The 72,089-nt window shown below is 43.3% G+C and overlaps 1 protein-coding gene across 2 annotated transcripts; it reads left to right on the forward strand.

Moving 5' to 3' along the window:
• Positions 1–3,845: 3,845 nt before the first annotated feature.
• On the forward strand, positions 3,846–19,943 carry CFAP418 (cilia and flagella associated protein 418; the record flags this gene model as incomplete). 2 transcript variants are annotated; one of them, XM_084229845.1, is made up of 6 exons in its annotated part: positions 3,846–4,000; positions 6,691–6,778; positions 10,411–10,475; positions 11,010–11,075; positions 16,508–16,603; positions 19,697–19,943. In XM_084229845.1, 6 exons carry the CDS (start codon positions 3,846–3,848, stop codon positions 19,848–19,850), a joined length of 624 nt encoding a protein of 207 aa, XP_084085971.1. In that variant the 3' UTR covers positions 19,851–19,943. The 2 variants fall into 2 exon arrangements, with proteins under 2 accessions (XP_084085971.1, XP_084085972.1); XM_084229846.1 differs by lacking the exon at positions 16,508–16,603.
• Between the last annotated feature and the right edge of the window lie 52,146 nt (positions 19,944–72,089).

Raw genomic sequence — 72,089 nt, forward strand, 5'->3', positions numbered from 1 at the left:
ACATGTATATGTATAAGACACTGTATATGTATGTATACACTGTATATATATAAGACACATGTATATGTATGTATACACTGTCACATGTATATGTATAAGACTTTTGTGATAAGCGACAATTCTCCGTGTAGATTCTGAATTTGCCTTTTCTTTCTAAGGCAAACCAGAAAGAGAACATGGTAAAAGTCAGGAGACCCAATGGAGAGTTAAATGAACTTTAAATGAATTTCTTAAACACCAACCTCTGGATGATCAAAACACAGCATCTTACTGAAGTGGGGATGAGAGGGAAGGAAAAAGGAAACAAGCTCCAATTTTTTTCTAATATTCATCAAATGAAACATACAACTAGAACCATGTTCTCTTTATTCTTTCATGGTCCTTCATGTAAAATCTCTACATGCTAATAGATTCTTTGGACTACTGGCACATAGCACCTCAGATTTCATCCATTCTTTTTTTTTTTAAACTGGTGATAATTTTATTTGACTTCCAGTGTCTTGGAATTTGGTTTTTATTTAAGTGGGGTTTTTTTATTTTTTAATATTTTATTTTATATAATTCTTACATCATTTTTCATTTTTGCACAATGTATGCATTTTCATTTTAGTCATCCATTCTTTCTCGAAAAAAAATAAAATCATTAATTTAAGCCTATAAAACTGGATGGCAACTATGTGTTACTCCTCCTAGAAGCATGTTACAAGAGCGGCTTGAATTTCAAGTGGTTTATTATGTCCTTCTTTCAGTTCCAGGTACAACCACCCAGCAAGAGAACTGTAAAAGAAAAAAAAAATTAAAAATTGGACTGCCACATACAAAAAAGATAAAACTAGACCGCTATCTCACACCATACAAAAAAAAAAATCAATTCAAAATGGATAAAATGGACTTGGAAATAAGACCTGAAACCATAAAATACATAGAAGAAAATGTAGGCAAAACACTCCATGACATAAACTTCAGAAATTATCTTCACAAACTATCTTTACTGATTCATTCTCAGCAGCAAGGTAAACAAAGGTGAATATATACAACTGGGATTACATCAAACTAAAAAGCTTCTGTACAGTGAAAGAGACAGAAGCCAAAATGAAGAGACACCCTACTGAATGGGAGAAAATATTTGCAAAACATGCATCTGAGGAGGGACTGTATCAAAGATCTACAAAGAGTTTACACAACTCAACAAAAAGAAAACAAATAATCAAAACAGGCAGAAGAGCTAAATAGGCACTTCTCCAAAGAAGATATGTAGATGGCCAACAGCCACATGAAAAAATGTTCATCATCACTTATCAAGGAAATGCAAATCAAAAGCACAATGAGCTACCACCTCACACCGGTGAGACTGACCCATATTTAAAAAAAAAAAAAAAACAAGTGCTGACGAGGATGTAGAGAAAAAGGAACACTGTTACACTGTTGTTGGGGACATAAACTGGTCCAGCCCCTGTGGAAAGCAGTATGGAGGTTTCTCAAAAGACTGAAAATGGATCTGCCACATGACCTAGCAATTCCACTCCTAGACATCTACCCGAAAAACACAAAAACATGAAGAAAACTTGCACTCCCGTATTTATTGCAGCATTATTTACAATAGTCAAGATATGAAAATAACCAGTGTCAAAAAACAGATGAGGAGATTAAGAAGCTGTGCTTATATACTTCTACACAATGGAATACTATTCAGCAACATGGATGGGGCTGGAAGGGATTATGCTAAGCAAAATAAGGCAGAAAGAGAAAGATAAATAACAGAGAAAGATTAAACCTTATGGTTTCACTTATAGAGAGAGATAGCAAACAAAGGGTCAAAGACAAACTTTAAAGACAAACCTTGAAAGCTGACTATATATCTGAGGAATCCAGGGGGGCAAGAAGAGGAGGACTGGGTGAGGAGGGGGATGTGGGGAAGCATAATGGACTGTGGTAGAGGACCATGTGTGTTTTGCTGGTGGGAGAGCTATGGTGACCACACTGCAGGGGAGCAATGCTATACTGTCAAAAAATTAATAAGAATGTAAAACAATGTTACCTCATTTAAATAAATAAAATGGTAAATCATACAATATTCCAGGATTCCACTAGGTAAAAGGAAGCTACAGAGAATAACCAATTCAGTCCTACAGATAAGGTAAGTGTGGCCTTGCTGGGAATATTCAAGGTTGATCTGAAAGTGCTAACATTAACAGTCAATTGGTAAATATTTCACAAAAGTCATGCTTTGTAGCATTTGCAATTTCCCTAGTGTAAATACATCCACATGGCTGATTTCAAGCTACCCAAATGACATCACTAAATGGACAGAAGTTGAGAAGAGATACACAACACCAGTCCATGGCATATTTTATATACAATAGATGCAAATGAAATAACTAGACTGTAATGAGTTTTGAGTGTTACTTCGGTTTTTAATGTTGTTAATTAAAAGATTATACAATTTATTTTTTAATAATGGCTGTATCTTAATAATTGGCTCCCAAATTCATGAAAATTTAAAAGTGGGTCCTACTGAGCAGATTCACTCACTCCAACACATCACAGCACAATGCTCTTCAGGGTTATTAAAAATATTTTGAACAAATAACAAACCAAATAAATGAAGCTACTAAATTATCTAGATCAAATATCTCTGAAGTTTTCCAAGTGCCAACCTGTTTGCTACCCCAATTTAGAAATACTCAAAAAGTTCCATTTTCACCGTGCATAATATGTATAAGAATACCATGACATGACCATATCACTTTGCAAATGATACATATCACTTTGCAAATTAGTGTTTTTATGCTAGGGTGGGACAAAAAGACCCTGCATAGCCCATTTAAATTGGCGGGTAGTGGTATTTTAGAGCCCTCTGGGCGAAGATGGTCCTTGTAGCCTTAATGCAAAGGAGAGGAGAAGGGTTGGAACTGGGAGTCAGGCCAGGAGGCCTCTGGGTTTCCTCCGGCCAAAGGCTCCGTTGCTGTGCAAGCAGGTGCACCTGAGTACAGGTTGTCTTCCCTGTCTCCCTTTGTCTAACTCTAGAGGTCTGACTAGAAGTCCCTTTTTTCTGAGGGGGACATCAGAGGTTGAACGGGATATGTCCTAAGTGTCTTTCAAAAGCTGAAATCATCGGGTTCCTAATATCAAAGTCAGCTCTTACGCGATAGAACAGCTTTGTGATGTTTTTCTCCGGATCGAGACAAACCTATCCCCGTAGACACGTGGACCAAGAACCCACATAGGTCTCGCTGCTGGCACTATCGCTAACAGTAGTCGTGGCCGAGTGGTTAAGGCGATGGACTAGAAATCCATTGGGGTCTCCCCGCGCAGGTTCGAATCCTGCCGACTACGGGAAGGCGAAATTTTGCCCCCACATGTTTTCATTTTGGCTTTCTTCCCCAAAGATTATTTATGGAATTTATCAGTGGTTGGAAACCGGGAACAACTGGACTACAAAGGGGGATCCCAAGAGACCCAAAGAGGGTTAGGGAAGGGAGCTCCGGAGTTGTGTGACTGTGGTTACAACTTGGGTCCAGGAGGGGGAGATAATACGGAACACGCCAGACAATCTGAAACGAAAAAAGCAAAGCGCGACAGGTCGCGCCAGGACAGACAGTTCCTACCTCCATCCCCGCGGGCAGCCCTGAAACCCCAGGCCTGGCGGACCCGCCGGGACCTTTCACCCGAGCGCCTCAGCGCCGAGGCCTCGCCGGCACCAGGGCCACCGCGGGCCGGCGCGCGCATGCGCAGGGAGGCCGGGGACGCGGACGGCGGGTCCTCGCGTTGCCCCGGGAAACCACCCGGCGCTGGCGCGCGGCTACGAGGGGAGCCCGGGAGTGGGAAAGACGTGACGAGTCAAGATGGCGAAGGACCTGGACGAGCTCTTGGAGGAGGTCGAGTCCAAGTTTTGCAGACCAGACCCGTTGAAACGGGGCGTGGTCGAGCGGCCCAGTGGCCGCGGCGGCGGCTTCCTCAGCCACGATCGGAACCGAGCGGAGGCGAAAGACTCTCTCAGGTTAAGGGGCGGGAGGGGCGGGCAGTTCTGGTAAAGCCTGCGCCAGGCCCTAGACGCAGCCCCTCCGCCGCGGGACTCCGAGGAACGTGTCCGCCGGCCACCTCCAGCGCCTCCTGCTAGGCCCCGACCCTCGGCTCCCCGCCCGGGGGCAGCGCACACCTCAAGCCCCGGCCAGGCCCCGCCCCGCCGGTGCCCCGCCTCTGAGGGCTCTAGGCCCCGCCCAGTCTCTGTCACCCCGACAGAATCTGGGGGGCTGCGGGGCTGGAGATGAAGGCTGGGGTTGAGAGGGCCGCTGTTTCGGCGCCCTCTCCTGATCCTGGAGAGGACCGCACCGGCCTGAAGGATGTTCATACCCTTCTTCCCGGCACTGAGAACCTTGTTTTACTGCCTCTGCCCCATTCCCCCAGAATTATCCTTGGGCTACTTACCGAAGGAAATGATTCCATTCTATTCTGTGTCATCACAGCTTTTTTTAAGTTCAGAAAACTGGATGATACTAGATTTAGGATAAAGGTAATTATTCTGAATACTGTCTATTCACCCAGCCACCTTCCTTCTCTCCTTAACCCCAGGTAAGAGTCCCAGCAGATTTTAGGCATCCCAATTGAAATTTAGGGGAGTTTCTCAGGTCTTTTGATTTTGATCCAGAAACTACTGTTCAAATTTGTCAATCATTTTTCTTCCGTGTAATCATAAAATAGGACTACTTCCTTCATCACATTGCCTTCTCAACCCCCAAAAAAACAAAATGTTTGTGTCACAATGAGTATTGTTCTTCAGAGTGGTAACTTGGGAACCCCTGGGTAACTTTTACTAAAATCTGTTGGGAACACTTGTGGAATTATACAGAAACAGCGTAAAACAACCCAAGAAAGTCAGTCTTTCTAATTTAAAATTGCATGTGTGGTTTTGGTTTGATGTGCAAGTTTGTGATTTCCCAGTAGTATTATCCAGCTCCATCGCTACCCTATTTACCAGATTTACTACCTCCAGAGAGGTTTGTTTGTAAAATTTCACCATCAGAAGATTAAAGATTGAAAAGATTCCAAAGTTTGGAGACAGAAGTTCTAAATTCTGAGTTGAGTATTGGGCAGCATTCTAAAGAATAAATTTAATCTAAAATGATTACTTTGAGTGCTCTAACACTTATTTGACTGAATGTTTATGCAAATACCACTCGTTATTTGCATATTATCTTGTATGCTGGAACTCCTGATGTACTCATTCTCAACACAGTCTACCATCCCTGTCACAGAGAGGTGAATATGACAACTGGGGAAAGATGTGTTTCTAGTGTAGAGTGACCCCTTTAGCTTCCCCTCCCAACATACATACCCCCCAAAGAATTATCTGACCCAAAATGTTAGTATTTCCAAAATTGAAAAGCTCTCATCTAGATCACCAGGTGATGCTAAATTCAATTTACATGTAAGGAAGTAGAAATAATGGATAAACTATTCTTCATTAGTTAGTGAGAGTGGCAGCTTCAAGAAGGTTTTGGGAGTGTTTCTTTGAAAAGTCTTGAGCATATTTGTAAGTTAAGGGAAAGAGACAGTAAACTGGAAGATATTAAGGATAAAATTTAGAGAGGGAACAAATAAAAAGGCAAAACCTGGAGATAGATGGAGTCAGACAATCAATATTGGCAGCAGTCTCTGGATTTTCTTACTCCAGGTCTTACTCCAGGTAGTAACAAAGAAGAGCTGTGTTCATGGTGTTTGGAATTTTCAGAATAAATATGTTTCTAAAGTTAAAGTTAGATTAAAATCTGTCTACTAAAATTATTTAATGGTCCAATGACATTAGAAAGTAGACATACAGCATCTGTAACATATAAACTATGGAGAGTTAAACTCATTAGTATTAAGTGTACTTAAGTGTATTAAGTGTTATCTAGTATATAGAAGGTTCATGCAGTAACAATTTTTTAAAATAACCTTGTGATGGATTTACCTGCAGAAGGTAGTTGAGATATGCCATGAGGAAAATATCACTCTATTTTTTATATTGATCATTTGATTATATAATCTTTAGCATTGCATTATATAATCTTTAGCTCCTCTAATAAAGGGATATGGTTATTTGAATTACAATTAAACCCTTGTGGAAAAAATTTAAATCATTAAAATAATCTTTGTTTATAATTCCCAGAATCCAATTATAATTGCACTTACTTTGTATTTTCTAAATGAGTTGCTGATGTAATTTAGAAAGGCACATGCCCAACTTTCTCTTAAATATAATGTAGAGCTTTAAATGTCTTCTTTAAAGTACATGTTGAATTTGCATATGATAAAGTACCTCTTTGTTTCAACAATCTTAGGCTATGTCCATAGCAGGAAAAAAATTAATGTCCTGTTTATCCTTCTGTTACCAACTTTAATAATGGACTTTAAACAAAATTCTGCTGAAGGAATCTAGAAAACTTAAATAAGGGACCAGGAAAATGAATATAAGAAAGTGAAAATCAAAATCAACAAAAAACTATGAACCAGAGACACTTTTTGGGGGGTGGGGGGCGGGAGGGAAAGGATTGGGGTCAGAATGGGGCGTTTGCAATTGTATGGGGGAATATAAAAATAAAATTTATTATTTAAAAAAAAAAAAAAAAAAAAAAAAAATTCTGCTGATATTGGCTGACTTTTTCTGTGCTTAAGATTCAACTGTTTTTGTTTTGTGTTGTTTTTCAGATCAAAAGAAACATTTAAAAAAGAAGAGGATCTTGACAGTCTTATTAATGAAATATTTGAAGAGCCCAACTTTGACAAAAAACCCTTTGTAAGTCAAGTATAATAAATGTGTAGTAATTCTTTTGTTATTTGAAGACATGCTTAGAATAGTCTGAAAATACACAAGTATCTATTGTCTTTTGAATTCTAAGAAATATAATTATTTAGAGAAAATATTCCTCTAAAAGTTGCAAAAGAAATAAAATAGAAACTTTCAGCACGTGTTGTCATTCCTCAACAAGAATGAAAATCAGAAAAGCTAATAGAGCAAAAGTCAACTCACAGATGAAGTTGGTACGGTATTTATTTGTAGAATCTGAGAATACTTTTCTCAAAGACCAAAAACTTTTTTTTTTTTTTTAAAGATTTATTTATACAAGCACTGGGTACAGTCAGAAGCGCGGGAGGGTGAGAGAATTACCAGAGTCAGAGTGGAGAGCAAAGAAGGCAGATGGACGAAATACACTGCTGAGGGGAGCAGCTGGGGGCAGATGAGGTCTGCGCGCCATGTGGAACCATCGCCAGCGGCCGGGGATCAAACCAGCGCTGCAGAGGCTGCGGGCAGCTTCGCAGCCCAGCGCTCAACCGCTGCGCCACCAGGGGAGGCCCCAAAAACTTTTCTTAAAAATTTTTATTTATTTATACATACCAGAGCTGGGTTATAAACCAGAGGTGCCAGGGGCCGAGGGGAGACAGATAGGGGGACACAACAGGCAGATTGACTGAAATACACTGCTGAGGGGAGTAGCAGGCAAGACAGGAGAGGTCTGCTGTACCACGTGGGCCAGCAACCTGGCCAGGGATCAAACTCTTGCTGCGGTGGCTGGTAATATAGCTTCATAGTACTGAGACTTAACCCCTGGCACCACCATGGAGGCCCTCAAAGACCAAAATTAAGTAGCTTTCATTATAGAAATGTGCTGAACATCTCAGATAAAATACCATAGCTTTTATCTCATGAATCAATGAATAGATTGTAATATTCTAAATTTGTTGATACATATCTGTATTTATCAACTTTATAAAAAGCTCATAAAACAGTATTAATAGCCACTTCTGTATTTACCATCCACATCAAACATATCCTAACATTTTGCCATATTTGCTTCTCTGGATATTTTTTTAAGAATTAAAAATTACAGGGCCTCCCAGGTGGCGCAGCGGTTGAGCACTGGGCTGCGAAGCTGCCCGCGGCCTCTGCGGCGCCGGTTCGATCCCCGGCTGCTCCCCGGCCACCGGAGGAGGGTCCCAAATGGCGCGCAGACCTCTCCTGCCGCCCGCTGCTCCCCTCAGCAGTGTACTTCGGTCCTTCTGCCTGTTCTGCTCCCTGCTCTGGCTCTGGTGAATTCTCTCACCCTCCCGGCTTCTGACTGTACCCAGTGCATGTATAAACCAAACAAACAAATAGATAAATAAATAAGACATGCCTCTAGAAAATTTAAAAAAAAAAAAAAAAAAAAAAAGAATTAAAAATTACAAATATAATTTAAGAACTCTTCAAATCTTACTCTGCCTTCATTCTCAGAGGTAATCACTATCATTTCCATACTTTTATACTTTTATTAGCTATGTGTAGAATCAAAGAGTTTTAACTGATTCTTAATAGCTCATTGCCACAGTTTATTAATCCATCCCACGTTTTGGATATTTAGATTATGCCCAGTTGTTTCCTTTTACAAACAACACTGACGAATCAGTTACCTTTATATGTCTTCTTTTATTCATGTACATAAGTTTCTCTAGGGTGTATAAACCTAGGGAAGGAATTGCTAAGTCAAGGTGTCCTCATCTTCAACTTTTTTACACACTATCAAAGTGTTTTCCAAAGTGACTAACATTTATTGTCTTGTCAACAGCAGTGCATATAAGAAGTATAAAGTATATATAAGAATTTATATACTTTAATTTTTACCATTTTGATTGGTGCAAAATATAACTGTTAGATTTAAGAGAAAGAGATCAAATGGAAGTCTAAAGTACAAAGGCCACAAAGAAAAATTTACCAAAGAGTTTTTTAAAAGGTGGAGAAAATTGAAGCCAGACAGTGAAATGAATGTCACCAGGTAATGGTGGTGTTGAGGATGTGGATACTTTTGTCTTATACTTTTGTCAACCAGACTAAAAATCAAATGATTAGTATAGAACTTAAGATCCGTATTTCTCTAAACTTAATATTTTCAGTTCCTCTGAGGTAAATTAAAAGCTGATGGTCTAGCTGATTAACATGTCAACACAGTAGCAGTGACGTTATATACTACGTGAACAGAATGCAACACAAATGCCAAAGAGCAATGCTACTTTAATTAATAGCAGGAGAGAATATACTTGTATGATGTTCTTGTTATTCACTGATCTTCTGAGCAATTATTTGATACTGCAGGATACAGATCTGGACTTGAGACACTCTTCAGTTCAAGGCAAAAGAGAAGGAAATACTTCTGTGGCTTGACTTTAAGATATACTAGTTTGATATAAAAGTAACTTATAATCATGAAGAAGTAAATTTTTATGCACTTCTTCTATATGCTTGCTTTTGTAAATTGTTATATACCTCTTAGTTTCCCAACCTGCAAGGGAAAAAGCAATCCAAAAAAACTTGTGGAGAGCAGGTCTACATAAAATATTAATTGGATGAGAAGAGGTATCTGAATGGCAAGTCCTGCCACCTTATCCTTAAAGCCTGGATCATGCTCCTGAGAGTACTGCTCCCTCCTCCACTGATTGCTTGCTTTGTGTTTTTAAGCTGCTCTCAGACCCATACAAGAAATCCCAGCAACAACAAATAGTGTGGCAACTCAGAGCCATAAGCGTGAGCCTGGATGGAACATGAAACATGCTCCCCAAAACAAAAAGAAGCTCATGCACATTATTTTTCAGGCATGCACCAAAAATTTTCCTAGTTCTGTTTAAAGTCATATGAAAGAGTTAAGAGAAATGGTAAAACAAAACATCTTTGCCTCCGTTAAATTACTCTCTACCAGGTAAAATGAAAGCACGTCTCCGCAGAGTTTAAATTGCCTTTTCTCCTCTCACTTCCTTTCCTTGGCGGTGGTCCTAGTATGTGGTTGGTTTATGTTGTTTGGTACTACATACCAGTTAGCACTTAATAAATGCTGGCTAATGATGATGTTAGGTAACCATATAGGAACTACTGTATAGTTGTAACTAGGTAGCTCTCTGTGTTCTTAAATGTCTATTGGTTGATACTATTCCATTTGATCAAAATTAATATTCCTGAAGTTGCCCAGAACTTTGGTTAGTTTATTTTTAGTTCGGGTGAGTATCACTCAAAGCCTTTAAAAATGAGTCTGAGGTTTTTTCCCTCCTCAGTTGAATTTTTCCAGGATGAAGTTTTAAATAGCAGGTCTCCTTCATATTAAATCATTGAACTCTAGTATTAACTGAAGAGTTATAAAGTGACTCTAAATCTTAGCATGCTAATAACTGCAGTATATCAATTTCCTAGACTAAAAGTTAACAGAGTAATTTGCAAATTCCTCAGGGAGGTCTACTTCCCTTTTGCCTTTAAAAGGTTTTAATCATTGTTTTTATTTCAGAAATTTTAAAATGATAGAAAAATTCAGTCATGTAGAGAATGTCCTTGTTTAAAAAAAATATTAATTTTCATGTTACAATTCTCTAAGTTACCCTTGCCCTTTTATTGTTTTGTATTTTTAACAGAAATTAAAATCTAAGTCTTCAGGTAACACATCTGTCAGAGCTTCCATTCAAAGCCTTGGTAAAAGGTAAGTTGAGATTGCTTTGAGGTATTATACACGCTAGTGAGCAAACACTATGAGCATAGTGTAGTAGATATCATTACCATTTAAACAATAGTGACACTGAACATCAAAGCATTGGTTGACTTTCAGAAGAAAGACCAATAGCAGTATCTTGGTATTCTTCTGGTCTATAACTCCTTAGTGTAAAGGAAACTGAATGGAAAATTATTGCTATTGTAAATAATTTTCCCCCATGTGAAAAAAAGTGTGAACAGCTTCTCAAAATTAATGTGCTGTTATATTTCTAAGTATTTACTTTGTCCCTTACATTATTTGGCAAACACATTTTTCTGTGACTCACTTTCACTCCTTGAGTGTTCCTGCATGTATAGTTTACTATCCAATAAAGGAGAGATCCTCCAAATGAATATCTCTTCTTTGCAATAGCTGACTTGCTCAAGAAAATGCACAACTTGATTACAAGAAAATAGAGACAAATTAACTTCTCATATTTCCTTTTTTTTAATCCTTTTTCCTCTATCTGTTGAACATGTCTAGTTGCAGCCCAGTGTACCTCGGTGGAAGTTCTGCTCCTCCTGGGATTGGAACAAATGCTTCACAGAGGTAAGATGTCAGAAATATATTATCTTCTCTTATTAGGTTTTTCGAAATTGATATTCTGTCCTTAAAACATAGTTCTTATCATCTTGGCATCAGCTTCATAATGAAAGGTATATTTTATTAGCCAATCAAAGGACACTGTACTGAAATGTTCATTATTCTTGGGTAATAGTGATTAAAAGCTTTGATGTTGGGTATGTGATATTCATTGTGCTGACACTCTTTTCTAAGCTCCACTTGAAATGCTCAGATCCACTGTAATCCCAGCTTTGTTTCCATAGGAAACAAAGCAAATGTGCATCTGCCTTCCCATTTTTCTTTCCAGGCAGTGGACACCAATGAGGAAGACAGGTGAAGCAGTACAGCCATGCATCTGCATTATACATTACCCACACTGCCTTGGTCAGTCAGTCAGGATGGAAAGCCGCAGGTCTGCAAAACCCAAAACATTCTTAGCATAGTCACTTGATTTGACATATTTCAAAAATAAACACCCCACTTTCTTCTTCTTTTCCCCATCCTTTTTATACCCATACTCTCACTTAGCACCTCTCCCAGGGCAGTCTTATAGTCAGAATGCCACCTAGTTCAAGTCATATTCTAAGCATAGTGCTATCATTGCTATAAAATGGGGAAGCAGATTGGTTTTCAGCATATCCTTGTACTGTCCTGATTAGTTTTGGTTCTGTTTTTACAGCACTCTACTTAACTAGATTAGTATACTTTTTTGTCTAGTTATTTCTAAAACATTATTTTATATAGGGTCAGATTAAAAAAATAAAGGGTCAGAAAAAAACACAAACCTAGATTTGTAATAATTTTTTTTAAAAGAAAAGACTGAGATACATGATTGCATGTTAACCACATTTCAGAGATAGCTTGTTATATTGAATACTAGACGTGGGATCTAAAAAGACAGGATTGTGGTGGGGCTGGCCTAGATTCTAGGAAGCCTATTCCAGACAGCCTTTGAATAGACAAAAAAAGAGTGACCTGTTTTACAGCTCAAGAGCCTATAACATAACGCTGATCCATGAGAATGCCAAGACCTGTCATTCTACCTTCTGCACAACTACAGGGGAAAAACATACACCATTTACATAGTTATGCAGAGATAGATATTTTTATTCACAGCTCTTTCCTTCCTCACTTATCAAAAAGATACCAGTCATCAGCTGCCCTTGTCATGACACAGATCTGCACTCAGAAAGATAAGCACATACATATTCATGTGATGTGCATGTGAAGCAATTTATGTGTGAAGTGTTTTTATACTGCCCAGAGCACTTTATATACACATGTAGTGGTTCACTTGCTCCACAGAGAAAAAACCAAGTAGGCAATACAACAAGAATTTTTAGCACCATTTTACAAATGAGGAAATTGAGGTACTGGTATTAAATTCATCAAACACATACTAGTTAGCAAACTGCTTGCTAGATCCTAGGTATTGATTGGATACAATGCAGTGAACAAATAAATACCTTCCCTACTTTCAGTAAGTTTCCATTAGAGACCCCCAAACAGGTAAGTCCACAAATAAGTGTTTAATTTCCATGTAATATGTGGTGTGAAGGGAAAGTGCAGGATACTACAAGCATAGATAATGAGCACTTTAACTATCATGAAGGGGTCAGGGGCAATGATGATAGCTGTGACCTGAGTAGTGGCATTGGCTATAGGAAAAGGATGGCACATTGAGCTATTGTGAATATAGAACTGACAGAATTCATTGGTTAAATGGTTACAGGAGGTATGAGAGAATGTGGTCAAGAATAGGTCCCAAGTAATGTGCTCTGTCCAAGGTCACACAAATCAATACAAAGCAAAGACTCAAATGTATAAATTGATCCCTGATTCATTATGCTTTCTAGTATACTAATTTTCAAAAGGCTGTGTAATGTATGTGAGATGGAGAATTCTAGCTGCTTTTGCTATTGCAGCTGCAGTTATTTGCCTGTTGTCCAACAGCAAGACTGCCTAGTCCACTGTGTAGAATTGAGAGGATTTAACTCAGTTTCGGCAGAAGACTATATGGGTTGGATTTAAGCCTTATCCATAGATTTACGTGTCCATGGCATAAAGGAAATTGAATCTATCCAGCCCATTTTCCATGTATTTATTTGTTTTATTTCTTGATAAATCTCTGGCTTGGGAGTAATGCTGAATGATTTTAGAGTGAAGATTGAAATCTTTTACATAGTTGATGGAAAATAGAAAGAGCTATAGTAGCAATTGTGATGGCATTAATAAAGTATAGATAAAACCAAGGCATTATTTTCAAGCCAAGTTGAATTTTACTCTCCCAATTATTTTTTAAACTGCTTGCAAGACTGGATTATTCCATAGACTGGTACTAATTATGATCTAATAGAGTGAATCGTAGCAGCAGAATGATTTCTTAGCTGCAATTTAGTTTTATTTCTCTCAAAGGACAGTGTTTGCAGGAAAATGTGGTAGTGTGAATAGATTTGAATAAACTACTAAATTTTAAATTAAATTAAAAAGCTGTATTTAACATTATGGCTGCGATTTTACACATACAAAATGTCAGGAAATTCTAAATTATCATTCCCACAACAGCAATAATTCAGCCAAATTGCACATATGTATTAAGGCATTAAAGTTAACACTCTGTGCAATCATGTAATAAACTACATATGCATAAGAAAACAAGTCATGGCAGCTTTGGAACCATCGTTCTGCATTTCCTGACTTGTACATTCAAAATCCAAGTTCAAATGTATACAAATGTAATTGTGTTGAATTCCTGTACGTACAAATATAACTTCATAAATTGCTAACAGTTTGAAAGTAAATATGGAATTGCTCATGAAGCTTGTATAGATTTTAATGTTAGTTATTGTTACTATTAATATTTTTAGAAATATAAAGCATTTATTTTCAAAATAACTTGTAGGCCAAAAATTATTTGCAGTTTTGAATTTAACATATCTAAATTTTTAGATGGAAATAAGTCTAAAATATCTAGTGATGAGTTTGTTTTGTTATTTTTTAATTGCAGAAGTATTATATGTTAGTTGAAAAAAATAAAACCAAAATTGAAAAATGTATAAAGAGAAAGGTAATTTCTTTCTCTCCCTTCAATTCCCACCACTCCTGAGAGAAATAGTAGTAGCTGTATAGTACATAAGCTTTCACATTCTTTTGTATTTTTAACAAACTTATAAACAGGAATATTTTTGGTTGTTTTTACAAAAATAAGATCATGCCATCTGTTACTAAGCACCTTGCTTTGGACATTCTTCTAGGTCAGCAGATAAATCTAATTTCCCTTATCAACTGCCTAATATTCCACAATATAAAGGTACTGCATTTTTTTTCAGTGTTTTCCCTGTTTGATAGATATCAAGGAGATATTATTTTTTGCCACTTCAACAATACTGCAATAAAAATTCTTGAGTATACATACTTACATGCTGGTGATTTTTTTAATGTGTAATATGTTATTCAAAAATGGTATTGATAGTGTAACATGTATAATTTTAAAATACTGCCAAGGTTTTTATCAAAAGTTTATAGCAATTCACATACCCACCAAAAATGTCTGAGGGTGTTAATTTTTGCTAACATAATTGGTATAAACATTTTGTGGTTGCTTTAAATTTTAATTCTTTATATAATATTTTAACTTTTTAACAAATATTGTATGTCAGGTACTATTATAATACTTTATACAAATATTACCTCATTAGTTTCTCAGTAATTCTATGAGGTGTGTAAGTATTTATTAACCATTTTATAGATAAGCAAACTGAGTGACACAGTTGTCTGACAACAGTTATAAACTATTCAATATATGTATATAGGTACACATATCTGTGTACAATGTCCATACTTTGAATTATTCATTAGTGAAATTGAATATATTTCAATATTTTTGTTTGTTATTAGTTGCAAGTACTGTTTATAAGAATATGTAATCATTTGATGAAAATGTTCTCTTCCATTCTTTTACTCATCTTTCCCATGTAGTTTTTGATATCTTAAAAACTCTGCTTATTTTAATCTTAAGGATCAAATGTATCTATTGATTCTAGTTTTTAAATACTTAAAGGAATATAAGCTTTTTTTTAATTACTATTATTACACAAATCAGATTGTTTGCATCTGTAGTTCATAATTCTTGCCCCTTTTTTTAAAGATTTATTTATGCATAGAAGAACTGGAGTGTAAGCCAGAGGTGCGGGAGGGGGTGTGTGTGAGAGGATTCACCAGAAAGAGTGGGGAGCAAAAGAGGTAGATTTACTGAAATACATTGCTAAGGGGAGCAGCGGGCAAGACAGGAGAGGTCTGCTGTGCCATGTGGGTAGCTCCCTGGCCGGCTGGGGATCAAACTCATGCTGCAGCGGCTGCTGATAGCTTGATAACTAGCTTGATAGCGCTGTCTTTAACCCCTGCGCCATCTGGGATACCCAATTCTTGCCTTTTTTACTCCCTAAACTATCTGAGTTTTGAGAATTACGTGGCATTTCAGTTCCTTAGATAGTTACTGGGTCCCTTTTATATTCTAAGTATGTTTCTTACAGTTCTTCCCTCTGTCTCCTGCATAATTAGCATTTGACTCTTCACTGCATTTTTACCATCAACATACAACCATGCTCTTTTCCTCCCTTCCTTAATAGAACCTTCTCTTAACCCCATTTCTTTCCTTTAAAGAAACTGCTCAGATAGACCTCAGTAAAGCCTATGCAGACAAGCCTGTAAAACTGCAATCCACTCCGTCCCAGTTTTATTTACCCTCATTCAAACTTCTCTTTACCTTCTAAGTTACTATATAATTTGATTATTATGAGTATCATTTTATTTCTTTTCACTAGAATCTAAGATCCATAAAAATGAAATCTCACAGGACATAAGTTATCAGTAAATAATTTTTAAGTGAATGAATAAACACATTAATGTCAAGTAGGGAAACAGAAACAAGTAAGATATTTTCCCAGATATTTAATGTGCTTACAAGGAAGACAGATTCATTTCAATATAATGTGGCAAATTCTGTGATGGAATCATCCCTAAAATTTTCAAAAAATGAAGCACTTTGAAGAAGTTAAATGAATAGCTCCCTTAGACACTTTTGAAAACCATTGAACTAAAATACTCATACATTTTGTTTATTTTATATCTGTTGAATGTAAATGTGTGCATATATGTATCAGTGTGTAAGATCTTAGTAAAATAGGTTTGGTTCTTATAGAAATTTAATCTGAAAGTTCAGATATATAATTAGTCCTTTAATATAAAAATTTATATCAGATTAATCTTTACCTTTCTGTTTTTCATTCAGTAATCACGTGGAATATCCTATGTGGTATCCTACAAATAAAATGTAGTATATCCTATGAATAAATAACCATATTTTCATATTTAAATATATCTACATCTCTCATATACAGTTCTTTTTCTCTGAACAGAACGTGTGACCATCTGCGTTGTATAGCCTGCGATTTCTGGGTAGTAAGCTATGATGACTATATGTGGGACAAATCATGTGATTATCTCTTTTTCAGGTATGTTTCTAAAGAACTTCACTCAGAGAAATGTATACAAAATACAACTTGATTTATTTCTTATTTTGCTATATTGTCTCTTGGTGGACTCGGCAAGATGTTTCACCTAAACCTATTCAGTGTTTCTCTCATCCATCTCCCTCTTTTCCATCTGTCTGCTGTCACTGTAGGTAAGGACTTGTTATTTCTGGACAAATACAGAAGTAGTCTCCTCACTTCTTTTTCTGCCTACAGTCTCTTCTTTCAGACTACTGTCCCCTTGCTGAGAATTAAAGCGTAACTCTTAAGTATGCCATTCTTCTACCCAAAATCCATGCTTACAGAATAATGTCCACATTCCTTAATATGGCAGTTAAGACCCTCCACAATCCCGTCCCCACCTAACTATAATCCAGCTTTGTCTTTCCTCAATATACCTTTCACCTTCACAAGAATTTAGCTACAGTAAAGTACTCAATCCTCCATTCCCTGTGACTTTGAGCAAACTGTCCACTTCTTGGAATACCTTCCCAACATTTTGTTTACATACACCCTACCAGGGTACAATTCCTTGCATCTTCTATGATTCCCTCACCACTTTCTAAACTTAGGAGTAAATTCATCCTTTCCTCTCTGTCCACATCCCTTCATTCCTATTACAGCATTTCACTTACTCTGACATGAGGTTGAAAGTCTTAGGCTGGTATTTGTCAGCTTCCCAGCTTGTGATAGGGATAATGTCCTACTCATATTTTTATAATTTCTACATTCTTATATATTTACTGATTACCTGATACTTTAAGATGTTATAAAAATGTTTTTGAAGTATGCTTTCATGTTTTCAAATAAAAATTAAGAGCGGCCCCCTAAACCTATGCATAAACAAAGTTTGTATTTTCAGATACAAGGAATCAGAATATACTGCAACACACATCTTCTAGCAGCCATTTTCATGTAAACTTATAGGATTCTCGTCTCTTATAAGTTTTTAAACTTTTTCGCATCAAAAACCACCTTGAAAACATTATGAAAATTTTGAATCTTCTACACACACATAATTCAGCTATACAAATATTTGGAAAAACTACGGTTTGAGAGATTTCACAGCATCCACCCCAAATAAAACCTAATGCAGTCCCCAAATCCCAGGTCAGGAGCCCCTACTTTAGGTTTGTATTAGCTCATGTTTTACCGCTATGTATGTCTTCTGGCTCACCTAATAAGTGGTTAATCCCTTGTATCACTAAAATCAATCATCAGCTTTTATAAAGTGCATATAGGATAATAGAATAAATGAAACATCTAAACTGGGGTAAGCACAAGCATAAAGTAAGGTTATTGGTTTCACTGGTAGTCAAGGAGTGTTTAGTGTCTCAGAGTTAAGAATATTGATTAGTTTACTTTAGATCTGTGGCAGTCTGGTTTAAAAAGAAACAAACCTTCAGATAAAACAATGAGAACTAGACGATTACATTGTTAAAAATAAATAACACTATTGCTTGTCTTTCAACAATATACTAAACATAATAAGTAGTTATTTAAATCAGTAGAAAATACTGTCTCAGCCCTCAAGATGTTTAGGAGTATGTTTGGAATGTAAAAGAATGGAACAAATAAAAAGGCTGCCATCATCACCAGGATATAAATCATTAATATATTTTATATTTTGTAGATATGTTTAACATTTATCACACAGACATAACTTAACACCTAGTCTGTGCCATGCCTAGATACTGGGCTCACAAAGTAGATAGGACCCAGTTTCTTCTGGCCGCAGTCGGTTGTCTTATTCTTATTTAACAAATGGGGGCAATGATTGTATCCTAAAAGAAGTATAAGCTGTACTTTACTGCCTTCTGTAATAGCTAAATATAATACTTTTACATTCATATTAAATCATGTGTTTTCCTTATAAGAAATAGTTTAAGCTTTTAAAATATGTACTTCTTTTAAAAAGCATTTGACATGTACTGATTAGTTCCCTGGGTATTTATGATTCCTATATCTAAAATCTCCAAGGATTCAATCACATATCAAATGTCAAGTTTGTTAAACTTTATTATAGACAGACTAAAGGACATTTTCCTTCATTTAGCGATTTTGTTTTCATTAAACACATTTTGTGGGTTTTCTGATAAAACTTATTCAGTTCTTAGCCTAGCTCACCATAATCTTAGCTAAGTCACTTAGCTGGTCAAATCTCAGTGTTCTGAAATCAGACAACCTAATAAGTCTGTCAGGTTTTATTAGTTTGTAACATTTTAAGTTATACCCTAATTTCATGCACTACAGCACTGAATGTGGTGCCCATTGACCACCAGAGGGCACTTTATAGCCTGCAGTGACAAACAAGGCAGATAGCACTATTTTTTAAAGTATTTAATCCTGCATTTCATCATTACACATTTTTTGACATCTTATTTTGAATTTTTCCATTTTCTGCCATAGAATATTTACATAAATTCATACCTGGATTCTGAAGAGCATAATTTATTTTCAATGAATTTAATTAGCTTCTAATGACTTATAATATCAAGTCAGGCAGTTATTTTTTATGATGGTCCTACCCATTGATTGATTATTTTAACATTGTCATTTACTTCAATACAGGCATTTATGTTGTTGCAGATAATATGACAAGGAGATTACAGCGACAAGTGAAATACATGAATTCAACATGTAGAAATAAGTATTTCTGTAGTTAATCAATCAAAAGCCTATTACCTGCCTATTATATGTCCTGTATTTGCATATTGCAGCTTTTTAAAATACTGTGTAGATAAGGATCTGAGGCAGATGAGCCACCATCCTTCTCACTCTGTTCTCATATGTCATCTCTGCTAAGACAGACCATTTCTTTAGCCCTTTAGGTCATATTCTACAACAGGCTATTTAATAAACAGGCCTGGAAGATTGCCATTAAAAATACTGAATATTGAAGAAATACCATCAGAAAGAGAATGCTGAAACATACCATCTATTATGTGTGTGAGGGGAATAAAGTGTTTAACATTTAGATGTTGTGAAGATAGGAAAATAAAGCAATTAGAACTTTTTAAGTTTTTTAGCACTGAATAAAACCATTATGGTAAAACCTTCCTGTTTTACAAATAGGAACAATATGCCAGAATTCCACAAATTAAAAACCAAGTTGGTAAAGAAGAAAGGAACGCGTGCATATGCCTGCCAGTGTAACTGGAGAACTGTTGAAGAACTGACTGACCTTCAGAGAGAACATCAACTTCGTTGGGTTTGTGGTAAACATTAAGAATGCAGACTTCACATTCAGACAAATGTGACCGTGAGAGCAGTCTCCATTAATCATAATGTTTAGGTAAAGGTACATGCAGTATCATGCCCTTTGGAAAAAGACGGGAAATTTCATTTAATGACTGCACAAATTTTTGAAGACCAGATGGACATGGGAAGTTAATGATAAGTAATTTCATTTGATAATGAGTTATCAAAATTCTCCTTTGCTGGTTTATCTCCTGTTAATTAGAAGTTTAATTATGAAGCTTCATACAAATATATAGTCATTCACTAGCAACTACAGTATTACTGGCTACTAATATACTTAGTATAACATTCTTCCTTTATAGCAATTAGAGGGGATAAAGCTGGCTAGGGTAGAGGTCACTGAAGGGTGTACACATCCCCTTCTCCAGAAAGATCTATGGTTACCAAAGATCAAAATTTCAGTGTGGCAGAAACAAGATCAATGACTAACTGAAAGGTTTCAGGAGTATAGATATATTGTAAAAGCACTGCCCATATCTGATCTTACCTCACCAACTCAAAGCAATATTATACACAATAATGATAACTGTATATTATCAGTTTTTATATACTTTTTCCTCCTGTTAACTTAGGTATCAAAAGTTTAGTTTCGTTTTCTATTTTAGCAGATATCCACTTATATATAAAAAATATTGATACAATTAAAATCACAAGGAGAGATCCTAATATAGCCTTAAGCACCATCAAATGAAGTGAACAGCAAGTAAGATATTTTCTCAGGGCCTCCCCGGTGGCGCAGCGGTTGAGCGCTGGGTTGCGAAACTGCGCGCGGCCTCTGCGGTGCCGGTTTGATCCCCGGCTGCTCCCCGGCCACCGGAGGAGGGTCCCACATGGCGCGCAGACCTCTCCTGCCGCCCGCTGCTCCCCTCAGCAGTGTACTTCGGCCCTTCTGCCTGCTCTGCTCCCCGCTCTGGCTCTGGTGAATTCTCTCACCCTCCCTCCCGCACTTCTGACTGTACCCAGTGCATGTATAAACAAAACAAACAAACAAACCAGCAAACAAATAAATAAAGCATGCCTCTATTAAAAAAAAAAAAAAAAAGATATTTTCTCAGGCAGTCTGTTGATTTTCTGGTAAGATCAGGTTGACATTAGATGAGTGTGAGTGCATGAAAAGAGAAGTGAAATATGGCTGAACCAGCAGGCAGCCTTTTGGGTACATTCTTAACTTCACTGAGAGGAGGAACCTACAATAGTGGCACATTCGGGAAATCAGTTATCAGCAACCAGGTCCATCTAGAGATTCTGGGGACTTTCCAATCTGCCAAAAGTTCTTTTACTCATGTGTCTAATATACAATTCAAATGTGTGACACAAGGCATGTTACAAAGGAATAACTGAAACAGTTTTAATCTGCTTAGTCTTATACTGAATTCATTCCAGCGACCCTCCTTCAGCACCAAAAAAAGAACTGTCATGAAGAACTTTCTAGCCGTGACATATTTGCATATGTGTAAAACTGACTCTAGTAAGTCTAGCATTTGCAACAAAATAGTGGCAGATACTCACATTTTTGTATTAAGAATATGTTTGTAAATCATATCTTTAAATAAAAAATTTTACTCTAAAATTTTGTGTGAGTGTAATTGTATTAAACACGGGGATTTGATTGAAATGACCTATTCCTCAAAATAGCAGAGCAACAAGATCCACACATTCAGGACCCCATGGAATTTGGGAATTAGTCAAATATGGTGGTATTTTCTTTTTATTCAAATGAGCAAATTTGTTAAATCATTCATTTGAAAATAGTTTTTCTTTTGTATTTTTTCATTATAAGTATCCTGCAACTTGGATATATTTCCCATGCTTAGCATTCCTTAACATACTTACAATAATTTCCCACTGTCAGAAATGTGTATGGATTCACATTTTTGTTAAAAACTATAAATTTTAATATTATACAATTTTTAATCTAAACTGTAGAAAGAATATGTGTATATACAAATGGATAAATATCACCAGTTATAACTTAAGCCAAAACACAACTATTTTAGCATTAATCTAGGAAGAAAAGCAGTTTCTAATCAACTATAATTTAAAATGCTCGTCAAGGTTTTGCTAACATGTCTTCAATATTTATAGTAATTTCTTACCTTCACCACGTATTTTTTGTCAAGCTAGGTAGCTATTTATTTGAGCTTTATTCTCCCTAAAAGAACTTTGTATTATTTTATAATAAAATATTCATATGGGGATTAATTTGAAATAATTTTGACAATTTCTTTTAAAATGTCAAAGTTTCAACCATCCAGGTAAACAGAGAATATTTATTTAAAATAGGGAGGAGAGGCATGACATAAATTTAAGTGTGTGTACACACATGTGTGTACACCCATGGGGAAAAGAGCTTGAATGTTCAAAGGAACTAGGGCAGAGAAAATAAACCATATTAATATGGTGGGGTACAGACCCTGTATTTTTATATTAGTAAACTTAGCACCCTTCCTAGGGCTAAAGAAGATGGAATGAGACTATTAATTGAATTGCTTTCCCTTCTCTTCTAATTAATGTGATCTTTTCAAATATGTATCCAATACATACTATGATGAAACTTAGCAGTAATTTTGTAATGCCAATTTTTTTGTTACTGTGCTTTAACAGAATATCAGCCAGTGCACTACTAATGATAATCAGCTTAGTGTATTATTTAAGATATCTCTGATAATTCACAATATACTATCTCTTTAGAGGTTGCATGTATTATACAATTTGGAATTGTATTTGGAATTGTGACACCATTTTGTACCCTATTGAATGGGATATATTAATACATGTATTAATAATTAAATTTGTTTTCAGATTTACCTTAAATAGCAGATGACAGTATGAGCTGCTACAGAAACCATAGCTGAAAATCATGCCCCTTAGAAAGTTACTTGGCTTTTCGGACTTCATTTGCCTCATCTATATGAAAGATGATATCCCTTTATAAAGTTTGTAAGGATAAAATTACATAGCATATGAAAAGTGACTAGTAAAAATTTAATTCAGAATAAGTGCTTAATAAAAGTAATACTGTCTAAATTAAAGCAATGGTACTGCATGATTTTTAGAGTAAAGCGTTTATTCATTCCCTAAATATTCCTTATGAGAAAAGTAGAAATGGTATTATCATTTTTATTGTATAACTGATAAATGTAAACAACTTTGTTTATAAAAATTGAAACTACAACTCTTATTCAAAACAAAAAACAAAATAAAATCTCATTCTAACTTGCCTCTTCCTGTCTGGTTTAGGACTATTTGGTCATCAGGAAAGTAATTTAGGCCTTTCCCAGTGTCTTTTCAGCTTCTTATAGCTGAAATCGCCTACCTGCTGTTCCTCAGACATTCTTCTTAGGGGTTACACTGCCTTTTTAACCTCTCTCAACCTAGCAAAATCTCACACATTTTGCAAAGTCTCTATCTTGTACACCTGTGATTTTCACAGTATTGTCCACTCTCAGGGGGTCCATAGGAATCTTTCAGGGGGTTCACAAGGTCAAGCCTGTTTTTATAACATTAATGCCTTTTTCCACCATATTGACATTTGCACCCATGCAAATGTAGTAAACCTGCTGTCACCTTACTTAGTCACTTAGCTGTCAGTAACATATGCACTTGCAGTAGAGAAAGCCAGTTTCACTTAAGAATGCCCTTAGTTGAGGGTGTAAAATGATTAAATTTATTAATCCTAGACTTTAAGATCTTATCTTTTTAATATTCTGTGTGACTGAATAGGGAGTACACAAAAATCCTACTTGGCCTACACCCTAAAATCTAATGATTTCCTCAAAAAAAAAAAAAAAAAGTGCAATGGGGTCGTGAGTTGAACAAACCACTTTTTCCATGAAATCCATTTTGTTTTAAAAGAATCACTGACAAACTGTGGATGTTCAGACTTGAATATTTGACATACATTTTCTCAAAAATTAATTGTGAGTCATCTTTAGGAAAATAATTGAGAGCATTTGTTGCCAGTGATAAAATTCAAGTCTTTAAGCCAAAATTAGAATTTTGGAAAATTTGTATCTATTACTGTCAACATGAGCACATCACCAATACTTAAAGGCTAGTGGTGATAAGAAAAATTGACTTTTTATACTATATAACATGTAACAATATCTGGGAGGCCTCTATAATTCAGTGAACCAATATTGTCAAGTGAACAATGTTTAATATTAGAAAACTAAAGTGAATGGTAGAGGGATGGATTTTAAAATAACAGTACTGGGCCTCCCCAGTGGCGCAGCGGTTGAGCGCTGGGTTGCGAAGCTGCCTGCAGCCTCTGCAGCGCCGGTTCGATCCCCAGCTGCTCACCGGCCACCAGAGGAGGGTCCCACATGGCGCGCAGACCTCTCCTGCCGCCCGCTGCTCCCCTCAACAGTGTACTTCGGTCCTTCTGCCTGCTCTGCTCCCTGCTCTGGCTCTGGTGAATTCTCTCACCCTCCCGCGCTTCTGACTGTACCCAGTGCTTGTATAAATAAATAAGTAAATAAAAATAAATCTTTAAAAATAAAATAATAGTACTAAAAATCAATTTATACAATATCAGTTTCCACATTGAAGCTAAGAAATTAGTACTTGTCAAGTTCTGATGTAATGAAAAATAGTCACCATTATCTGAAAAGACTATTAAAATTTACTCTTTTCCACTTACATGTCTGCATAGGCTGAATTTTCTTCTAAGGTTTCAACCAAAACAACATCTCAAAAGAGAGAATGCAGCAGTACATTTGGGAGTCCAGCTGATTTCTATTAAGTGAGAAATTTTAAAAATTGGCAGAAACATAAAACAAATGCCACTCTTCTCACTATATTTGTTTTGGAAAATTGGTTATTTTCACAAATATTTGACAACATGCAAATGGCTTTATTATTACTTAAGTAATGTACTCAGTCTTAATTTCTAATAAAATAACTATTAATAATCATAATCACAAAAATCAAGCTCATTGGGGTTTGCAATTATTTTAAGAGTGTAAAAATGAGACCTAAAAAAGTTGAGAACTGTTATATACAATCATAATTACCCACCCTGCCCACATTCCACCCCAATATAAAACTGTGATTCCTTCCACCTTCTATCTGCTTTTTAAATTTTCTCTCCCAGTTAATACCATGTATTGTAATTGTGTGCTTATTGTATCCATTTTGGAGATTAAATTTCAAGCTCTTTAAAGTCTCGAATGATCTCAGACAGTTGTGCCACTAACTTTCGGAGGCTCTGGGGCTAAGCCAGTGTGTCTGGGCCCATCGTAAAATAAGTTGCATTTCACAACAGTAAGTTTCTGTCCAGCTTGAAAATATACTGGTCCTCTTAAATATCATGTGGACCCAGTGTTAAGCTATCCATACATTAGGTACATATAGTGGGGAAAGCCCAGATTCTAGAATGGGAGAGACATAGGTTTCAAAAGGACATAATCTCTGTGTCCTTGGAGATTTCAGTCATTGGAGGAAAGAAGCAAACCACTTACTACTGAGCCTGTGAGTGCTCTCAGAAGTAAACAGGCACTGTGATACTTGGAGGTAACACCTAAAAACTAACTTTTACTATGGATTTGTTCATCAGGACAAGTTATCAGGAGCTAGAAAGGATCAGGATTTAGATGGAGAACACTGCATTTGTCGGAGATCAGACCAGAGGAGAGAAAGGATGGACACATGAAATAGTTTCATCATAATTCTTTACAGATAGGAAATGGGCACGTGCACACACAAAAAAAAAACCCACAGAAAGTCACAGAGGTTAGGGTTGAATTCCAAGCTAGACCCCCCTGATTCTGTATCTGTATGAGAAAGGAGAAGTTGCTTTATTTCAGATGAGGTAGAGTGGAAATGCAGTCGAGTAACCCAGGGCTATTACTCTGGTATTCCCCAGAAGAGCCCAGATGGACTAATAGATGAATAAATTAGACTGTAAGAATATGCAATCCTGGTTTCACTGAGGGATACTTTCAGATATTTTCTATGATTTTGTTTAAAGACAGCAAGATACAGTGCCCAGGTGTTACTATCAGGTTGTCTCCCTGGGCTAGTGGACAAGTGGTAGCTTCCAAAGGGAGAGGCCAACTTGAGCACAGCAGGAAAGAATTCCTTAATCTGCTAATCAAATCTGTCATGGACTTGGAGATGAAGAGTGAGCAACTGCCAAAGGACAGGGTTAGGGCCTGGATTCTTGTCTAGCTCAGTGGTTCTTAACTCTGGCTTCAGACTGAGGCACTTGGGAAGTTGTTTTGTTTTGTTTTTTTATTTATTTATGCACACAAGAACTGGGGTACAGGCCAGATGTGCGGGGGGGTTGAGAGGATTCAGCAGAGACAGAGTGGGAAACAGAACAGGCAGATCTACTGAAATACACTGCTGCAGGGAGCAGCTGGCAAGACAGAAAAGGTCTGCTGTACCATGTGGGTAACTCCCTGGCCTGGGATCAAGGATTGAACTCATGCTGCAGTGGCTGGTGATAGCTTGATGTTGCTGAGACTAACCCCTGAGCCACCAGGGAGGCCCCAGCTGAGACGTTGTTTAAAGTGCCAGGACCAGAAATTCTTAATCATTTGTCTGCAGTAAGACCCAAGCATCAGTATTGTTAAAAAGTTCCCCTGGTGGCCTCCCCAAAGGCGCAGCAGTTGAGTACTGGACTGCGAGGCTGCCCATAGCCTCTGCAGCGCCGATTCATTCCCCGGTCACCGGCGAGGATCCCACATGGCGCACAGACCTCTCCTGCCGCCCGCTGCTCCCCTCAGCAATGTATTTCGTCGGTCTGCCGGTTCTGCTCCCTGCCCTGGCTCTGGTGAATTCTGTCACCCTCCCACGCTTCTGACTGTACCCAGTGCTTGCATAAATAAATAAATAAATCTTTAAAAAAAAAAAAAGTTCCTCTGGTTTTTCCAGTGTGCAGCCAGGATTGATATCCCCTGGTAGCAATGAGACCTCAGGCATGTCACATTTTTCTTTGGCTTCTAGTATACTCACCTATTAAAAAAAAAAAAAAAAAAAAAAAAAAAAAGCTAAGGGCTCTCACTGCCAATACAAAAATAAGATGTTATACTAAGTGGTTTTTATTATCTTTTCCAGGATTAAACTACAGTGAGTCTCTTTTTACAATGTAATTCTAAAATAAAAATTTAATTTGGTGTTGAAAGTGTATGATCATCAGTGTTTCTCTTAATCCCTAAAAGCAACGTGGTATCAATACCAAGTTAAGGTTTGAGTCCCATAATAACCCATTTACCTTATAGAGAAAGGGCAAGCAAACTCCAGATGTGAAAAATACAAATCCTTCCCCACCAGAAGTATCCAGAGCATTCAGTCCTCCAGAAAGCTGAGCTGGCACCATCCCCCTTTGCAAAAAGCAGTACTTGCTGAGAGTACTGACTAGAAAGCAAGACTCTGGAGGGTAAATGAAAAGCAATTTTAAGTGACTAAAGAAGCATTATATAACTAAGAAGACAATGTAAGTACTTATAGTCAGCATTCTTTAAAATTGACATCTAAGATCTGTAGGGAAAATTATGAAAGATTTGCTCTTAAAAAACATAATACTTTTCCAGGAAAAGATAGGAAGGAGAGGGGAGGGGTGAAAAAGGTACAGTGGTGGGGAAAGGGGTGAAGCACAATGGACTAGAGGACTATGGGTACTTCTGTGTTGGGAAATCTGCAGTGACCACACCTAAGGGGAGAAATCCTATACCGTCAAAAGATTAACAAGGATGTAAAATAATGGCACGTCAATAGAAGTTAATAATATGCTTTGTTTTCACATTTTGCTTGAGGAAAGGGGAATTAAACAAGATTTTACCAAGTGGACTAAGGCATATCCTATTCTACATACCTTTGGCCTTAACACCTGGTGCCTAGAAGGACCTAGCAAGAACCTTCCAAGACCCTTCCCTCTGGCTTTGGTTTCCCTCCACAGCTGCCTCTGCACTAGGCCACTTGGGCTTCTCTGCACTCATCTTTTCTGGTAAAGCAGTTGGTATTTAATGACCTGCCCAAATTTATTCTGAACTATGCCAAGTCCAGGAAAGGATTTCCTTGGCCCCCACTGTACAGCACAGATGATGTGTGTACTCCTGAAGCTCAGCCCACTGACCACAGTGAAGGGACTCCATCCCCTTCGTGCCTGCACCCTGTTAATCAGCAGTCACCCCCTAAATGCATTACTGTTGTAGTGAGTGAGGTTAGGAACACAGGTCTGGAGTCAGACTGCCCAGACTTGCAACTGACAGGAGAGGTGACAAGAGAGAGAGGTGCCATGCAGCAGGCTGCTTATCCTGCCTGAGCCGATTCCTCGACCCACAGGTAGAACCAGATTACAGAAGTTTCACCTCCCAGAAGTACTGGAGGAAGCAAAGGAATTAATCCATGTCCGGTGTTTACTGTGGTGCCTGGCAGGTAAAGTCTGAATTCTTCACTGAGATCTTGTTAGGGGGAAAGGATGTCCTGAGCTAATTCCATGCAGGCTTTGTGGACTCCACCCCCACTCCTGACCAAAGCCATCAGGACATTGGGAAAGACAAATCCCGTCACCACCAAAGGGAAGGTGGCTGTGACCTGAGGGTGGAGTTAAGCAGCCAGGGTTGGTATAAAAACCAAACACGTGGGCCTTGGGGTCTCTCGCTCTCTCGCTCATCTCCTGGCTCGCGGCCAGCTCTCGGAGTGCCATTTGGGATTCCAGATCGGCGGATCGGGTAGGACGCATTTAAAACTTTGTCTCCCACTTTTCTCCCTGAGTTGTACATTTCCTCATTTGCCCTTCCCTTGTAAATAAGCCTTTTATTAACCTTTCGTGTGTGCCTGCAATAGAGTATTGAGAAGTCCTTTTAAGCGCGCGGGTGAGGACCCACAGTCAGGCACCCCGTTTTGTATCGGGGCTGCCCTATAACAATCTCTATCAAAATAAAAATGCATAACTTCAAGATAACTTTCTGCCAGAATTCTAGATGTTTTCTCTTTCAGTGTTCTTCCTGTTTTCCTTTAACATGTTCTGACACCAAGTTTTGTTTTATCACAGGCAACCCAGAGTCATCTATTTGGAGGAAGTTTCAATGCCCAGGTGCATTTCACGTAAAGCGCCCATCTGCCCTGTGCTGGGTTTGCAGCAACAGGGCCTAGAATTGCTCTTCATCAGAAGTAGAAATAATAAAACACGGGTCATTTCCTAAGGACTCGTAATAACGGTCTTTTATGTTAAAGTGTCTTTGCCCTTAGTTGGTTTTTGACCAAACATCAAAAAGGAGACATTTACAGAGTTGGTTTAGTCTATTTCACAACCTACTGAAACTCAGGGCTTGACATGCCCCGTTTGTTCATCATTGATTATAAGGTGACCAGAATGGAAACTTCTCGCCCTTGTGTCAATACTCACACTGGGAACATACACTGCTCCCAGACAGGGTGAGAGGAAAGCACTTCACCTACACTTTCCCTAAAATTCTGCCATTTTTGGTCAACTGTTGATCATCAAGTCATAGCGAGCCCAGCTCTGACCACCCCTGAGGCCTGAGGGACTAGTGAAGGAAGCAGTTGCTGAAGAAGCCTTCACAGGATACAGCTGAGTACAGTGGAGGAGAAAAGGACAAGGGTCTTAAAGAAAAGGATGGGCCTTAAAAAAAAAAAAAAAAAAACCATCATTCAGAGCCTTATAAACCAGGTGAAACTAATAAATTGAGACTCTAGCCTATAGGGGGCAGATCTGCACTGAAAACCAGATTTCCTTTGTTGGGATTTAGTCTCAGAAAATCATTCAGAACACTTTTCTAAAATATCAGCTGTTAAGATTTTCATCAAAATCTGCCTGCTGTTAACGCCCTAGTGACACAGTTCAATGTTATTCTCTGACTGAAAATAAAAATCCTCCCTAGTCTAAAGCACCTGTCTCTGTTTTTAGGAGAAAAGGCTAGGCCCCAAACACCAGATGGGTGTTACTGAGGAAGTTTAACAGCCATTTCCACGCAGAGCTCTCATCCTCCAGAGCTGAGAGCCACAGCCTAGAAAGGATGCTGGAATATTTTAACTGATTCACTTCAAAATGTACTCCTTAAGCACTTCAAGGAATCTAAGAAGATCCAAATTAAGAGAAGATAAAATATATTAGTAGAGGAGTAAGCCCAAGCCCCTAAAACACATACAGGTTTGCTAAGTCCACTTTTCCTCAATAAACATACTTTTAAAAATAATTAAATGGGTGCCTCCCTGGTGGCGCAAGCACTATGAAGTTATCCGCAGCCACTGCAGCATGAGTTCGATCCCTGGTCAGGGAGTCAACCCACATGGCAGAGCAGATCTCTCCTGACTCGCCCGCTGCTCCCCTCAGGAGTGTATTTTCAGTCTGTCTGCCTGTTCTGTTCCTCGCTCTGTCACTGGTGAATCCTCCCATCCCCAACCCCGCACCCCTGGCCTGCACCCCAGCTCCTGTATGCATAAATAAAAAAATAAATAAATCATTTAAAATGTATGCATAAATAATTAAAGAGGAAGAACAAAATGATTCCTTACCTGCAACAAAAGATTGGAAATCAAGATGAGCAGCTTGGTAGACAAGATTAAGGAAACTGCAGGGTTAGCAAGTTTGTGCTGACAGGCTTCTGAGACCGGGAAACCATATCTTCATGACCTTCCAGCATGATTACTCAGCACAGATATTCCCAGAATACAGTGACTCGCTTTTATTTTTAAGGTCAGGTTTTTTTCCTCACTTGAATGTAAATAAAAAGAAAAATATTTCATACTCACTTTTTTGTTCACTGAAATATATAAAAATGCAGAAATCTTTCCACTATCCAAGAGGTAAACACTATTCATTTAGGGCCTGTGTTTCTTAAATTTTGGGTGAATGGATGGATGGATTATAGAGATATTTCTTAAAATCTTTTCAATAATATAATATAGAGGGCCTCCCTGGTGGCGCAGGGGTTAAACTCAGCACTATCAAGCTATCATCAGCCACTGCGACATTAGTTCTATCCCCAGCCAGGGAGCTACCCACATGGAGCAGCAGACCTCTCCTGTCTGGCCCACTGCTCCCCTCAGCAGTGTATTTCAGTAGATCTGCCTGTTCTGCTCCTCTCTCTGATCTGCTCCCCACAATGCATAATATGCATATCTCTGTGTATATATACCATATATATACGTATACATATGTCCTGCAATTCATTTTTTACTAAATAGTATATCACAGTTATCTTTCTAGACCATATATGTAGATTTACCTCATTAATTGTGGCTCCATAGTATTCCATGATATGGATGATTTAACCATTCTATTTATGGAAATTTGTTTCAAAATTCTTCTGTTCTAGATAGTACTTCTTTGTCCTTATATCTGTATGTGTGCTTATATTTCCTACAGACTGTTAAAAACAGGATTGCTGGCCAGAGATTCTGCATTCTAAGAAGCTTCCAGGTGATACCTATACAGTTGGTGTTTGAACCATATTTAAAACAGCCAGGTCATATAATCAATCAGTGATATAACACATCCGACCAATCTGACAGCCAGGCCAGAGAGACCACGTGTAGGCACCCTGGCTGATTTTGCCAGTGGAGTACATCCTTTCAACTTAGTAATGCCTCCTCCAGGCCTCCAGCCCAACCCATCTGCCGTCTAAATACCAGCAGTGACCTCAGTTGATGTGGAACAAAATAAAGACAGGCAAACCTTGTCTGAATTCATGATCCGTAAAAGTGTGTGATATAAAAAATGGTAGTTTTAAATCAACAACAAAAATTTACAATTGTTTAATCATAGAATATGCCCACCTTGAATCTAGGTAATATTGCCACATTGCCCTTTCATAAAATTTGTCAAATTATATCAGTACCAACTATGGATGAGACAGTTTTTTTTTTCCCATAAAGCAATGGAATAGTCTATCTTTATTGAATATTATTGACTTTTTAAAATATACTTTATGAAATACTTCAAACACAAAAGTATAGAGACTAGGATAAAAAATACTGGTTCCTCCATACTTTATCACTTCTTCAGTACTATCTAATAATTATTTTTCTCCAGAAAACTGTGTGCTTAGATTGAATCCAAATCTGTTTAACTCCAACACCCAAACTTGCAGCCAGAGCTACAAAGGGGGTGTTAGCAGGGTGGGCTCAGGGAGACTCCAGAAAGTTAAGCACTTGCCTGCGGAAGCACAACCAACCCAGAAACAGCAGGTACTCCCCGGCACTCTCCGTTCCCAGCCGCCTTGCAAGATCCTGGCCTGTGCATGGCAGGTGGAGACGCTGAAGTCAGTGCTGGAAGTGACAGAGAACCAGGGCATCTGCTTCTCGGGGGACTCCAAACTAGTGCTGCACGGTGGCGTGGAAGGACTGCACCTTGCATAGGCCAGCAGTCATCCTGGGACAGGCAGGGGCCTGTAAGGGCGCCATGCTGACCATGCACCACAGTACCCTGCCTGGGGAGCAGCCCATGTGGCACCGAGGGGCCAGGAAGTGAGTCTCACTTGTCAGGAGCTACTTCTCACCTGGCCTCAAATAATGGAAAGGCGGAGTCAGCATTTCACTCGACCTCCCCAGCAGCTTCCCCAGCAGCACCCACACCCCGCAGCTGCCATCAAGAAACTCTACCAGGTGAAGGAGAAGAAACATGCTGTAGGGCAGGAAGGCCACTGAGCAGGTTTTCTATGACCAGAGCAGACAGGGTAAAGGAGGAGAGAGTCCTGGAGCCCTTGGTGGCTTTTCAGGCTTTTATTGGGATTTACTAGGTACACAGCAGGCAGGGGTGCTGGTGGGCTGGGAGGCTGGCAGGCCTCCCAGCCCCCAGCAAGTCTTCACTCTTTCTGGGCTCTCTGGCATTCTCTGCTTCTTCTCTCAGCTCTCTGCTCTCCTCGTGGTTCTGCTCTCTGCTGGTGTCCCCATGACACCGCCCTCATAAGCCCAGTCTCAGCCCAGGTGTACCCACTTACGCATGCCCACCCCCTACTCCAGGTGCCTGCCATCAGGCATGCATTCAGGACCACAGGGATCCATCCTCTATCCTGATGGCGGGAGGGCAGAAAAGTCTGATACTTGTTTACCTTACCCTACACGCCCAGGTGGAGATTCTGCCCCAGAGTTGCAAAAACCCTATCTCCAAGTAATTCTTCAGAGGACTGCAAATGAGGGCTGCTGTCTCCCTGCTCCCGCCTCCTGTCTACTTGCTCCTCATCCTCAGCTGCTTAGTTAATACTAAGGAGCCCCCCTCAATGTTCAATAAAGAAGTGAAGAGCTTTAGAAAACTACCAAACTCACTTCATTTACCCAGTTTTCCTTTTTATTTCATATCATTCAAATTGTAAATAAAAAATGGTGACAGTCCAAGACTTGGGGTCATATTGCCTAAGTGGCTTCTGAAGATTACAGAACTAAAAAGGAAAACTCACACATCTGGGTGGTGCTCTAGTTTGCTCCTCCTGGCCTTGACCTAAGTGTCCCAGTCCCACCCCCTTTGTTTTGGTGCCCCACCCCCCACCCTCCCCCCCAGGCTGCAGGCACACTTGTGAGGATCCATTCACAGTCAGCAAAAATTTCTGCCAGGGGCTTCACAAAAGCAGGGGACAGGACAACAGGACACAGGCCAGGCAGGCGTGGAACATGAGTTTGTTACACGGTCCCTGTTGGTAGGGCTGAGGATAAGAGGAGGTCAGGGGGAAATAGGCAAAGGAACATTTGAGAGATGCAAATGGAGGAGTCAATGAAAGTTAATTTCCAAAAATAAAGGTTTGTAAACTATGACCTTCTGGGCAAAAGTTGAGACAATGCAATCCCAGTCACCTGGTAAGAGGGACCTGCAGCCCACAGTGCAGAAGCCCCTGGCACAGGAAGGCACCTGGCATCCGATGGTGCTTTTCATGCCGGGGCAGTTGATGATGGAGGTAACAGCATGGAGGCCAAAGCCCTGGGCTCAGGACATTGGCAGACAGTGGAACCTGTTCTCAGCTGCTATTCCAACTCCCTATTGCTACAACCACTTTGAGCCCAGCACCCTCAGAAGAGGGCTGTAAGGGCAGGAACAGGACACAGTGCAGGTTTTCTGATCCCATGCAGACCAGGTAAAGGAAGAGTCAGTGTCCTCAGTGGTTTTTTGCAGGTCTTTTATTGGGGTTCAGCGGGTACGTGGCAGGCAGGGGTGCTGGGAGGCTGGCAGTCCTCCCAGCCCCCAGCAAATCTTCACTCTATCTGGGCTCTCTGGCGTTCTCTGCTTCTGCTTTGGGCTTCTTCTCTTTTGGCTTCTACTGGCGTCCCCGTGACACCGCCCTTAAAAGCACAGTCTTAGCCCAGGTGTACCCACTTCAGGTGCCCGCCATCAGGCATGCATTCAGGATCACAGGGTTCCCTCATCTATCCTGATGGCGGGAGGGCAGAAAAGCCTGATATTTTTCCTTATCCTACAGTCCACCCCCTCAGGGTTTTCTGCCATATAGTCTTTATCAGTCTCTATATACAAATCATAAACACATGTCTCTTGGCAATATGAACACTGCAGCCATGGCCCACAAAAGTAAATGAAATACATCACAATATAACAAAATACAATGAACACAAGTAAGTCCAGGCAGGGCCCCAACCAAGTGCAAAAGACAATTATTGGTACCAGCAGATGAGCCACCAAATCTGCTGCCGAAGGCACTGCTCATACAAAGGAGGGGAATCACTCACGACATCTATTGCAACATGCCAGGAGCCGTCAGACTTCCTGGCCTTCTCTGACTGTAGTCTCGGCTACAAGCCACACACAGCATCCACCCCCAGGATGCACTAGCTCTGGGACTGGCAATTTTATTCTGTTGGGGGTAATCGCCAACCCTCAGGGTTTCTGTCTGCAGTCGCTCCAACACTCGGCCTTCATAGCCACCAATGCGACTCGCAGACCCCTGCACTCAAGCCAACCCACTGCACAATCACATGGGTCGGGGATCCAAACTCTGCATGCGGCTTGGGCTCCACCCCAAGCCACATTCCCCACCCGTCCCCCAAGGACGGGTTCCTCAGCTCCTCACCCTCACTCAAGAATGAGCAGGGCATCACCCACAGGTGATTTTACGAGACTCACAGGTCTTCAACATACTAAGGCTGCTTAACAGCCACTCAGGGCTTCTCAGCTTAGCATCAGCACCAGCTTTTGCCTTCTCAGTTGGCTTTTCTCCTCCGCCTGGCTCTGGGCATACACAGGCTGCTTTTGGCCATCAAGGCCCACTGGCCACCCCTAGATTCTTTAAAAAAAACATAACCTGCCAAGGTCCTCCGCGTTCTGGCAGGGTTGTCAGTCCAAGTTCATCAGTCCGAGTCCATCAGTCCAAGTCCATTAGGCCAAGTTCGTTGGCCTCTCCCTGCATCAGCACTGGCAAGCTCTGAATCGTGGTCCTCTCTTCGCCGACGATTCTGCTGCCTCAGGGGTCATTGGCTGGTCCTCTTGGGTGTCTCCTCCTCCAGCTGAGGTCTCGTCCCGCAGCTCCCGGATGGTGTCCACTTTCTGTGCCGCCATGACGCCTCCAGTGTCGTCACAGGCAAACACAGTCTGTTACTCCTTAGTCCCTCCAGGTCTTCGGAGGGCTCCATACCCGTCTGCATGGATCATCTTGCCGACTTATGGCCATTGTAAGGGCAGGAACAGGACACAGTGCAGGTTTTCTGATCCCATGCAGACCGGGTAAAGGAGGAGTCAGAGTCCTCAGTGGTTTTTTGCAGGTCTTTTATTGGAGTTCAGCGGGTACGTGGCAGGCAGGGGTGCTGGGGGGCTGGGAGGCTGGCAGTCCTCCCAGCCCCCAGCAAGTCTTCACTCTATCTGGGCTCTCTGGCCTTCTCTCTCTCGGCTTCTGTTCTGCTTCTCTGCTTCTTTTCTCGGCTTCTGCTAGCGTCCCCATGACGCTGCCCCTAAAAGCCCAGTCTCAGCCCAGGTGAATCCCATCTACATATGCCCACACCCTATTCTAGGTGCCCGCCATCAGGCATGCATTCAGGACCATAGGACTCCATCATCTATCCTGATGGCGGGAGGGCAGAAAAGCCTGATACTTTTTACCTTACCCTACAACAGGACCAGCCATCTCCCCCAAGGGCCTCCTGGGGAAGAAGAGCTTCATCTGTAGCCACATACTGTTACTCCCAGTTAGAAAATGAAGGCTCAAAACAGGCCCATAAAAATTCTCATAGTGTTAAAACTATTAAATTATTTATTACTTAGGGCCTCCCCAGTGGCACAGCGGTTGAACGCTGGCTTAAGAAGGCACCCGCGGCCTCTGCAGCACCGGTTCCATCCCGGGCCGCCGGGCGAGGGTCCCACATGGCGCGCAGACCTCTCCTGCCGCCCGCTGCTCCCCTCAGCAGTGTACTTCTGTCCTTCTGCCTGTTCTGCTCCCCGCTCTGGCTCTGGTGAATTCTCTCACCCTCCCGCGCTTCTGACTGTACCCAGTGCTTGTATAAATAAATAAATAAATCTTTTTTAAAAATTATTTATTACTTATTAATTAGTAAATAAGTAATCAAATTGTTCAAATACACAGAAGTACATTACATATGTCTCATATATAAAATACACAAAACTGTACATGTACATATTTTTCTGTAGCAGCGTCTACAGTTCGCTGCTGCTCTTGCTCTGCCCTAAGAGCTGGCTGCAGATGCCCCTGTGTCGGTGAGGGAGCACACTGCCTCTGGAGGCATAAGCGGGCCTGCAAGGGAGCCGCAGTGGTAAGTGGGGGCAGCTCAGCCAGCCTCTATGCAGCACTGAGACACAGGAAGGAACTGAGGCCTCCCTCGTTAGCCGCTTGACTCCGAAGCTCACTTCAGTGTTTAAGCTTGGCATGCCCTGAACGTACATGTTTGGTTCCCAGGTTTTAATGTGTGTTAAAAGGGGTGGAGTGTTCGGACAAGGGGGCTAGGGAAGAAGGCAGCATCTTAGAATGAGAGCATCAGAACTGGCCCTTTGTTTTACAAATGTGTCCACAGGCTCAAAACTTGAAAGGATCTGCATGAAGACACACAGGCAGTCAAGTGGCAGGAACTCTTTTAGATAAGGGGAGTCCTGGAAACTATCAGGTTCACCCAGAAGCAGATGGGTTCCTGAAAAAAAAAAAAAAAAAAAAAAAAAAGACTGTTTTTGATGCCCTGCCCCTCCCCTGGACCTGCCTAATTCTTCTCCTTCTCACTTTGTCAGGCGCATGACCTGCCAGGCCCCCACTCCAGGTGGTCCCCTGGGCTCTGCAACCCTCTTTCTACCTTTGCTTCCTCAACCAAGACAAACCATTCCTGTCCCGCCTATGGGAGTCTCCACCACTGAAATCAGCATCCCCAGTTGAAAAAATGAGGTGATAGATAAATGTCCCTCAAGCCCACCAGCTGTTAAGAGCTGATAATGGCTCTCATTATTCATATGGCTCAAAATTCAAATAATATAAAAATCCTCATTCCTATACCTGCTTACCTTCCAATGAGTCAATTCTCATCCCAACTCTTTACCAGGAACCATTTTTATTAGTTTCTTGTATATCTTCACAGTTTCTTTATACCAATATAAGCAAATACATTATATACTTACAAAGAATTCTTCACAGTTCTCAGAACTATGCTTCACTCTCAGAGACCAGGAGTAGAGTCAACTTTACCCAAAGCACATAGATTGAGAATGGAAGAGGGGTGGGACCCCAAAATAAAAGTACATGCACACAAAATATGCTGCTAGGCCAATAGAACTTGAGGTATTCTGGACATCTCTTTGAGCAACAGGTCTTTCCCTGGACCTCTTTTGTTGTGACTTGTAAGTGACTCAAGTTCCCCCTCTCAAGAAAATGACTTCCAGTGGGACTCTGTGACAAGATCATCGCCCAGAAAATAAACCACAACACACTGTCTCATTTCCAGATCTGAAAGGAGAAGTGATGCGGTTGGAAAAGCTCTGGATCCTCCCTCTCTTCACACATGAACTCATTTGTTGAATATTCCTATGGACCATGCACTGAGTCAGGCTCTGGGGACACAGATATGGTCCCTGTGCTTATGGGAAAAAAAAATGACATAGATCAAGGCTGTCATTTTCATTATTTCTATTGCTAGTAAATCCAACAGTAACAGGTCTGTATGAAAGGGGAATTGATTGGCTCCCATAACTGGAATGTGCCCCAATAGAGTGGGCTTTAGCTAAAACATGACTCAGAGCTTTAATGGTGTTGCCATTTCTTGGCTCTGCTCCCCTCTGGGTTTGCTCAATTCTCAGGTTATGCATGTGACCCAACCTTGGGTCAGTGGAAATGAGAAAGTCAGTGATTCCCAAAACGCAAAGAAATATTGAGAGACTGAGTGTTCTAGGCCCTGGATAGCTTACTTGAATCATCTGGTCATTCCTGAACCCACCACTGAAGCCAAGGGCAGTGGCTCTACTGACTGGCCTAGCCTAGGACACATGCTTCACTCTCAGAGACCAGGAGTGGCACCAACTTTACCCAAAGCACATAGGTTGAGAATAGAAGAGGGACAGCACCCCAAAATAAATAAGGGTACATGCACACAAAATATGCTGCCCAGCCACAAAAATAGGGAACTCATCCCTGTAATTACAAACGAGGTGAATATTTCAAAGGGTAACTGTAAGGTGCCATGGGGGGCAGAGGTAGGGAGGAAGTATGAGGCCAAGGGAGTGTGTAGGTTTACATCTTGGGAAGGGAAATTCATGGGAAGGAAGAGCTACAATATGACTGCAGCGCAGGGAGCAGGCGTGGGCAGTGACTAGACCAGCAGCAGGGGGAGTGACATAGATCAGGCTGGCAGCTCAGACAGGAGAGGAGCCAAACTCCACACATGATGGATTCCCTGGTGAGTTGAATGTTTAGCCTGTCACCTGGCACTGCAGCTGGAACCCAGTGCTTCGTGAGTATGAGGATCAAACCTCACCATCTCACTTCCCTGCTTGAACAGGGGCCCACATTCAACACAACCTTCAAGGCCCTCTCTGCTCTCCAGCCTCCTGTCTCTCCCTACCCTTGGCTTCTCTCTGTTCTACTGGTCCCACACCCCCACTTCAAAAGGACACTCACAGGGGGGATGGGGCCAGGTGTGGCTGACAGCTAAGGGCCTATTCTCAGGACCTGTTCTCAGCTACAGTCTTTGAGCCCCTGGTAGTCACCGCGGACACCTCTCCCCTAGATGCCCACCAAAGTAGCTGAGGCCCACACAGGCACTTCCTTTCCCAGGGTCTGTGGTCAAGAACAAACCCTGGGAGTAAGCTGTGGCCTCCCGTGCAAGGAGAAGACGGCAGAGCAGGAGTCTATGGGGCCATGCCTGGTCCTGAGCACTGTATGTGGGCTCTAATAGCTATGAAGAGCAGACAACTGACTCCAGTTTTGAACTCCTGGGGAATATTTTCATTACTTCTTTCAGGGCAGCCATGGGCAATGGAGCTTCTACAGGGCAACATATGAAAGAAGATGGAGAAAGCCAGACAAGGACATCAGAACTACATTTAATTCCTGGGGCTTCCTGACTTAGGTTCTGGGCAGAATTTTCTCTCCCCTTTCTCTCTGGTTTCTGAGTTCTTTCTGAGTTCTTTCAAGCTGCCCAGGTTATAGATGTTTTTAATTTTAAATTGTCCCATACACACTACTTTATGGAAGTAGATTAATAAATAAATGAAAGAATATTATGCATGTGGTTTGGTTTGGATTTTTTTCAATTCCACAAAGCCACCATAGGCGTAAAATAATTTGTTATAGATCAATTCCAGGCTCTCCCATGTTTGAAAGCATTTCCTTATCTTACGTCTCTGCTGTCAAAGTGGAATCACAGCCACCGTTGGTGGACAGTCAGCTTCCTGTATTTAATCAGTTGTTCATTAATGCACAATATACAATTTCCTCCTGACAGCCCAAGTAGTGTACTACAGCTGCAAGCGCACATCTGTGCTCAGCTAACAGCCAGGCCCACGCCAATCATCTCCTTTATTCAAGAAGACAGAAAAAGTGGATAAGGGCTCAGAGGGGCCCCATGTCTTCTTGAATGCGGTTTATGTACAGTAATTGCCATCTGCATTTTCTCATTTGTCAGCTAGAAAATTACACTCCTCCGGATCTACTCTTAGAAACTGACCTTAGAGATCAACCTGTCCAGGCCCAGGGGGCAGAATCTCTGGCCACGACTCCAGACTTGCCTAGCACATGCTCCTCCTCCATGTCTATGCAATTTAGTAAATCTCAATTTCATATTTCTTAACATTAGAACTATGGGAAGCCAGCACAGAACTTCTTGTTGGCTGACACTATGGCCATCAGAAAACTGTGGGGAATGTCCCCTGGCCCACAGGGAGGTTAAGGCAGGATCCAGACCCTAGCAAAGTGGTGACATCAACCTTATTCCTCAGCATCCCTCTGCCCATATTCCTCTTTACTCCAGAATATCTCCAGGTACATTATGAAGAAAGCCAACAGCTCTTTAAAGCAGGAATTAATCTACCTGAATGTCTGTGTGAGCTTTGTTTCTATAAGGTTGAAGGACTAAGCCAACCCTCCTACTGCACCCTTCTCAACCCCAGCCTAGCAGGGACTGGGTGAGATGGAGAGGATGGCTCTGGGGTCTTTGTCTCAGCCTCCTGCCCAGGGCAGGTGTACTTATTGATCCTCCAGGGGTTCCAGGCACCTGCTAGCCCTTTTCCAAACGGAATCCTAGCAAAGAACCTGGCAGTAACCACCCCCCATGCAGAGGGAAGTCATGTCTGAAACAGCCGCCTTTCTTGCTAAGCCTCAGACTGCTCTAGGTCTTCTTAAAAACTGACCCTAGGTGACTCGCCTCCTGTGTTCCACCTTGAGGTGTTTTCCTAGAGCAAAAGCCATCTACTGCTGAGACAGCAAAAGCAGCAGCTCTTGCAATAGGGGCAGTGGGGGGGCAGCTGCACATCAGCAATTTTCTCCTCCACTTCAGGAAGATTCATCCAGCAACAGTGAGAAGCCTGCAGGATGTTGGGGAACCATCCAGCTGGATGAGGCAGGAGTACAGGGGTCCTGTGAGAGCTGAGAGGAGCCTGCCCTGGCAGTGGGGGCAGACAGGGGAGCACCCCCTGGCTGCTGCTCACTTGTGGGCCTGGCAGGGCAGGACAAGGCAGCTGGGGATCCCCTGGGAACCTGCTAGAAACACAGACTCACACCCCAGGCCTGCTACACCTGAATCTGCATTTTAAAATCCCCAAATGATTCAACATGAATTTTTGAGAAGCACTAAATTCCATGGGGCTCCACGATTGATCAGATCAGAGGCTAATCTCCAGGTGATCTTTCTTTTTGCCCCCCCCCCTAGGCATGGAAAAAAATTTTTATTGAAGTAACATTGTGTTAGAATATAAACGTTTAAGGTGTTTATCATTGAAAATCAAGAGGGTAAATACTACATTAAGTTCACCTCTGAAAGTCCTATTCTATCCTTCATCCAGGGGATTTCTTTAACCTTCCCCAAAGCTTAATGAATAATAAATATCAGGTATGAAGGTATTTCTTGCTTAATTCTGGTAACAACCAGAGCAGGTAGGTATTGCTATCACATTTTAGGGATAAGGTCTTAGAGGTTAGACCACTTGACCAAGGTAGGAATTCAGCCAGGACCTACCCTAGGCTACTAGGCCTTGAAACCCGCCACCCAGGAGAAAGGAATTCTTTGCTTTGAGGACTATACCTAACACAGAGCTCCAAGCAAAAACACCCTCCTTCTAAATCTGAGCAGGAACTCACTTTAGGAACCTGGGCTGAGGCTCTCTGTGGCCTCCCTGCAGGGATGGGGAAAGCAGGAGGGGCCCCAAGCTGCTCCCAGGGAACAGAGCTGGGCACAAAGTCCCTGCACCCAGGCCCTGCCCAGGCCTGTCCTTCAGTCACAAGCTCCCTCAGAACAAAACAGAGCCCTTTGGACCTGGGCCTGACTCAGCAGCTCTGGGGCAGGGCGGGGCAGGGACACTTGGCCACAGAGCTCATTCCTTTTCCTGTCAGCTCCCTGAGCTGCTCTGGAACTCCCTGGACGGCAGCTTTACTGTGTGACAGCCCCCAGCTCTGAGCCCTCTCTCTAGAAATGCGACTTACAACTGCTCTTTTTGTAGCCACCGCCAGCGTCTCTCTGTGAAGTCTGCACCAGTGCTCCCAGGCAGTCAAAGGCTCCCATGTGTGATACAGCCCAGACAATACTGCAGAAGTGAATTGGGCATATATTATGTGCCCAGTAACCAGGAGAATGCTCTTACATGCTTTTCTCATTTTATCTTTACCTATCGACTTAGGGAATATCATTCCCGTTTCACAGCAATGAAAACAGAGCTTAATGAGTTAAGGAGCTAAAATTTAAACCCAGATCCAAACTCCAGATCCAGTTCTTCTTAACCACATGAGAATTGCATGCTTCATAAATTTTGTGTAGGACTTATATTACTTGATAACTACTTAACTGTGATAGAAGGCACCTTTTCCACTGCATGGTACATACATGCATGGGCACCTGTCTTATTCACTGTTGTTTCCCAGGGCTTGCTTAGCACAGTGCCTAAAACATAACAGAGGATAAATAATGTTGCACTGATTAATTAGGCAAACCAAGCAAAATACTGCGGGCCAGAGTTTGCACAAGGAATAAGAACTACAAAGGTGAATGGGGCGGAGGGGTGGGGGCAGGGAGAGAAGCACCTACATTACATATACAGACATGCAATAGAATGAGGTACTTCAAGAATGGAATAGTGAAGTGTGCTGGGATCATGGCAGAGTCTGCTGAGGAAAGGTGTGTGTGTGTGTGTGTGTGTGTGTGTGTGTGTGAGAGAGAGAGAGAGAGAGAGAGAGAGAGAGAGAGAGAGAGATGGCTGATTGAGAGCTTGAGTGGAATTGGACACAAGAAAGAAACAGAACAGGACACTTCTGGGAGTAAGAGTGGAGGCCAAAGCATAGAGACAGGGGACAGCCTGGTTTGGCTATGATTTTAGGGAAATAATAAGAATGGGTTTTCTCAGAGAATCCCCTATAAATTGAACTCCTACCCAAACTGGCTGACCTCCCCCTTCCAAAGTAAAGACCACCCCAGCCTGTTTGGTCTGTTTTGGAAACAGACCAAAAGTATCTTTCTGCCAGACAGAATGGGAAAGCTACCCCACTGCAAGTGCACCACTTCTTCTCCCAAGTTTACAAATAGTAAGTCTCCCCCAACCCCAGGAGAACAGAGACAGGGGCTGTTTCTTCTCTACCTCTCCAGCCTGGACTTCTGACATTGTTTCTTTTCTACAGAAAAGCCAGTTACTGTAAACACAGTCCACTGTGTTTACACTAGGGAGGGTCTTACATGCTGTGCAGTGGGGGAGACCTTACTCTTAACCATGAAGGGAGCCACTGAAGAATGGTGAGCAGGTGATAGAAAGCACCAGGAAGGTGGGAAGGAGGGTGGAGAGGTAAACAAGATTGACAGATTAACCTGTGAGGGGTCACCTCATATCTCTGCCCCAGTCAGCAAAGGTGAGAAAAGAGGGAATCACGTGGTGTTTAGAGGGTAGCACACAGTGCCCAATAATTAGTTAGGTGTGACAGGTCAAAGGAAAGAGAGAGTCAAGTTGTACTCCAGGACCCTGGCTGGCAGCTGGGTGTCAGCTTTGTTCTGGAGGCTAAAATAACAGAAGGGAGGGCACTCACTCTGGGACATGTTGGATTTGAGGTCTTGGATTGTAAGTCAAGATGCCAGGAAGTACGGCTATCAGGAGACAGAGCTAACCTGGAGAGGGGAATCGGGATACAGCAGACTAAAAGAAGGCGCATTTCCCAGGCAACAGGCCCCTAGAGTGAAAAATAGCACTTCTGTGAGTCGCTCAGTAGAGTCTTCCACTGCGTGGTTTTCCTCCCACACTTAGGGAACTCCAGCTCACCTCAGGTCCTGTCTAGGTCAGGGGAAGCTCACTAGGCCCCCACTGCTACCAACACCAACATCACCACCCCATCACCAGGAATGTCCCCAGCATCTCCACACTGAGGACTCAGGTCTCACTGACACCCAGCTCCAGTCATACTTCCTCCCTCCTACCCCAGAACTAGCCTCTCCCCACAATAGCTGGCATTGGGAACGTCTGTTTGCTTCAGGGGGGGCGGGAAATCCCTCCGGAACAGCAGTTCTACTTTTGGGTACTTATCTGCAGAAAATGCAAACATTCATTCAAAATGATATATGTACCCCCCTTTCATTGCAGCATCATTTAAAATAAATTTTAAAAGATAAGAAAGCAACTTTAGTGTCCATAGATGATGGGGGGGATAAAGAAAATGTGCTCTCTCTGTGTGGGTGTGTGTGTGTAGGTGTATACATACACGTACAATGGAATATTATTCAACCATTTAAAAAATCTTAATATTTGCAACAACATTGATAGATTTTAAGGGCGTTATGCTAAATGAAGTAAGGCAGAGACAGACAAATATCATATGATCTCATTTATATGTAGAACTTCAAAAAAAAAAAAAAAACCCTAACCCCATCCACATAGTAAATTCTGAAGGCATAACCCAAATAGATGTAATCACTATCTAGGGTCTAGATCATTCGATCTTAAAAAGTATCTGTGGGCCCATGATTAGCACATTCTGTGGATACTGCCCTCAAACCCATGTAGATTCTAACCACTTCTCACCACCTCATGTTCCCAGACCAGACTTAGCCACCATCATCTCTTGCCTAGATTATTGTAAAGGCCTCTTCACTGGTCTTCTTGTTGTGCCCTTCAGCCTATATGAACCTTTTCACACAGAAACCCAAGTGAACATTTTAAAATATTCATCAGACCTTATCACTCCTTAGCTCCCCTCTCCCTCACTTCAGAGTAAAACCCAAGTCCTTACAAAGACCCTGTGCTATCAGCCTAATACCTCCACCCACATACAAATAGCATGAGGCACTTAGATTATATCCGGTCTGATCCTTATTCACTGTCCCTCAGTCCTCAAGCAAAGCAGCTTTGCTGGCTTCTCAGGGCCTTTCTTTCACTTGCAATTTCCTAAGCCTACAACACTTTGCCAGCACACGGCCACCCGTTAGCCCTTCAGTCTTTGCTCACCATCTCAGTGATTACCCTATCTCAAATGTCAACACTCACACCCACAAACACTTTCTATCTCTTCATCCTCAATTTTTCTCCTTAGCGCTTCTCAAGATGTATCTTATTTATCTTGTTTATGCCTATCTCCATGAAGACTAAGATTTTTGTCTACCCTGTTCCCTGCTCACTACAACTACCACAGCCCCCTGCCCCAGTGCCAGAAGCATACCATTACCATGTGTTGACTTAAATATTTATTGATGGATTGAATGAAACAATAACAGGATTCTTCCCCAAGAATCTTCCTCGTTCCCTCACACATATACCTGGGCCAGTGCCAGGCACTGAGGACTGGGTGAACTTAGCTTTGTTCGACCCAGAGAGCCCTGCTGGGATGCAGGGAGCAGTTGAAAGTCTGAATATGAAAGAGATCAATGGAGCTAAGAAGAACAATTGACCTGAGGGGAACTCTGGGAGAACATCATACCCAAGACACTGTCCAAGGACAATGGGAAACAATTTAGTAATGAATTTGATGTCTTTTATTCAAGGGAAAACAATCCAGTGACTGGAGGGCACACAGGGAATGGGGCACTCTTCCCCAGAGTGGTTTGGGCAAGAACAAGTTTTACAGAATTACAAGAGGCAATGTGGGAATGGCATGATTTGGCTAGGAGGTTGGGGATTTCCTTCTAAGGCAGCAGGTTCTCGTTCCTAGGATAAGGTAAGCTGCGCTGGGGAATAGCGATTGGTGTCTGTATGATAGTAAGGAGTTTCTATAAGTGAGCGCTGACTTTGGTTTCTAATGTGGGCCAAGTGGCTAGGCAGGCCTCCATTTTGTGAGATGTACAATAAAAACGAGAGGAAAGGCAACGGCAAAGGGGTGACTAGAGAAATAGTGGTGCCAGGAAACTAAGGGGACAGAGTTTTTTCAGGGGGCAGGGAGTGTGTTCTGCCCCAGGGGAGTCACCATGGAGAGGCCTGAAAAGACCATGTCAGTGAGAACTCAAGCCCAGTTTCCGGAAAATAGTGAGATCAGGAGAGACAGGAAAGGGTGGAAACCAGAAGGGGGTGAGGAAGTGGAGGAAGGGAGCATAGGCAACTTTTTGACAGACTTGGCTGGGAAAGCATTTCTATAGGCCAACAGAGATATTGAAATACATGAACAGTTTTTCCAACTTGGAGGAGATCCTCAGATTTATGTCCAGGGAGGAGGAAGCCAATGAAGAAGAAAAAGTTGAAGATACAGGAAATCAAGGGGACCCTCAAAGGAGTAATAATCCAGAGAAGGCAGGATGATGAGAGGCATAAGTGCCTCTAGCAGGATGGGCTTCAGCTGAGAAAGGAGGCCCCTATATGGACAAAAGGGAAGGGCTGGGTCAGAGAAGTTTGCAGTCAGTCGGGAGACGGGAAGTGGACCATCTCTACCTGAGGACCCCTTTTTTAACAAATAAAAAGCAGGGTCATTACTGGGGGCAGAGGACTTGATGAAAACTTTAAGACTTGAATCGCTCTGAGGGGAAATGGATAAGGAGCTACAAAGTCTGTAAGAGGCTTTGAGCAAGCATGAGGAGGCAGCTGCCATTGGATACATAAATCTGGGGCTACTGTGGTGTTCTCCACAGAGGAGCAGCCCAGCAGCTGGAGGCAGTGGGCTGGGTTAGTCAGGCAAGGGAGGGATCTGGGAGTGGAGTAAGAGAAAAGCAGGACATCATGTGGCCATGGGGAGTAAATTGAGGATGGTAAATGCGGAAGCAAGGAACGCTAGATCCTAGTGAGATCCCAGAATAGATTTGGTGGAAGGGAGGCAAAAGCAGGAAGGATAAGAGAGTGCGGTCAGAGGTAGAATGACAAGCTCCTCCCTGTGGCCATGAGGATGGGAGGTTGGATGGAGGTAGTGATTATTGGCATGGAAAAATCAAAGAGTAAGTTGTGACAGATTCTGAGGTCTCCCAAGAAGTGAGAGTAAAACAAGCACCAAAGTCCTCGGAGCTTGTAAAGAAGACCCAGGATCAGGTGGGGGCAGCCAGAGGCTGGCAGAGAAGGGTGTGAAGAAACTGAGAGTTACTCCCCACTACCAACTGAATCTTCTTCCTTAGTAGCCAGGGTTTAGCTTTTTAGCTGGAACCATTGTCACTCAACTTTTAAGTCACATTGCCCAGCCTAGTAGGGAGCTTGGGATGCCCATGGGACTGCTCTAAATTTCCTTCCCTGGAAGTCTCTTGTCTGTGTCCCTCTCTGGTAAACCTGGCCTCCAATGTGACTGAAGCTTGAGCTGCATCATTGGGTCATGAGGAAAAGGGGTACTTCCCATCCAAGAATAAAGAGCAGCGAGCAGGAAACAGCTTGGGTCACTGAGAACATGATGAAGCCAACTCACCTGCTCTGGACCATCTACCTCTGAGACTTCTTTCACCTAAAATAAAAATCTTGGGTGCTTTAGACGCTGTTATTTTGATTTTTCTGTAAGCAGGGGACTTAATCCTAAACATTAGAGGTGGCATAGGAGGAAGGCATAGATATCAAAGAGGAGCATTTTCTAGAAGTTGAAGGCGTCTTTGCCTATGAACAGCTCTAAGAGGTTACAGGAATGTCAACAATGGCTTCCAGACTAAGGTGAAATGGGGGTATGAAAACAAACAGCCCCCCTTTACACGAGCTATGAGCACTTGTGTTCCTTGGCTCAAATGAGAAGGAAAAGGAAGCTCTGCAGAGAGTAGAAGCCATAGGGGACAGTTTGTCAAGTGAATAGGGTTTCTAAACCCTAAAGCTGAAAGGCTTGAGAAGGGGCTCAGCAGTGAGCCATCAGAGCCTCATCCGGCAAACCATTTAGGACAGACCTCGATAAGGAGCACCATGGGTCTAACCAGACTGACCCTTTCCAGTAGGCTCAGCCCATTACTTGCTGAGCCTTTCAAGTTTGGGGAGACTCAGCTTCCTTCCTGCAGCTATCCCCTGACAGTGGAGATGGCAGGAAGCCAGCCAGGGTTGGGGAAGTAGGGAGAAAGGTGGCTCCCTCCACAGCCAGATTAACTTCAGAGGACTCTAATGTACATCTCTCTTCCTTCAACAGGGTTGAAAATGTCGATCCTGGGCAAGTATGCGGTCTTGAAGACCATTCATAGGAAACAAGCTGCTCGGATGCCCAAGGGAGCCAGGGCAAAACCAGACAGAGAACCTATTTAGGAATGTGTGGAAAAGGAACTTAGAACTGTAAGTATGGTGCCTCCCTGGTGGTGCAAGGGGTTAAGACGCAGCCTATGGGGCTGTCCACAGCCATTACAACAAGAATTCGATCCCTGGCCAGCCAGGGAGCTACCCATATGACGCAGCAGACCTCTCCTGACTCTCCCGCTGCTCCCCTCAGCAGTGTATTTCAGTTCAGTGTATTTCTGTTCTGTACCCCACTCTGTCTCTGGTGAATCCTCTCACCACCCACACCTTTGGCCTATACCCCAGATCTTGTATGAATAAATAAATAAATCTTAAAAAAAAAAAAAAGAACTGTAAGTATGAATGGCGCAGCTACAGGGATCAAAGGCTGAAGAGCAACACATTCCTTGCGCGGTGTAATGAGGAGCCACACGTGACAAAGGAGCAGCGTCCCTGGTGAGGACTTCGCAGAGGACCTGGGCAGATAGGCAGCTAGCTCCTTAGCAAAGTCCACAGAGCAGACCCAGGACAGAGTCCAAATGCTGGTGATAGGAATTTAGCACAGAGCTGGGTGGATTGCTGGGACTCTGGCTGTTGACACAGTGTCTTGAGCTGAAGCTGCCTTGAGTTCCTCCACCTTCTCCCCCCAGGGTGAGACTTGGGCAGAGTACTGAGAATGGGGTGGAGCTGGACTTGGGGGTGAGATCATAACTTCCAGCTGTGAGGTGGGGAGGCCAGCAGAGGCCAAGGATCAGACAGGGCCTGACAATTTCTGGGGAGGCCTGCAGCCGTGGCCACTGTCCTGCCTCTTGTATTCGTCTCCACTTTATTAACCCCAGAGGGTTAGTGCCAGCAATAGCTACCTAAGTCACGAGTTTGGCACCAGGCAACCAGCAAACAGCCTCTTTCATGGAGCTCTTGGACTCCAGAGAGTAATTCTTCTTAGTATCACCTGGTGTACTATTGAAAAAAGCAAAATTAAAAAGCCTAATGCTTGGGCCACACCCCAAATCATTAAAATCAGAATCTCCAGGGGCAGGAACCAACCAAGGTGGATTGTAAAGCTCTCCAGATGTTTGTGCAGCTGGGGTTAGAACCTGAGCCCGATCGCTGGCCTCACCCATCTACCAGCTGTTTGACTTTGGGCAATTTACTGAAATGAACTTCGGTTTCCTTGTGTGTAAAATGCAGATACGACTAGCACTGCCTTAGATTCTTGTGAGGGTTGATGGTGACAAGGCTGCACCTGGCATGTTATATCACCCTTCCCTAAGAGTTAGCAACTGTTCATGATGGTAATTCAGTTTGCAAACCCAAACTTGAATGGGGACGGTGAGCTTCATTGGTTCTCTTGGAATTTGTCAGATCTCACCTGTTACAAGGTTTTAAGGTTTGTGGGGGTGGAGATGAGTCAGGTTCTGTGGTGCTCATGGATGGTCACATGCTGGTATTTCTAAACAGGATAGGATAGGAGAGATACAAGGCCCCACACGGGCTGGTCACTGTGTCTTAAAGTGAAAAATTATTTTTCCAAGAAATCACCTACTTTTCAACATTTTATTTATTTGGGTTTTTTTAAAAGATTTATTTATTTATGCATACAAGAACTGGGGTACAGGCCAGAGGTGTGGGGGTGGGTGAGAGGATTCACCAGAGACAGAGTGGGGAACAGAACAGGCAGATCAATGGAAACACACTGCTGAGGGGAGCAGCAGGCGAGTCAGGAGAGGTCTGCTGCACCATGTGGGTATCTCCCTGGCCAGCCGGGATCGAACTCGTGCTGCAGTGGCTGCAGATTGCTTCATAGTGCTGTGCTTAACCCCTTACACCACCAGGGAGGCCCTCAACATTTTATTTTTTTGGTAATGGTTTTATTAAGATATAATTCACATATCTTACAATTCACTCATTTTAAGTATACAGTTCAATGGTCTTTAGTAAATTTACAGCGTTGCATATTCTCATTATTGCTTTTGTTTTAATAAATCAATTTCCGAAAGTTTATTCAATTCCTGCCATATCCGGTGTTCCTAACTAATCAGTAGCAAAGTGATTCTTACTAAATCACATGCCAGTGCTCAGTCTGCCCAAACTGGACGTGGGTCAGGGTTGTTCTGAGCCAAGAAGCCTCAGATCCCATGACTAGTTTCCCAAGGAGAAAATGGGGCTCCACCCTAAAGTACCCACTCTTGCTTTGTACCCCTCCTGCCCATTTAAGGGTGTATCAGAATTGTCTGATCACTAAAAATGCAGATGCCTGAACATGGATGGAGCTAGAAGGGATCATGCTCAGCGAAATAAGCCAGAAAGAAAAAGAAAAATACCAGATGGTCTCACTCATACCAGGAATCTAGAAAACCTAAATAAGGGACCAGGAAAAAGACTAATTAATACAAAGTGAAAAATCAAAATCAACAAGCAACTATAAACCAGAGACACACTGGGGGGGGGAGGGGAGGAGAGAGGAAGGATTAGGGGGTGCAAAATAAAGGGGGTGCAATTGTATGGGGAATATAACCAAAATGAAAATGTATACATTGTGCAAAAATGAAAAATGATGTAAGAATTACATAAAATATTTTTTTAAATAAATAAATTTGTGTTAAAAAAAAATGCAGATGCCTGGATCATATCCTCAGAGCCTAACCCAGTATACCTGAGGTGAAGCCTAGGAATCTTTATTTTCAAGAATAGTCTGTGATTCTGATGCAAGTCATTAGAGGGCTATGCTAAAAAAGGGAAAGGGTGGCAGGTGGGGAGAAGGAAAGAAGAAGAGGGGTAAGGAGGAGAAGAGGGAAGGATAAAGGAGACCCAGTGAGGAATCAGCCCTTGACAGAAGAATATGAAGAAACCCCCCACCCTCCACCCAGGGAATGGGGGAGGTTGACTCCTTAATGACTTTTTGTCCCTTTCTCCATACTAGAAAATTTCTACCCGTCCTTCAAACCCAGCTCCCAGGTTACATCTCTGTGCTGTCTTTCTCCATAGTTCCAGAAACAAGTAAGGAGGCCCTCTCAGGAATTTTGTTGCCCTTTAAATCAGGCATTGGTGCATTTTCTTTACCATAATGGCTCAAGGAGTGGTTTTCACTGCTTGTTGCTTTGTGGGTGACTTACTCATCTTGCAAGAGGGCAGGGTGGGGGTGAAGACCCAACTCCCAGGCCCTGGGCCACAGCCCACAGCTGGACAGCCAGATGCTGCAGGAGGCCGAGCACGTGTTCAAACACTAATTACAGTGGTTGAGATTTCAGAGACCATAACCCACGCCCCACAGCCGATAAGTTTCATAGAGCTTGTCAACACCGGTCGTGGGCAGCAACTGGGATGGGGGTTGTGGGGGAGTTGCGGACAGGCTGAGAGGTGGAGTCAGGCTCCATGGGAAGGAAACTGGAGTGATTGTGGTGTCCGCCTCAGGCACAAGAGGCACATCCTGCCGTGCGTGCTGTATTCATTTCCTGGGGCCACCACCACATATTAATACTAGCTTGGTGGCTTATAACATTTATTTTCTCCCAGTTCTGGAGGACGGAAGTCTGAAATAAGTATTGCTAGGGCAAAATCAAGGGCCTTGCTCCCTCCAAAGGCTTTAGGTTACCTCCCTCCTTGCCTTCTCCAGCTTCTGGGGGCCCAAGCCTTCTGTGACTTGGGGCAGCAACGGCTCCACCTGCACACACTGTCTTCCCTCTGTCTGTGGGACTCATTCTTTAATAAGGACATAATCACTGGTTTTAGGGCCCACTCTAAATCCAAGATGATCTCAAGTGCCTTAACTTGACTATACCTGCAAAGACTCCTTTTCCAAATAAGGTCACAGGTGCCAGGGGTTAGGACTTGGACATATGATAGTGAGGGGGGGGACACAATTTAACCTACCATGCCAGCCTTGTACTAAATAAATTGATTACGTACCCCTTCTCTACTTTGTTCCCTTTCTCCCACCCCCTTGTGCCAACCTTTCAACATCTAATACTGGAGAACCTCTTCCCCTACCAGGACATGCCCTGATGTCAGTTTTGGCTGCAGCTTCTCCTCCGGCAGCTATAATAATAGGGGAGGTGGAGGACTCAAAGAAGAAATAACCTACTGCCCCAACAAGGATAGTAAGATCAGTGCCAGGCCCTCTCCAAATGTTACCAGGAGACACTTTGTGGAGTCCATGCCCGCGTGTCCAGAGGCAGAACCCAATCCAGAGCCTACGGTGAAGGCCAGCAGCCCTCGCCCTTCTGACTCATACAACCCCCCATGAGCCTCATGTTCCACTATAATCTTAGCATCTCCCACACAAAGTTCACCCACATCATGCAAGGCAGTTGTGGTAAAAAACAGGCTGCAAAAAACCTGCTCCAAATCCCCCTCTGCCACCTTTGTGTGTGGTCTGACCTTGAGTCGCTCACTTCGCTTCTCTATAAAGTCACACTGATGATAACACCTAAGGTGTAAATCCTTTCTCCAGCCATGCCAAGAAGAAACAAACCAATGCACCCCCACAGGCTTATGGGAAATGAGTAAGTGTGAATGTGCCAGGCCCATGGTGGACATTCTATAAATAATCATTTATTGAATAAAAGTGTCTGCCAATGCAGCAGGTGAACCATTTAGTCTTGACCAGGCTTGAAGACACAGCTATCTGTAACCAGCATCTGCACACTGGTACCTCCTAAATCTCACTTCCTCCTGCCTCTTTGACTGCCTGGCTTTATCTCAAGGTGTCCGTGATCAAACTCACATCCCTCACTTTCAGCAGCTCCTCCTGCTGTAACCTGCAGCTGAGTAACACCACCCATTCCAAACATCTGACAGGTGTCTCTCCTTTACCCCCAAAGCAGTCACCAAGTGCTATTGGTTCTTCTTCCTTAATATTCTTTGAATCTCTCTCCACTGGTTTATGCCAACTTTGTCTTCACACATTTAAAACCACATCACTTCTCACCTGCGGTATTGCAACTGCTTCCCTTGTTAGTCCCTTCCCGGCCCAGATTATGTTGACATGGCTGACATTTCTAAGACACAGATCTAATCACATGCCAGGACTGGACAGCACCTGTAGGTGAAAGGCCAACTCCCTTGTGTGACTACAAGGCCCCTGTGACCAGCCCCGCCTCCCTCTCCAGCTGCACTTCCACCATCCCCTAAACCCAAGCTTTGCAAGCTACTCACGCTCTCCAATCACCTCTGCGCCACCCTCTCTCATTTTTCTGCACCTTGCAGAGGCTGTCCCCTTTGCTTTGAACATTCTTTCATCTACTGTTCATGGCATTGACCCTTCATCAACCTTCAAGACTCAGTTCTTTTTTTTTTTTTTTAAAGATTTATTTATTTATTTATACAAGCACTGGGTACAGTCAGAAGCACAGGAGGGTGAGAGAATTCACCAGAGCCAGAGCAGGGGGCAGAACAGAAGGACCGAAGTACACTGCTGAGGGGAGCAGCGGGCGGCAGGAGAGGTCTGCGCACCATGTGGGACTGTGGGACCCTCCTCCAGTGGCCGGGGAGCAGCTGGGGATCGAACCGGCGCTGCAGAGGCTGCGGGCAGCTTCGCAACCCAGCGCTCAACCGCTGTGCCACCGGGGAGGCCCAAGACTCAGTTCTTTTAGAAGGCTTCCACCTTCCCTCTCAGCGCCCACAGCATCGTGTCCCGTGTCACACACCGCACTGACACAGCACATCATAAAGGCCTATTAGTCACCCCATGACCCACACCTATTCCTGCCCTAAAACTAAGCTCCTTAAAATTTGGGACTAGGTCTTTTTTTCTATATTTCTATTATCTATCAATAGTCAGTGCCTTAGTAAACATGTGTTGAAGTATTGAATGCCAAGATGGAGAAGCATATTAACAGATCTACCTGATTCTTATAGAAGAAAAGTACCATATTATACAATGGACAAAGTAGCACCAACATCCTTAATGATGTAATGTTTTGGAACATAACAGTGTTTTCCTGTGGCCATTTCTTTAAAGATTTAAGATAAAGTACAACACAGTGAAAGTCTTTTGCTGGGAGACAAGGCTAATGTAGTCTTTTATAGAACTTGCTCACAATTAGCACAAAAATAAAATCACCGTTGCAACTAACACACCCTTGGGTAGTCAAGATTTTGATAGAATCTAGATCACTATCTAGATTAAATTTCCTGAGTGGGTCAATAGTGAGTACATCCTGCATGGTTAGTTAAAGAAGATTCAAGTTTTGAGATAGCAGGTAACAAGAGTCAATTCTACGGGAGGCTGAGTGGCCTATTAAAGAGAGGAAGCCAGACCCCATCTCCACCCAGAGGTGGATCATAGCCGCCTCTCAGGAAACCCTACACTCTGCTTATGGACATTCACTTTCTCCAAATCTGCCCTGTGCCTTCCCATACTCCTGCCATTTTCCTCTACCCAAAAAATCTCCCCACCCCAATTTCTACCCATCAGTATTCTAGCCATATGCCAAGGCACAAGTCACTGTGGCAGGGAGAATCCCCCTCTCGTCCTTTTCTTCCAGATTAAAATTTTGGGTGGACATTTGATTACAGCCTCCTTTGACACTAGATATGACCAAATGACCAAGTTCTAGCTGGCAGGACATGTAAGCTTCTCCGGGACTTGGACCTTTAAGCATCCGTCATGTGTTCCTCCATTCTCTCTTTGCCATTCCCACAGCTGACACACTGGTGTGGCAATGACCAAGCTTTAATCATGCAAATTAAGGCACTGTCCATCAGAAGAGTGGAGCAAAGCCAGGAATGCGACAGAACTGGGTTCCTCAATGACATTGTGAGGCTGAGCTGACACACCTGCCTCTGCTTCCACCGACAAGGACACTGTTACAAGAGAGAGAAATAAAATTCTATGTTAAGAATGATCTTATCTGAATCACTGTGCTTAGGAATCTCTGTGCCATAACTTATTTATCTACCATCTTCTTTGAGCTCTGGGTTTCCCTGAGAGCCTTGTCTGCAGTCTAAGCAGGGCCATTTTGAAAGTGAGGTCTGTATACCTCTCCATGGGCCATCACAGCAACTCCTGGGCACACCAAACTGTCTCTGGTGGACTGCGAGGTCTGGAGGTAAAGGCCACACTGATTTCATCCTTGATGTCCCCCAGAGCAATCACACAGTGTCTTATACAGGAAGTCATGTTTGTTGAAGAAGTGAGTGAATACAGTGCTTCCCCCTCACATACTGTTTTTAGAAGGGAAACAAAGATATCAGCAGCAAAGTTGATATAAACATATTTAAACAGAAACCAGAAAGAAAAAAAAATGTGGCTAACCGATAAGAGGCCTGGTGTGCTGGTATAAATCTCCAAAAATAAATGTATTGTGGTAACAAAGCCTGAAGAGACCTCGCTGAGACACGCAGGTGGTTACTGAAGTCCTGAAGCGGCCCTATCCCCCCCGGGACCTCATATCCCTCAGAAAACCAAGGCAAAGATGGGTGTTCTCAGGACCTGGACAATGGCTTCTGCAGACTGGATGGACTCCCTCCAGGGCACCGGTCCAGATTGCCCAGGCCTGGAAATATAGTTTCTAAAAGGTACCAAGAAAGGGGGACCAACACTGTTCTCCCAAGCTAGTGCAGCACAGAAGGAGAGGAGATTTCTAGGCCATCTGGAAAACATTCAACCTGGTAAAACATTCAGTCTGGTAAAGGTCTGGAGCCAGACTGATGGCTGCTGCCACTTACTAGCTGTGGGACCTTGGACAAGTAACTTAACCTCTCTGTGCCTCCATTTCCTTAACTGTAAAACAGAGATGATAATAGCTACCAATACTTGCGGTCATAGGGTTGAGTGAGTTTATATATGTTAAAGCACCTAGAACAGCACCCGGCTCACAGTGCACGACAGTTGCTGTCATCAGCATCACCCTTATCCTCATGATCCTCACCCTTGGAGGTAGCTCACCCTAGAGTCCTCTGCCCTACCCCCCTAAGTAGGGCAAAGAAAATACCCACTTTCACATTAAAATTTCTGAGACTCAAGGGGATGCTGTGACTTGCCAGATGTCACCAATCAGAGAAGCAGTCACCTCTCCAACATCCCAACTCTAATTCCTGTGCCACTGGGACCTGCAGCCTTTACCTGAGTGCTCTTTTCCTGCTCTCAGGAAGGGCTTCTGGGATTCAGGAGGAAGCAGCACAGAAGGCTGGAAGCTGAGGGGAAGCCATTATCTCTACCTCCTCCTGTGTGGCTCTTCAGGGGTCATAGTGAGCAGCTAGAACTCTCTGGGCCCCATGTGCCCACTGCCCATCCTCCAGTAGACTCCTGACCTCACCTGGGTCCTTAGGAGCTGAGTCTTCTCAGCTGGGTTGGACCCAAGTCAAGAGATACTGGGGGAGAGGGGCAGGCTGGAAGATTTTTGGATATTTGCTGATAAAAAGACATACAAGTCTGTGTGGGGACCAGAAAGACACAGATGATGTGGCGAGCAACTATTTACAAAGGCAGGCATGAGTGAGGAAGTACAAATGAAAACACAGAAAAAGAGTTCTTAGACCGTGTCAGAGGACAGATGCTTCCTGTGAGGCCCTGACGGTTTAGTCAAAGTGATTCAAATAAAGCCAAGCTGTGTGTGTGTGTGTTCACATGTGTGTGTGGAGTGTGCATACACACGTGTACACATCACAGACCCAGACAGGAGCCATGGACAGAAAGAGACAGGACGAGCCAAGGAGACATTCAGAGAGAAAGGAAAGACTAGAGGGAGGGCTCTCCGGTGGCACGAGGGGTTAAGGAACAGTACCGTGAAGCTCTTCGCAGCCACTGCACACAAGTTCCATCCCTGGCCAGGAAGTGACGCAATGGTGCAGCAGACCTCTCCTGCCTCGCCCACTGCTCCCCTCAGCAGTGTATTTCAGTAGATCTGTCTTTTCTGCTCCCCAATCAGTCTCTGCTGAATCCTCTCACCCCCTGCATCTCTGGCCTGCACCTCATCTCTTGCATGCATAAATAAATAAATCTTTAAAAAAAAAAAAGAATAGAGGGAGAAAAGATAACCAAGAAAGAAAGAAGAGAAGGGGAAGGGAAGAAAAAGAGAGAGGAGAGAGAGCCACATTTCAATGGAGGCAATGACTGTCTTCATCCTGTCACACACAAAAATGAACAGAATATGGGGCCTCCCTTGTGGCACAAGGGGTTGAGTTGCAGCCTATGAAGCTATCCGCAGCCACTGCAGCATGAGTTCAATCTCCCGCAAGGGAGGAGACCCACATGGCGCAGCAGACCTCTCCTGACTTGCCCTCTGCTCCCCTCAGCAGTGTGTTTCAAAAGATCTGCCTGTTCTGTTCCCCACTCTGTCTCTAGTGAATTCTCTCACCCTCCACACCTCTGGCCTGTTCCCCAGTTCTTGTATGCATAAATAAATTAATTTTTAAAACAATGAACAGAACAGAGACTCTACCCCTTGAGGGAGCTCTTTGAGAAAGTGCTAGAACTCTTGGTTGCTGGGTGCTAACCAACATCCCCAGCCCCCATTCCTGACCTCCTCCTTCTTGCTCCCTGATTTGATGGGTTCCCTCCTCCCTCCCTTTCCCTGAGCTGTTTCTTCTGTAAAATTGAAGAAAGGATACTGTCTGTCATGGCCCCTCAATGCTAACTCCCTGTGTCAGGCAGGTGGCATTCTCTGGTCCGGGGAGGCCTATGGATGGCCTCCAAGGAGCGGTCACCCGCATCCACAGCCCCTGATTAGAATTTCCCAGGAAAACTGAAGTCCAGAAACCCGCATGCCCAAGGTCAAGGTCACCCAGCAAGTCTAAGAGTGGAAAGGTTTAGGGCCGTCTGTCTTCTGGAGATGTCCATCCCTTCCCAGGCCCAGCAAACACAAAATTGGTGACCACAAACCACAACTCCCTACTGAGCTGAAAAGAGACCTCTCTGTGTCTCTAGAGAGGCCAGATGTGAACCACAACCGGCCAGCAGCTCTCTGGACTATTTCCAGTCCCACACCTCAGTTGCTGGCCTCCCAGGCCCCCACTTCACCAGTGAACTTCCTTCCAGTTCAGGCAGGACTCCAGGCTGGGTTCCTCCACTGCCTTTGTTTTCACTATAGGAGAAACCTGAGACAAATAGCCATCCTTACTTAGGACTGGCCCTACCTCGTGACTGCTTTCAGGTGGAGGACATTCCAGATTCCAGACCTTCCTGCTAAGGCACTTTATCTCTTGGCAGGGTCAACAGGATGGATCTGGGAATTCCTGCACCCAGCAGCTCCAAGTCCACAACTCAACCTTGGTACAGACTCATCACAAGCTCAATAATGTGAACTACCACACCCAGTTCCAAGTCTGGATTATATCTGGATTCCAGGCAGGTCTGCCACAAGGCAGGCGGGTAAAAAAGATTCCTGGGTGGCTTGCCACTTGAGACTTCTGTCTCCCCCTCCATTTCTGCCACAGGCACAGGGGTCCATAGGAACCTTTTCTTGACCTCCCAGATGGGAGCAGTCAGAGGCCTGCAGCCTCTAAGGTGTTCTGGGCCATCCCCCAAACCCTGGTGAACCAGTTTCCTACGTTGCCATAGCAAATTGCCATAAACTGGGGACCTTCAAACAACAGATTTTATTCTTTCACCATTCTGGAGGCCAAAAAAATCTGAATTCAATATCTCTGAGCTGAAATCAAGAAATTGAGAGGGCTGGACTCCTCCGGAGACTCTGGAGAAGAGGGGGACCTTTCCTTGCCTCTTCCAGCTTCTGGTGGCTCTGCCATGCTGTGGCTGTGGTGACTGCTTCTGTGGTCACATCCCTTCTCTTCTTCTGTGTGTGCGTGTGTGTGTGAGAGAGAGAGAAAGCCCTCTTTGCCTCACTCTTGTAAGAACACATATGATTGGCTTTAGGGCCTACCAAGATAATTAAGGAGCAGCTCCCCATCTTGAGATCCTTCACTCAGTCACAACTGGATTAAACTTCACTTAATCACATCTGGACTAGCAAAGTCCTTTTATACCCTATACGGTGACATTCATATGTTTTGGAAATTAAGATCTAGATATATTTGAGGGACTATTATTTAGAGTAACATACCTGGCCACACAGAAACACTGAATTCAGTTAGAGTTAAATGTCTCCCAGTCCTAATCCATATTCCCAGCCACCTCAGAGAGGAGGCTGCTAAGAGAATCAGCAGCAATTGGATGAATGAAGCAAAGAAATGATGATGTAGAGTCCTTCTCTTGAGGGTTACTTTGCCCCTTGCTAGATCTGTGTCCTTGAAGAAATTGTTTAATTCATTCAAACCTATATGGAGTGGCTTTGGCATGTGAGACACGATGTCTGTGTGAGAGTGTTCCCATATCTGTGAATGGCAGACACAGTGCCCTCGATTCTGTGTCAATATGTATGTAGGGTAGTGCCTGGAATTGTACCTGACTCAGTAATGACTCAATAAAGTCTAGTCATAATCGTTATTACATAACAATATTATTGTTACATACGTGTTATTACATACATATTATATCATTACATACTTAGTAGCTGGGATTTGATTTTAAGACCCAGCACATGCAGCATTAAAAAACCAGGACAAAACAGAATTATAGAAGGCAATAGAAAAAGAGTTCCTCCAGGGCCTCCCCTGGTAACTCAGTGGTTGAGCGCTGGGCTGCGAAGCTGCCTGCAGCCTCTGCAGCGCTGGTTCAATCCCTGGCCACCGGCGAGGGTCCCACATGGCACGCAGACCTCTTCTGCTGCACCCGCTGCTCCCCTCGGCAGTGTTTTTTGTCAGTCTGCCTGTTCTGTTCCCCGCTCTGGCTCTGGTGAATTCTCTCACCCTCCCATGCTTCTGACTGTACCCAGTGCTTGTATAAACAAATAAATAAATCTTTTAAAAAAGTTCATTTAAAAAAAAAAAGAAAAAGAGTTCCTCCAGATCCTGTTTGATATTTAGAACCACTCTAAATTGGGGGGTGTAGGGTAAGGAAAAATGTCAGGCTTATCTGCCCTCCCACCATCAGGACAGATGATGGATCCTTGCGGTCCTGAATGCATGCCTGATGGCGGGCACCTGGAGTAGGGTGTGGGCCTAGGTAGATGGGATTCACCTGGGCTAAGACTGGGCTTTTAAGGTCGGCGTCACGGGGATGCCAGCAGAAGCCAAGAAGCCGAGAATGAGCAGAAGCTGAAAGAGAAGCCAAGAGCAGAGAAGCAGAGAGAAGGCCGGAGAGCCCAGAAAGAATAAAGACTTGCTGGGGGCTGGGAGGACTGCCAGCCTCCCAGCCCCCCAGCACCCCTGCCTGCCACGTACCTGCTGAACCCCAATAAAAACCTGCAAAACCACTGAGGACTCTGACTCCTCCTTTACCCGGTCTGCTGGATCAGAAAACCTGCTCAGTGTCATTCCTGCCCCTTACAGGGTTTATTTTATTTTACAGAGGAGAAAGTAAAGCTGACACAGTTAAGATCCAGCAGACTCAGTTGACTCTGCATATTCATGTGGGCCCACATATTTCTCAGCCCCTCTGCAGCTAGGCAGACTCAGGCAACCAGTTCTGGCCAGTGAACTATTAACAAAAGTGATGAGCATCACAAGCAGGAAAAGGCTGGGAAAAGCCCCTCGAGTCCCCCCTGCTCCCCCTTTACCTGCCACGGTGACCCATAGGTCTCGTGCTGAGATGGCATAAACCACAATATGGGAACAATCCGATCCTGAGTCATCCCTGGAAACTATTTGAGCCACAAAAGACTTCCAACAAGTGAAAAAACAAAAAGCAAAAACGTGTGTGTGTTGAGCCACTGAGGTTTGGCGTTTGCTTTTCACGGCATAGCCTGTCCTTCACGGACTAAAAATCCAGTCCTTCTAACTAGGTGTTCTCCCATCATCCTTTCTCAGCCGAGCTTCTTAAAGGAGTTGTTCACACTTCCTGTCTTTACATCCACACCTGCCACTCACCTTTTTGTCTCTTCAGTCAGCCTCTACCCATCGCTCTACTGAATTTGCCCTGTGACAGCACATCGCCAGCTCCAGATGACACTGTTAGATTGTTTTCATCCACCCCAGCTGGATGTTAGCAGGAACCTGACTAAGGAGGTCCTAGAATCACACACTGCTTTACTCCTACCTATAACTTGGGACACAGAATACTGGGCCAAAGCAACAATGAGTTTAGGGCGTTTTTAGAGAAAATCTGGAAAATGAAGAATAAAAGCTCTCAATTATGGGGTCTGGAACAATAGGTTGAAAAATTATTCTGAACCATTGGGGCGTGAGCAATCCAGTTGGGGGGGATGTGGGGCAGGGGATGGGGGGAGAAAAGGTAAACCTGCTAAACTCAGATAGCCAGCACCTTTCCATTTTCTTGCAGACTTTCTTTTCTAAGATCTGTCTGGACACAGAGGGTAGCTACAGCATCTAAAAGTCCCCGGGAGCATATAAAGCAAAACTTCCACACTTGCAGGCAAACCTTAGTCTGCCCATCTGAGGCTGATCCCCTCCTTATCTGACATTTCTTCATCTGGCTTCTGACCTTTGCAAATCATCTACTACTACCTTATCTGCTTCTTCCACCCACAGTTCTCCTGCCCACCAGCAGGGAAGAGTGACTAATCTACCCTGATTAGCGTAGATTGGGGAAAGAGATGGGTCCCCCATAGAAACACCCCAGGAAGCTCTTGAACCAGGACTCTCCCAAGGATAGACCCCCCAAAAGCATTCACTTTCCTGCTCCTGAAATGTGTCATTGCCACTTGAGGGTCAGATTCTAAGGGCAAAAAGAAGTCATTATTTCTGGTTCTTGTTTTCCATAGCAACAAAGGGTCCTAACTTTGGGCAAGATGATTCCCTCTAAACCAAAGTTCTCTGTCAATACTTCCCCTGATTTAGCCATGATCAGAAGCATGTGCTTCTCCTCCAAGTCCTCAGTGAGGGGCTGCCTTCTTTGTGTTTATGTCCCCTTTGTGAATGTGGTAGCCTGAAAAATGCCACCCCTCTGCCCAAGATTTCCACTTCCTAATCCTAGAACCTGGGAAAGCTCTCTAATATTAAAAAAGGAGCAAGGGGAAGGTAGGAGACTTGGCAGGTATGATTAAGAATCTTGAGCTAAGAGATTATCCTGGATTTATAGGTTGGCCCAAATGCAATAATGCAACCCTCTATGAAGGCAGCTTTGCATATGTGGAAGACGAGAAGGCCGTGTGACCATGGAGGCAATGATTTGAGTAATGCAGCCACAAACAGAGGAATGCACACAGCCAAGTATGGAAGAGCAGGGGACAGATCCTCCCTTAGAGCCTCTAGAGGGAGTGCAGTTCTGCTGACACCTTGATGTGGGCCCAGTAATACTGATTTCAGGCTTCCGACCTTCAAAACTGTAAGAGAACAAATTTCTGTTCTTGTAAACCACTCAGTATATGGTAATATGTTAGAAGGGCCACTGGAAATTAATACAGTAAGAGATTGAATAGGATTTATTTCTATTATTCATTCAACAAACATCTATCAAGTGCCTACTATATGTGCCGCACTCTCATAGGTGCTGAGATATAGCTGTACACAAAACAAGGCAGGCCTTGCTCCAGGGAGTTGCCATCCAGCTGAGTGTAGAGGGCTTAAGGGCACATAGTTGATCACATGAAAAAGCTCACTATATCCAAATAATTACACAATAATCACCAGTCAGGAGGGGTTGAGATGATCATTTTACCCTTTCAAAGTGTTTCTTAAAGTAGTTTTAGAAAAAAACACACAGAACTCCATAAAAAGTGATTAATTCCTGCAGAAATTATATACAAGGGAACGTATGAGCATAGATGTGCCCTTTAGGGAAAACACAGATATCTCCAGATCCCAGAAAGCCTTCTATCCCTTGGGGACAATGATAATCAGAGGATGCTGGTGGGAGACCCACACTCACTAGCCCAATAAGATATCTAAAGGAAAGTATCTTCAGAGAGTGGCTTTTCAATGTTAACACCAAGACAGACTGCATGTAATTTACAGTAAACTTCAGGATGAGATCACAACTCTGGGTTTGCTTCAGATGAGTCAAGACATGTTGGACCTGGGAGAATCTACATTGGCAAACAGCGAGCTTCCCCACATGTCTGTTGGTCACATCAGGCTGGTAGTGACCTCATGTAATCACCCTGTGTACTCCAACAGGCCATCTCCAAAGGTGGTTAAGCACCTAGCACCACCCTGGCATTACCAGGTACCTGATTCTGCAAATTATCTGTTGATCTTGGCCGCAGGATTCACTCTGGACAACCCAGGGCAGTTGGGGACAGTGAGGAGTAAGGAGAGATAAGGGGAAGAGGCTGGAATTGTCTACATTCTGCCCCAACTGCCTGGGGCTCCACTTTTACAGAGGTTTCACCATCTTTCCATCCTTTTGAGGACTGAATGAGACAACAATGGAAATATACTGAAAAGTGTCAGGTGCTATGGTCTCGTCATTTTTTTTTCCTACCATTGGTATTATTCAGTTGCCTCTGGAAACAATGAATTCTATATTGTCTTAGCAGGGTACAAAAAAAAAAAAATGTGCCTCTAATTGTGTTTCAGTAATTACAACTGTGTATTAGCTGATTCCTTGCCCTGGCCCCCACCTGCTCCCCATTGACCCACCTCCTCCACCACCACTCACGCCACTCCAAATTTGCATCTCCATGGCAGTATCCAGAGTAGAGCAGTGTGTGATGAAGATAAACCTCACCCAAAAAGAAGTCTATTCTTACTTTGGCTTCAGCAGGGTATGATATCACTAAACCCTTGGAATGTCCTGCCTGATAAAGAGTGTCTTTGTTTACCTGGGGACTTTGGTGTAACAGTATGATTGTGACAGGAGCTTGGGCCACATGGTATCAGCTTGACCTCCAGAGGACTGGAGATTAAAAATCAGTCAAGTGGATGGACCACTATGGTGACCTCACTGAATACCAGTAAAAACTCTGGACAACAAAACTCACTTAAGCTTCCCCAGTGGCAATGCTCCACATGGATCGTCACACATTGTTGCCAGGAAGAGTTGGACTGTCCATGACTCCATTGGGAGAGGGTAACCAGAAGCTTCACCTTGGAAGTTTAAGCTCCACGTGTCTCTTCCTTGGCTAATTTCTTTCACTGTATCAAAAATAAGCTTAATCACTTTCAGTAAATTCTGCATATCCATCTAGTAATTCATTAAGACTTGGGGACCCCAGAACCTCAAAAGTGGGGGTGGTTGGGGGGATTCCTCCACACCCTGTAAGTTGTTCACCTTTTTTGTGACAGCCTGGAAAAGCCTATAGGCCTTTTCTCAGGGTAATGTTCTTAAATGCATAGAATGAAATATAAAGTACTCAGAGGAAAGCAGTTATATTGAAATGTAAGTAACAAAATATATGCATCTTTCATAACATGTTAAATTACAGATTCGAGCAGCAGATTTAATATCTAGTTGGTTTTTTTAAAGATTTATTTATTTATGCATACAAGAACTGAGGTACAGGCCAGAAGTATGGAGGGTGAGAGGATTCACTAGAGACAGAGTGGGGAACAGAACAGGCAGACTAACTGAAATACACTACTGAGGGGCGCAGCGGGCAAGTCAGGAGAGGTCTGCTACGCCATGTGGATCTCCTCCCTGGTGGGGGATCGAACTCATGCTGCAGCGGCTGCAGATAGCTTGATAGGTTGCATCTTAACCCGTTGCACCACCAGGGAGGCCCTAATATCTAGTTTTGAAATAACAACAAGTATAGCTGATATTTCAAGATATCTGCAAGAACTATAAAGAAATGTGGACTTGGGCCTCCCTGGTGGCGCAGCGGGTTGGGCACCGCGCTGTGAAGCTGTCTGTAGACTCTGCAGCGTGGGTTCGATTCCTGGCCAGCCAGGGAGAATCCCACATGGCATAGCAGACCTCTCCTGCCTCGCCCGCTGCTCCCCTCAACAGACTGTATTTCAGTCAGTCACCTGTTCTGCTCCCCACTTGTCTCTGGTGAATCCTCTCACCTTCCCGTGCTTCTGGCTTGTACCCCAGTTCTTGTATAAACATAAATAAATTTTAAAAAAAAAGAAATGTGGACTTGTCCATGTCTAAGTCTCAGTGTTGTTACTACCAGTGTATATTGTTGCCTATATTGATAATTGAAGGAGACTCTAAATTTCATTTAGAGGTTAGTGAAAATATAAGATCTAATTCTATCCCTATCCAAGGTCCCAGACATCTACCTTAATTAGGTCCCAGATTAAGAAATCTGGCCAGGGGCTTGGTTCATCATCTCACTCCTCATAGCTACTTAAGCAGAGCTGCTGCTGCCAATGTCATTCGTGATAACAACAGCTAGCACTTACAGAGCATATCCTCTGAGCTAGGCATAATAAATATGAAAGTGTTATACAAATTTGAACCATTATTTTTACATTATGTCACTTAATAAAGATAGCCCTTTCTGGTTAAGAAAATAACTACCGTTTTGTCATGTTTAATATGGACAAGGCCCAAGCCAAGCATTTCCAGTGCATTCTTCCTTTAGGCCTCATTACAGGGAGGTCTGTCTGTTATCCTTCCCATTTTATGGACAAGGAAAGTGAGGCTTAGAGTTTAAGCAATATATGCAAATTATAGTGCTAGTAATAATAGAGAAAGGAATTCAAACCCAATTCTCTTTGACTCAAGACCAAGCACAACTAGCTCACAAGAATGGACAGAATGGAACTCTGCAAACAAAGGTGACCACTGCAGTTCGCCAGATGACCTGACCACGGTGCTTCTTCTCTGCTCCAGCAGAAAGACTGACCACTGACTGGAAACAGTGAGCACTCAGCACCAGGTCCCGCCTGGATTAACAAGTCAATAATTGAAGAGGTGTCCGGAATTCCTGTGCTAATCATTAGTACACTAGTGACCAGAGTCCAGACCAGGGATGACTAACCTCTCATGAACAGCTCCCTCGTTTCTCAAAGGACGCCCTTGCTCTGCACACAGAGGGATCTTCAGGTGTCCCACTGAGCTAACAGTAGCCTCAATCCCAGGACACATGGGACTTTGTTTTCTCCAAAGAAAAACATCTCAGGTTCCTATTTAGAGTGGAATCCAGATTCTACAGAGTGATTACTGGCAGGAAACCCCATTCAAGGACTAGGATGCCTTGCTGAGGACAGGTAGGGGAAAAACTGAGAGCAGAACAAGTCTCAGAACAGGAAACGATGTGACACCCACGCGACCTCTCCCTAGTTCTTCACTCACAGCAGGCCCTGCCTAGGCTGCTAGTGGGGCAACTTTAATAGCCCTTTTGCTGAGGTTGGATGAGTCTCAGAATCCTTCTCAACACGCTGTCCAGGCGGCAACGATCAATTGAATGTGATGCATGGGTTGAGATCTACTTTCCATTATAGCCACACATAATATATGGAAAAGAGAAATGTTATACTCCTGAAATAATGACAAGAAACCAGAATAGCTACTACTTGTAGAGTATTTATCTTGTGCCAGTCCCTGTTTCAAGCAACTTACATGTATTAATTCAGTTTTCTCCCTCACAACAATCTTATGAGTTTGACACGACTATTAACCCTGTTTTCCACAAGGGGAAACTGAGGCACTTGCACAAAGTCATGCAGTGAGCAAGGGGTAAGGTCAGGATTTGAATCCAGATAGTCTGGGTCTGAAACTTGCAGATTTAAATAATCACAACACATGTTGACCCTATTCACATGCTGGGGGTGTTTCAGCTAATGATTATAGCAAAAGATAAAGATGAAAATGTTTCACAGCTCTGCATGTGAACAAAGGTGACTTCCTTATAACAGGCTGAAAGACTATGCTCTGAAGTCCTTAGAGAGATGCTCGTGCTGGTGAACACAGCTAGTTGTGGCCATGCACCTCAGCGCCGCCCATTTTCCAGGTCGCACTTCCCAGAGCAGCCGACTGCAGGCTCAGCACTGGCTGCACAGGGACAGGAAGCAGAGACCAGCAGGACACATGTCTGAGACTTCTGGCTGAGGCTGCCCCCACATTTTGACACTCCCACCCAAACCCACCCATAGCCTATGTACTCCCTGACCCAATTTCAGGCCTATGTGCAGATTCCTGGTACTGGATGAACTGGCCCAGCTAGACCTAGAAAGTCCCTGCCATCTGGGCATTCGATTAGCATCAGCAGTTTGAGAACAGACACAAATGTCAGCTTCACCCCGCCTGTGGCCTCAACACAGTCAGATGCCCACAGAAATAAGCCAGAACCCAAGCACGTGACTCAGCCACCATATCACATCTCTTTTCAAAGATGAAGGAGGGAACTTTAGGAGGGCAATCCAGCAGCAGCCTCTGCCACTGAAAACACCCAAGCCTGCCCTTGTAGGTAGCTGCTGTGAGCAGCAGGAACAAGTATGTCATTTGAGCTGAACCCAGAGTCACGATAATACCCCTCAAGGCTCCTGGATCACTGGCCAAGGCAGCCAGCAAGTGATCTTGGCATAACCTGTGAGGTGCTGCCACTTTTGTCCCATTTCACACTGTCCCCAAGTGCCACCTCCTCCTCGACTGTGGGCACAAAGATGGAAATGGAGACTTTCTCAGGGACATAAGACCTATAGGACTCCGTATTAGCAATGGCTGTTGTGACCCCAGAGTTACCGGGATCCCTGTGGGCTCCCACAACCAAGACCTGATGGGGAGTCAGGAGGGAGAGTGTGGGCAGACTGGAGTGTCTCCACCCAGCTAAGCCTCCCCTCCAAATCGTGTTAGTATTACCCATCATCTGGTATCAACTCAGCCTCCTCCTGCTACCCAATAAAAAACCAAATTTTCAGAAATCCTATTTAAAGCTCTCCAAACACTTTCAATAAATGTTGTGGAGCCCTTTGCAGTATATGATACCCTTTCGCAGGTAATACTCCATTTGCTCTTTCATGAAGTTTGAGAGGTGTGAAGGGCAGGCCACTATGCCCATTTCCTAGGCAGGGAAAGAGATTCTCAAACACCTGGTGTCAAGTCAACGTATGGAGAAAAACAGCAGAAAAAACCCAAGACCAGATCAGAGGGCAAGTCCCAGCTCTTCCCTCTACCCAGCCAGCTCCCGGCCAGCTGTGCTGATGCTTCCGGGGCTGCGCTCTTTCTTACAGCCGAGACAGAACTAGAACCAGATCTCTGGCTTCCTCGTACCTGTACCCAGCACGCTGCTCAGATGCTTTGCCGCCCCTCCCTATTCCCCATCTCAACCCCCACTTTCCCAGAAATTGTTGCTAGAACAGATCAGTGAGGCCATTGGATTCTCACCAACATTAGGTTAGCACTCACCAAGGAGCAGCTAAAATGAGAGGCTTAGACAATCCTGTCTATACTGGGATTACAAATGTATAATTCTCTGCACTTATCTCCAGCTTTTTGGTAGAGAAAGCATTTCACAAATAGGCCAGGCTGAGGGTGAGTCAGACAGAAGTCATTCACATCTGCTTAGGTCAAGAAAACCCAGGTGGAGAGAAATATTCTAAGCAGTTCCCTGAAGCCAGTGCAATCATTGTGTGGTAGAATTGTTGTGTGTTGTTCTGGCAAGAGGCCTGTTTTGGGGGAGTTTCACAGAACCTGTGCAGGACCCTCCAGGCACAGAGCCTGCAAGTTCACCATATTTTCCTTTATGATGGTAAGTTTACCAAAATTGCCCAGGCCCAGTTTCAAGAGATGGCCAGATCCTGAGAGACCATCAGGTTCATACGTGATCCCCCTACTTCCTGAGGTGCCCTCTGGAATTTCTGGCCTTTTTCTCACCCTCTCTCCTCAATGGGGTGCCCATTCCTGGCTCAGGGTCAGGGGAGAAGGAGTGGAGGAAGTGCAATCTAGTAAAAAGATGGCAGTCGTCAGAAATGACGACTGCAATTCAACAAAGAAGAGTGACGTGACTGGGTGGAGAGGTTGTAACCGGTTTATTGGCTGGGCAGGGCTCCCTGTGTAATTGAGCACTGCTTTTCATCCCACACCTGCCTTTCAGATCTTTGCTCTGGGTTCTCTCTTTCCTACCTGGGGCAATATCCTGGGAAGATCCCTAAAACATTTAGGGCACTTTCAGATATAGACCAGAAATCCTTGTTTTCAAATAAACACCAGGCCAATCTAAGTGAAAACTTGAATCTCTCAGTCAGTTCCAGATTCAATCCCTCTACATCTTCAGCCCCTGTTTCTACCATCCCACCTGCCCAGACACAGAAATCCACCTGGGAAGCTCATAGTCTCCTCTTTATCTTTTATTTCCTCTTGAACTTTCTACTTGGTCTTCTACATTCACTGCCTACTTTGGGCTTTGGACTCTCCAAATTAGGGGTAGGGAAGAGATATAAGAGGCAAGGGGCAAAAGTGAATTTTTAGGGCCTCCCCTGGTGGCGCAGCAATTGAGTGCTAGGCTGCGAAGCTGCCCGCAGCCTCTACAGCACCGGTTCGATCCCCGGCCGCCTACGATCCCCGGCCACCGGGCAAGGGTCCCACATGGCGCGCAGACCTCTCTTGCCATGCCCGCTGCTCCCCTCAGCGGTGTATTTCGTCAGTCTGCCTGTTCTGTTCCCCACTCTGGCTCTGGTGAATTCTCTCACCCTCCCGCGCTGCTGACTGTGCCCAGTGCTTGTATAAATAAATAAATAATTCTTTTTAAAAAAAAAAAAAAAGTGCCCTTTTAACTAGCCAATGGGTTTCCTACTCTTGTCTGGTCAGAATTAGAAAATAAAAGTGCAGGATTCCACTTCAATTTGAATGTCACATAAATGATAATGAGTTTATCAGTATAAGAATATTGCATGCCATATTTGGGCATCCTGGATTTAATCTGGCAGTGATACTCTGGTTGCCAAATGCCTACCAAGTCACGGAGTTAGAGCCTTGACTGCTCTAACAAAGTACCACCCATTTAGAGGCTTAAAATGCGCGCTATTTTTTACTCTTCTGTAAGTCAAATTTTCAAATGGGTTGTCAGGGCTCCATTCATCTGGAGGTTCTGGAGGAGACTCTGATTCCTCATCTTTTTCAAGGACAAGTCAGAATGACTGCAGCATTCCTTGGCATGTGGTCCCCTCCCCCAGGTCGAAAATCATAGCATTTTTTTTCTCCTCTCTGACCTCTGCTGTTGTCCCCACATCTTCTCTCTGATGATTACATTGGTCCCACCTGGATAATCTAGGCTACTGTGCCCACCTCAAAATTCTTAACTTAATGACATCTGCAAAATTCCTTTTGCAATTAAGATAACCATAGTTATTGGTTATCTTTGCAACTAAGATAACCATATCTATAGGCTACATTCATTTGGATGTAGACATCTTTGGGGTATGTTATTTAGCAATTATCTATAGGCAGCGTTTTCCCTGTCCCTGAAGGGGGACTTTATCAGGTTCTTTGACGGCCCTCCTGCTGGGGACCCTGATACCTCCCCCTTCCCTGATCCACGCAGCACAGGTGATGCCCTCTCCAGTTAACTTTCTACTAAATCCCTCAACTCCTGCTTGAAAATATAGCCCACTTTCTGCTGGAGTCTCCTCTCCTAAGCACAGAGAACAAAGACAGCTTTCAAGACTGTCAAGTCTGTCTACCTCTCAAGGCGTCAGGTCACCTTAGAGCCCAAGGAAACATTCCAGTGCTGGCCCCAACAAACTCTAGAGCTGTATGTCACTCCCAAAAAAACAGTTTAATAGAGCCACATGGGTGGCCTGCTTGTTCTTTCTCATTAAAGAAATCCTCAACTCTCTGAGCAATAGTTAGCCTTTTCTTAGATCTAGGCTGGAGGTAGGTGATGTGCCAAGACCAGGAGGAGTTGTAGGACCAGTTTGGATACCTCTTAGCAAGTTCTTCATGGATGGTCTAGTCATTAATATGTGTGTGTTGATGGAGGTGAGAATGGCATACTAGAGAATGGGGAGCAGGAGATCACCTATTGTTCTAAACTTTGGGTTGCAACAAATATCATCAGACAGCTGGACATATCTAGCCTATCCTTCCAGACAAAAAAAAGAAGTGACTGTATGGTAAATGACAATTGCACGGGCTTTTGCACCATTGGCCTCTATGGTTATCACCAGCGGCCTTGAATGCAGGAGGTGCTTATGAGTGTGGGCTTGGGGTATGCATGACTGTAGGGTAAGGAAAAATGTCAGGCTTTTCTGCCTTCCCACCATCAGGATAGATGATGGATCCTTGCAGTCCTGAATGCATGCCTGATGGCGGGCACCTGGAGTAGGGTGTGGGCATAGGTAGATGGGATCACCTGGGCTGAGACTGGGCCTTTAAGGGTGGCATCACGGGGACACCAGCAGAAGCTGAAAGAGAAGTTAAGAGCAGAGAAGCAGAGTGTAGGGTAAAGAAAATGTCAGGCTTTTCTGCCCTTCCGCCATCAGGATAGATGATGGATCCTTGTCCTGAATGCATGCCTGATGGCGGGCACCTGGAATAGGGTGTGGGCATAGGTAGATGGGATTCAGCTGAGCTAAGACTGTGCTTTTAAGGGCGGCGTCACGGGGACACCAGCAGCAATAATAGAAGCCGAGAAAGCAGAAGCAGAAGCCGAAGAGAAGCCGAGATCACCAGAGAGCCCAGATAGAGTGAAGACTTGCTGGGGGCTGGGAGGCCTGCCAGCCTGCCAGCCCCCTAGCCAGCACCCCTGCCTGCCATATGCCTGGTGATCCCCAGTAAAAGACCTGCAAAACCACTGAGGACTCTGACTCCTCCTTTACCCGGTCTGCATGGGATCAGAAAACCTGCACCATGTCCAGTTCCTGCCTTTACACAGAGAAACAGAGAAAATGCCAGAGAGCCCAGATAGAGTGAGGATTTGCTGGGGGCTGGGAGAACTGCCAGCCTCCCAGTGCCCCAGCACCCCTGCCTGCCGTGTACCTGGTAATCTAAATTAAAAACCTGCAAAAAAAACACTGAGGACTCTGACTCCTCCTTTATCCGGTCTGCTGGATCCTAGAAAACCTGCTCCAGGCCATTCCTGACCTTACAATGCCTGATGGTGGACACCTGGATTATGGTGTGGGCATATGTAACTGGGCACACCAGAGCCAAGAGACGGAGCAAATAAGGTGCGGCAGAGAACCGTGTGGAGAGACCACGAGAGAATGCCAGAGAGCCCAGAAAGAGTAAAGATTCTCCAGGGGCTGGGAGGTCGG

This window comes from Talpa europaea (genome assembly GCF_964194135.1).
Source record: "Talpa europaea genome assembly, chromosome: 3".
Classification (NCBI taxonomy): domain Eukaryota; kingdom Metazoa; phylum Chordata; class Mammalia; order Eulipotyphla; family Talpidae; genus Talpa; species Talpa europaea.